Below are 68,975 nucleotides of genomic sequence, written 5' to 3'. Positions count from 1 at the left end.
GGTTTCCTGGCCCAGCTACAGCTCCTGCTATTTTTGATCCTGCTCCATACAGACCCTGGCTTACCGACTACTCTTCTGCTTTTCGTTTTGTACCTAGCACACTCCTGGCTTGACTCGGCTCGTTCACCACTCTGGTTGCTCACGGTGTTGCCGTGGGCAACGGCCCCTTTTCCTTGCTTGTGTTCCTTTGTATGTTTGTCGTGTTTGTCGTGCACTTACTGAGCGCAGGGACCGCCGCCCAGTTGTACCCCGTCGCCTAGGGCGGGTCGTTGCAAGTAGGCAGGGACAGAGTGGCGGGTAGATTAGGGCTCACTTGTCCGTCTCCCTACCCCCTGCCATTACATATCCACGTAAAAAGCCCCATTCCAAAAACAACCCAACAGCCGTTGGCTTTCTGGATGAACTGGCAACAACCTGAAAGCCGCCTCAATGTCGGTTTTCGCTAACAGCGCGCCGGGACCCGCAGCACGAATTAACCCCACCGCCTTATCGAATGAGGTATACACTACGGAACACAACTCGTAATCAATCATGTCATTTACCGACAAACCCTTGGGAAACGATAAATGCTGAATCAAACAAAATTTTTGGGGCTCGCGCTTTGGCACAATACCCAATGGGGAAACCACTAAATCTTTTATTGGTGAATCAACAAAAGGCCCCGCCATGCGACCCAACGAAACCTCTTTAAACAATTTTTCCGATACGACCTCAGCATGCAAGTAGGCCGACTTAAGATTCCTCCGCGTAACCAGAACCTCATAAGGAGGCGGGGGAATAATAAAACCCACACAAAACCCTTCAAAAATTAACTTGGCCGCCACCCTATCCGGATACTCATTTAGATAAGGGGCCATCCTTTCCACCCTCACCGGTGACAACCCCTTGACTAGCCGAGGATCGGCTGGTTCCCTGACCTCTTCTTCCGCATACATTTCGCAGCCCCGTGGGATGCACCGTTACACTCTGAACACACGTGCTTGAACTTGCACGTGGCCCCGAACTTACACTGGCCATTGTTAAATTGCCAGCAGAATCCCAACTTTGCCCCGGCACCTTGCCCGGCCTGACTGGACTAGCCCCCCTGGCCGACGCTTCCGGGAAAGGACTGCCTAACCGGAGCCGTAACCCTTAACCAAAGAGCAATATCCTTCTGGTTCCACCGAATCGTCGGCCGAACCGCTTTTCGCTGACGGAATTGCTCGTCGTATCTTAGCCACGCCTGCCCCCCGTACGCCCTATGGGCCTCCCCAATGGCATCAAAATAGCAAAACAACGCCGAACAATTTTCCGGCGCCTTTTCCCCTATCACACTGGCTAATATGGCAAACGCCTGCGACCAATTGACGAACGTCTGCGGGATAAGCCTATACCGCCGACGTTCCTCCTCATCCTTCTTACTCTCGTCCCGCTTGCTCTTATCCAAATTGAATTTAGCAAGCGGCAGGAGAGAAAAAATCTTGACATATTCGTCCTTCCAGATCCGCTCACACACCTCCTGCTTTAAATGCGCCCCCAACGGACCTTCGAAGCAAACATACACCTCCCCCCGAGGGCGATCATCAATACGCACCCTATCGCCATCTTTTTGGGCCTCGGTCTGTACTGACACCGCGACCGCCTGTAACGATCCAACTTCCCGGGGACCTTACCAAACTACCACCGGGGACACCTCCGTAACTACTGGCGCCGCCGCCCTATCTAGACGGCCGACCAGCTCCCGCAAGCAACCCACTAAATCTGCTAGACCCGCGCCGTCGCGCCCGACCGCGCCGCTACCGGCAGCCGATGCTACGCTTGCTGCCCCCCCACCGACACCCGACATAAAAATCGCTGGATATGGCAAAGACGGAGCTATGCACTCACCGGGCTGCACAGGCGCTGTGTTCCCGTCAGCCGGACCATCCTGATCTCGCCGATAAACGTCCAGTTCGCCTTCTACCAGATCCTCTCTCGCAGACGACTGGCCAGCCCATCGACATCTCCTACACGGGGACGACGATGCGCTGACAGATGGGCCGGCAACCTGCCGCCCGACCGCTGGGACCCAGACTTCCGACCGGACCTGTTGCCTCGTCGTCGCTGCAGCTCTAGGCGTCCGTCTTGACGATCTCGATGAAGCCTGCCCCCTGGCCGGAACATCACCAGGCGGGGCGGCCGTAGATTGTCCTCCAACTCTTGCATCCGATGGGGGAGGGGTGACAGGGAGCCCGGCCTGCGACTCCCTGTGTACCGCCGGACCTCGTCGCGGCTGGGGATTCCTGCCAGGACGCAGGGCCTGGGAAGAGGCGGCCCTCCCAGCTGCCTGGCCTTCAGCGTCCTTTGTAGGGCTCCCCCTGCGACGCCGTGTCCGCGGGACCACCTCAGGGCTGAGGCGTTCTGGAGGGCAGGACCGCCGGGAGCGACGGGGAGACCCGGCCTGAGCCACCGTCGCCCCTGGAGACGCTCTCTGCCTCCTTTGAGCAGGAGCGGGTGTTGCCGACTCCCCCCCCCGCCGCCATATTACTACTAGGGAGGGGGCCGGGGGAGGGGAGCCTATCCCCTTGTGCAACAGACCTCGGGTGCCGGGCTTGACGTGGCGATGCTTCGGCCCCCGGGATCCTGGTAAGTGCCGCCACGGTCTCCTTCAACCAGCCGGGACCGTGGTGAACAGCTGCAGCGCGCAGCCGCTCGAGTATGTCGGCCTCCGACATAACAGGACACAGAGCGGGACAACGGAGGGAGCTAATGCAATTTTAGTGTTACTCCTCCCGCTGCTTCCGGCTCAATGCCGAAAGCAGCGGGAAGACCAGTAACGGCCCCCTAACTCCTCCCTGCCTCCCATCCACCTCCCCCTACCTCTCCCTCTCAGTTAACCCTTTCCCTACTAGGTCCCGTCATGGAGGCTTCCCTCTGAAGCCCTGCAGGCTGCGTCCAGCCTCTTCTAACTTGTTAATCATCTGTGTGACGGCCGATTAAACAATGCCAGTCACACGGACCTGTATAATTCAAAGTGGCCCTTCACACGGCTGTTTCAATGGACTGAAGGGTCCGTGAGAAAACAGGACATGTCCCATTTTCTCACACATCCCTCCATAGACTCTAGTCTATGGGGGGGGGGGTGTGTGTGAGATCGCGTCCTGCAGCGCACAGATGCAACTTATACGTGAACTGCAGTTCTTTCATGTCCGAGATGCTAAACACCTGTGTGAATCCAGCATCAGGCTGCATTCAGTAGAGCGCGTGCAACCTCGGATGTGAAGAACTGATGTTTTTCACATCCGAGGTGCACCCGTGCGAGTTTTGTTATCGCGGATCCCTCAGACTAGAGTCTATGGAGGGATGCGTGAAAAAACAAAACACAAGATAGGACATGTCCTATTTTTCCAAGTACCCCTCACATGCTCTGAGACAGCCGTGTGAACGGCCCCAATGAAATACATGAGTCAGTGACAGCCATTGTTTAAATAGCGTCACACGGATGAGTTACACGCTCGTCTCAATGAGCCCCAACAGGGTCAGCGCTGCAGGACGGCCGATGCCGAGCCAATATTTATTGTATCACATCTCATAAATTTGAAGGTATTAAGAGGTTCCTGCAAAATTATATAGAAATAAATAATCTAAGCAGCGCGGATTCCTGAAAACAAGGCCGTGTCTAACCAACACGTCTACAAAAAGGTGAGAAGTGCAAATCCAGATGTCGGTCATGAGGCCGAGGTTCTAAACTGAAGCTTTTACTACTGTAACAACCTAGTAGTGAAGCTACAGATGCAGGGACAGGGACAATGTATGTACAGGGGGAAATTATTTAAGGGACAGAAGTCACAGTAGCTCCATTGTGTATCTGGACACTGCAGCGCATGTATTTGTATCGGCCTCTGCATGGTGCGTCTCCTGGATGTCCGACCCCTGGACAACTTTATGTACTTTTTTATATTAACACAACTTGATTGTGACAAAGACCTCTACAAGCCGTCAGCCTGCATAGGGGTATATTAAATAACAGTGATAAATAGGAGTAATGCACTTATGTCACTGACCATATAGCTGCGTACAGTTGGTTAATATGGGATAGAACAGAATATACAGTAAGAATCGGATGTACTGGTTTTCCAGTAAACCGAGCAGCAACACAATGCCAAGCAGCAGCTGCAAAAGCAAATACAGTTTGAGGAAGCTTAGAGAGAAACCAGTGATCTAAATAGCTAATTTTCATCTATTCACTCATTAGGCCATGTTCACACAGCGTATGAGCGTAAATATCTAAATACGCCTGCAAACACATTACCATTGACTTTAACGTGAAACATTGTAGCTCATACAAGGAATAATTTACGCTGCAGAATTAAGTGAAATATCCCTTCTGACTTTCTACAAATCCATCTTCCATTAAAATTGAAGACTCTTTGAAAAAATTGACTATCAGCTCCAAAAACATCTTGATCTCAGTCTGATATTAGCTTCCAATTTTTTCAGCCGGTATCCTAGCTACAAGGTGGGGGCAGTTTTGGGCTCTAGGTAGAGCAATTGAAACAAATAGAATGGGAGGTTTAAAAAAAGCTGGAATATATAGAGAATAGTGACGTGCTAGAGGCCCACCAACATCGGAAGAGTCACGATCCTGAGGCTGAAGCCACCACAAATTATTGTCTACCGGCACAAAATGTAAAAGATTCAACATCCCCAGATAAAACCAGGATTTGGTTTTGAGATTATCTACTCTTAGGGCTCATTCAGATGTGTGTAACTTGTCCGTGTGATGGCCGTTAAAACTACCGTCACACGGACGCATGTATTTCAATGGGGCCTTTCACGAGGCCATTGTTTCAACGGAGCGTGTGAAGGGTCCATTCAAAGATAAGACATGTCCTATTTTCTTGCGTTTCCACGCATCCCTCCATTGACTAGTCTGAGGGTGCACCTCCGATGTGAAACAGGTCAGGTTTTTCACGTCCGAAGTTGCACATGGTCGTCTGTATGTAAATGACACAGCTACTAATGTAATGCAATGGAACTGGTAGACATCACTCAAGCCCAACTTTCTGAAGTTAAACCCTTACTGGTCTAGACAGCTCTAACTATCACAACACAAGAAGAAAAGAGCAGATCTCGTGCTTGGTTTCCTCTCACCAGTGCCAGGCAGCTGCTGCCAAGCCAAATAATGTAATAGGATGCATTTGACAGTGTTTCTACATACACATTACTACTCAGGTAACAGAATATGATTTAGCTACCTGTATAGAAGGTTGACCGAAATTGAGCGGGTGAGTCACAGTACCAAGAAATGTTAAATGGAGGTTAAGTTAGGAGGTAGTTTGGGGGCAACTACCATGTACAAATATCACACATTATAGAGATCTGTCTGAAGATTTGTACCCAGACTTGTTACCACGACAAGAAGGCATCCTCTACAGATAGTTGAGAAAGTATCTACATCAGCATAGAAGGGGATTCTTTACTGTAAGAGCAGTGACATTATTGAAATTGTGGTTGTTAGTTACTTTTGGAGGGGCCTGAATGCCTTAAACACAGCGTTTGTCATCCATCTCATAGGGTTTTAACCTTGCTTTGGATCAGTGCTGCTGGACGAAGGTCATGTAATCCCCCACCCACGCTATGGAGTTCCACCCCCACCCCTTTACAGGAAATAAGAAACTACATGCAAGGGAGATTCCTCAGTAATACACTATTCATCCAACCCATAGCATCAACCAAAGTCTCAGAGGAGGGGAGGGCGGGTACAACACTGGTGGAGCGTAACAATTGTACAGTAGATATCTCACCCCTACATGCGGAGCTTGAGCAACATAACGAGATGTTCTCTTTTCATTACAACCAAGATGGGTCTTGCTCAAAGGATTGCAATGGTTGATCCAAGAATGTAAGGGCTCATATTAAAGAGATCACGTTCCAGCTCCAACCTCCTTGAGGGTCAAGTAGACTTATGTATCTGGTACAAGTGTATAACTGGATAGGACCTCGAGATCATGATCAACACTGAGGACCCTTCCCCGCAGAAGTTCTTGCCATTATATCCAGAAAATATATTTGAGGTACAAGACTCCTTCCCAAGTCACAGTAGAAATACTCAACTTCGCTTTTCCTATTTTCTCAAATCCATCCCAACATGCATCTGGATGTAGCCAATTGTATTGCTCTGCATCATACACTTCACCTACAATTATGGTCACCACCTGGCAACAACTTATAGGAGCTGCAGAGTGGAGAGGAAAGTGACAACTGCTCAGAGACCAAGCGAGACTAAAAAGGTGGAGATGCCCATAAAACGTGATCAAAAAGCCTTGATATATCGAATACATTGTGAACCCCATTGATGGACATGGGCAACCATAGTGCTTAACCCATTCAATTCTGAACACATCAACCCAACTTTCTCTTACTCAGTATCTTAAAAGTAGTCCACAAGGGACCCAAAAGGACCATATTCGGAAGATCTACAGAGCACTTGTGGCAGTTACCGATAGAGATAGCGATTAAAGGAGTCACGGTCTTCTAAAAAACATTAGAGTAAGGATTTGTGGAGTTCCTTGAGGACCAGAATAGCAAGATTAGGTTTTCGTGATTTTCAATAGAGTCAACCACAACCCAAGTAGACAACGTGGCAGAACATCCCAAATAACCAATGTTGGGAACTTCATGGACACACAATTTGATGGTTCCTCCATCTTAACCAGCATGTTCTGTCGGAGGTTCTTGAGAAGATTAGGATTAACCATATTAGTCTAAGCAGAGATGGTCTACAGAAGTTACTCATCTTAAAGGCCAGTTAAGTTATACAATGGCACACAGAAGACCAACCAATTACAAGACACCCTTGACAACATATAAACCCTTTTTTCCATGACTGGTGACCAGTTAATAAGCCAGTTCTTGCTGCCAAGATTCAAACCTGGACCACATGGTCTTATGACCTTGAGGGTATGTTCACACGGCGGGGGTCCGTAACGGCTGAAATTACGGGGATGTTTCAGCCTGAAAACATCCCCGTAATTTCAGCCGTACCGGCATGTGCAGGCGCTTGAACGCCGCGTCAATTACGGCCGTAATTAGCGCTGCTATTCATTGGAGTCAATGAATAGCGGCTCCAATTACGGCCAAAGAAGTGACAGGTCACTTCTTCTACGCGGGCGTCTATTTACGCGCCGTCATTTGACAGTGGCGCGTAAATATATGCCTCGTGTGAACAGACAAACGTCTGCCCATTGCTTTCAATGGGCAGATGTTTGTCAGCGCTATTGAGGCGCTATTTTCGGGCGTAATTCGGGGCAAAAACGCCCGATTTACGTCCGTAAATAGGCCGTGTGAACATACCCTTAGACTGCAGTCCCGAGTCTCTAAACATCACACAAAACCCAATTCTCAACTTCTACCTTGTTCCTTCATTTCTTGTCAAAATCTACAAGACCAGTTGGTCCATCCAAGAGAGACATCAAGAAACTGGAGCGGAGCTTTGAGAATGGATATAATAGTGAGTAAGGTCACCGGATGCTTGATGGGGCACATTTTATGTCACACGCCAGATGGGACATGAACTCGTCTGTGGTGGGATGGATCCACATGGTGAAGAACAGTCGAAGAACCTGGAATTACAGACAAAACTGGTCAAACAATTGAGAAAAGATTTACCAGCTCAAACCAAACATCCTACACAAGGGGGTTGATCAATGAGTGCTTGTCAGAACTTGGAGGACCTACCACTATGAAACATGGCGATCAGTCCCACCCCCAAGTCTAGGTCCCCAAAAACCATCGACCGTTCATTATGTGGAACATTTCAATACACTGACTACCAATACATGAAGACCACTATGACCAAGTACCGTTTAAGAGTACATCAACTCCGACATGGTGGGAAGGATCTGTAGAAGTCTGTACGGTGCCACAGAGGTCACACAATTCAGTTTCTCAGCCGACTTCCTGTAGTAATACTTAGTGGTCCTCACAGAATATAGTCCAATAGGTGGCAGCAGAGAGGTCCGAATCGCCTCATATAAGAACAACTTTTCCAGATAATCAAACCTGGTTGTCCGATTCTAAAAGAAGAAAACCATTAAATAAATTGTGACATCCAGTTACCAGTGAAAATTATGAGGGTTATTGTCCAATCACTTGCAGACTCCACTAGGAGAGGACCATTTATGGCCGACTTAATGACCAACAATTATTCGGAACAAGCAATTAGCAATTAATCCATTATTCCCTGTAGTGGGATTAGCTGACCACCCCATTCTCCTTCACAAGAAGGAAACAGTCAGCATGGCCAACATTGGAGGTGATGGGATGGTTATTGCCGTATTTTCTGACATATTTGTGCCATTTTTCATCATTGACACAAAAGGGGCAGCTGATAATCATGGGCTGGGTAGTTTCAAGATCTTATTTCTGTGTCCACATGACAACACTTCCAGACATGTTCTCTTAAAGCTCAGTTATCATGGGAATACCAAGTGCCGAAAGTCAGAATTCCGCTTTTAATTACGTACATTTGACAAAAAGAGGTCACATAACAGGTCTAGTTTCCTTATGATAACACGATGCATCACACAGAAAAAAGTAGTGTTGTCATGGGGACATAACAGATAAATTACAGGATAATTTTAAAAGCACAAAACCCTCCAAAAAATTCAGACTGAAATTGGCGCAAGATACAACACAAATCTACATCTGCTGAAGAAAAAGAAGAAGAAGAAGAAGAAGGGGTCGGGGTATATTTACGTGTCGCTTTTTTTTTGCTGTTTTCGCTGAATTTTTTTGTTTTTGCGACCTTGTAATCGCATCGGAACTGGGATAATAACGCACACGGTTTTCGGATCTTCTTTTAACTGCACCTCAACCGCAACGTCCGAATACAACCTATGGGATAATTGACATCAGAGCGCCATAAAAACCGCATCAAATACGTACAGGGTTTAACCACTAATTGCCGCGATAGTTAATGAAAGACCAAAAATAAAGTGTAACGGTGGGATGCACCGTTACACTCTGAACACACGTGCTTGAACTTGCACGTGGCCCCGAACTTACACTGGCCATCGTTAAATTGCCAGCAGAATCCCAACTTTGCCCCGGCACCTTGCCCGGCCTGACTGGACTGGCCCCCCTAGCCGACGCTCCCGGGAAAGGACTGCCTAACCGGAGCCGTAACCCTTAACCAAAGAGCAATATCCTTCTGGTTCCACCGAATCGCCGGCCGAACCGCTTTTCGCTGACGGAATTGCTTGTCGTATCTTAGCCACGCCTGCCCCCCGTACGCCCTATGGGCCTCCCCAATGGCATCAAAATAGCAAAACAACGCCGAACAATTTTCCGGCGCCTTTTCCCCTATCACACTGGCTAATATGTCAAACGCCTGCGACCAATTGACGAACGTCTGCGGGATAAGCCTATACTGCCGACGTTCCTCCTCATCCTTCTTACTCTCGTCCCGCTTGCTCTTATCCAAATTGAATTTAGCAAGCGGCAGCAGAGAAAAAATCTCGACATATTCGTCCTTCCAGATCCGCTCACGCACCTCCTGCTTTAAATGCGCCCCCAACGGACCTTCGAAGCAAACATACACCTCCCCCCGAGCGCGATCATCAATACGCACCCTATCGCCATCTTTTTGGGCCTCGGTCTGTACTGACACCGCGACCGCCTGTAACGATCAAACTACCCGGGGACCTTACCAAACTACCACCGGGGACACCTCCGTAACTACTGGCGCCGCCGCCCTATCTAGACGCCCGACCAGCTCCCGCAAGCAACCCACTAAATCCGCTAGACCGGCGCTGTCGCGCCCGACCGCGCCGCTACCGGCAGCCGATGCTACGCTTGCTGCCCCCCCACCGACACCCGACATAAAAATCGCTGGATATGGCAAAGACGGAGTTATGCACTCACCGGGCTGCACAGGCGCTGTGTTCCCGTCAGCCGGACCATCCTGACCTCGCCGATAAACGTCCAGTTCGCCTTCTTCCAGATCCTCTCTCGCAGACGACTGGCCATCCCACCGACATCTCCTACACGGGGACGACGATGCGCTGACAGATGGGCCGGCAACCTGCCGCCCGACCGCTGGGACCCAGACTTCCGACCGGACCTGTTGCCTCGTCGTCGCTGCAGCTCTAGGCGTCCGTCTTGACGATCTCGATGAAGCCTGCCCCCTGGCCGGAACATCACCAGGCGGGGCGGCCGTAGATTGTCCTCCAACTCTTGCATCCGATGGGGGAGGGGTGACAGGGAGCCCGGCCTGCGACTCCCTGTGTACCGCCGGACCTCGTCGCGGCTGGGGATTCCTGCCAGGACGCAGGGCCTGGGAAGAGGCGGCCCTCCCAGCTGCCTGGCCTTCAGCGTCCTTTGTAGGGCTCCCCCTGCGACGTCGAGTCCGTGGGACCACCTCAGGGCTGAGGCGTTCTGGAGGGCGGGACCGCCGGGAGCGACGGGGAGACCCGGCCTGAGCCACCGTCGCCCCTGGAGACGCTCTCTGCCTCCTTTGAGCAGGGGCGGGTGTTGCCGACTCCTCCCCCCGCCGCCATATTACTACTAGGGAGGGGGCCGGGGGAGAGAAGCCTATCCCCTTGTGCAACAGACCTCGGGTGCCGGGCTTGACGTGGCGATGCTTCTGCCCCCGGGATCCTGGTAAGTGCCGCCACGGTCTCCTCCAACCAGCCGGGACCGTGGTGAACAGCTGCAGCGCGCAGCCGCTCAAGTATGTCGGCCTCCGACATAACAGGGCACAGAGCGGGACAACGGAGGGAGCTAATGCAATTTTAGTGTTACTCCTCCCGCTGCTTCCGGCTCAATGCCGAAAGCAGCGGGAAGACCAGTAACGGCCCCCTAACTCCTCCCTGCCTCCCATCCACCTCCCCCTACCTCTCCCTCTCAGTTAACCCTTTCCCTACTAGGTCCCGTCATGGAGGCTTCCCTCTGAAGCCCTGCAGGCTGCGTCCAGCCTCTTCTAACTTGTTAAACATCTGTGTGACGGCCGATTAAACAACGGCAGTCACACGGACCTGTGTAATTCAAAGTGGCCCTTCACACGGCTGTTTCAATGGACTGAAGGGTCCGTGAGAAAACAGGACATGTCCCATTTTCTCACACATCCCTCCATAGACTCTAGTCTATGGGGGGGGGGGTGTGAGATCGCGTCCTGCAGCGCACAGATGCAACTTATACGTGAACTGCAGTTCTTTCACGTCCGAGATGCTAAACACCTGTGTGAATCCAGCATTAGGCTGCATTCAGTAGAGCGCGTGCAACCTCGGATGTGAAGAACTGATGTTTTTCACATCCGAGGTGCACCCGTGCGAGTTTTGTTATCGCGGATCCCTCAGACTAGAGTCTATGGAGGGATGCGTGAAAAAACAAAACACAAGATAGGACATGTCCTATTTTTCCAAGTACCCCTCACATGCTCTGAGACAGCCGTGTGAACGGCCCCAATGAAATACATGAGTCAGTGACAGCCATTGTTTAAATAGCGTCACACGGATGAGTTACACGCTCGTCTCAATGAGCCCCAACAGGGTCAGCGCTGCAGGACGGCCGATGCCGAGCCAATATTTATTGTATCACATCTCATAAATTTGAAGGTATTAAGAGGTTCCTGCAAAATTATATAGAAATAAATAATCTAAGCAGTGCGGATTCCTGAAAACAAGGCCGTGTCTAACCAACACGTCTACAAAAAGGTGAGAAGTGCAAATCCAGATGTCGGTCATGAGGCCGAGGTTCTAAACTGAAGCTTTTACTACTGTAACAACCTAGTAGTGAAGCTACAGATGCAGGGACAGGGACAATGTATGTACAGGGGGAAATTATTTAAGGGACAGAAGTCACAGTAGCTCCATTGTGTATCTGGACACTGCAGCGCATGTATTTGTATCGGCCTCTGCATGGTGCGTCTCCTGGATGTCCGACCCCTGGACAACTTTATGTACTTTTTTATATTAACACAACTTGATTGTGACAAAGACCTCTACAAGCCGTCAGCCTGCATAGGGGTATATTAAATAACAGTGATAAATAGGAGTAATGCACTTATGTCACTGACCATATAGCTGCGTACAGTTGGTTAATATGGGATAGAACAGAATATACAGTAAGAATCGGATGTACTGGTTTTCCAGTAAACCGAGCAGCAACACAATGCCAAGCAGCAGCTGCAAAAGCAAATACAGTTTGAGGAAGCTTAGAGAGAAACCAGTGATCTAAATAGCTAATTTTCATCTATTCACTCATTAGGCCATGTTCACACAGCGTATGAGCGTAAATATCTAAATACGCCTGAAAACACATTACCATTGACTTTAACGTGAAACATTGTAGCTCATACAAGGAATAATTTACGCTGCAGAATTAAGTGAAATATCCCTTCTGACTTTCTACAAATCCATCTTCCATTAAAATTGAAGACTCTTTGAAAAAATTGACTATCAGCTCCAAAAACATCTTGATCTCAGTCTGATATTAGCTTCCAATTTTTTCAGCCGGTATCCTAGCTACAAGGTGGGGGCAGTTTTGGGCTCTAGGTAGAGAAATTGAAACAAATAGAATGGGAGGTTTAAAAAAAGCTGGAATATATAGAGAATAGTGACGTGCTAGAGGCCCACCAACATCGGAAGAGTCACGATCCTGAGGCTGAAGCCACCACAAATTATTGTCTACCGGCACAAAATGTAAAAGATTCAACATCCCCAGATAAAACCAGGATTTGGTTTTGAGATTATCTACTCTTAGGGCTCATTCAGATGTGTGTAACTTGTCCGTGTGATGGCCGTTAAAACTACCGTCACACGGACGCATGTATTTCAATGGGGCCTTTCACGAGGCCATTGTTTCAACGGAGCGTGTGAAGGGTCCATTCAAAGATAAGACATGTCCTATTTTCTTGCGTTTCCACGCATCCCTCCATTGACTAGTCTGAGGGTGCACCTCCGATGTGAAACAGGTCAGGTTTTTCACATCCGAAGTTGCACATGGTCGTCTGTATGTAAATGACACAGCTACTAATGTAATGCAATGGAACTGGTAGACATCACTCAAGCCCAACTTTCTGAAGTTAAACCCTTACTGGTCTAGACAGCTCTAACTATCACAACACAAGAAGAAAAGAGCAGATCTCGTGCTTGGTTTCCTCTCACCAGTGCCAGGCAGCTGCTGCCAAGCCAAATAATGTAATAGGATGCATTTGACAGTGTTTCTACATACACATTACTACTCAGGTAACAGAATATGATTTAGCTACCTGTATAGAAGGTTGACCGAAATTGAGCGGGTGAGTCACAGTACCAAGAAATGTTAAATGGAGGTTAAGTTAGGAGGTAGTTTGGGGGCAACTACCATGTACAAATATCACACATTATAGAGATCTGTCTGAAGATTTGTACCCAGACTTGTTACCACGACAAGAAGGCATCCTCTACAGATAGTTGAGAAAGTATCTACATCAGCATAGAAGGGGATTCTTTACTGTAAGAGCAGTGACATTATTGAAATTGTGGTTGTTAGTTACTTTTGGAGGGGCCTGAATGCCTTAAACACAGCGTTTGTCATCCATCTCATAGGGTTTTAACCTTGCTTTGGATCAGTGCTGCTGGACGAAGGTCATGTAATCCCCCACCCACGCTATGGAGTTCCACCCCCACCCCTTTACAGGAAATAAGAAACTACATGCAAGGGAGATTCCTCAGTAATACACTATTCATCCAACCCATAGCATCAACCAAAGTCTCAGAGGAGGGGAGGGCGGGTACAACACTGGTGGAGCGTAACAATTGTACAGTAGATATCTCACCCCTACATGCGGAGCTTGAGCAACATAACGAGATGTTCTCTTTTCATTACAACCAAGATGGGTCTTGCTCAAAGGATTGCAATGGTTGATCCAAGAATGTAAGGGCTCATATTAAAGAGATCACGTTCCAGCTCCAACCTCCTTGAGGGTCAAGTAGACTTATGTATCTGGTACAAGTGTATAACTGGATAGGACCTCGAGATCATGATCAACACTGAGGACCCTTCCCCGCAGAAGTTCTTGCCATTATATCCAGAAAATATATTTGAGGTACAAGACTCCTTCCCAAGTCACAGTAGAAATACTCAACTTCGCTTTTCCTATTTTCTCAAATCCATCCCAACATGCATCTGGATGTAGCCAATTGTATTGCTCTGCATCATACACTTCACCTACAATTATGGTCACCACCTGGCAACAACTTATAGGAGCTGCAGAGTGGAGAGGAAAGTTACAACTGCTCAGAGACCAAGCGAGACTAAAAAGGTGGAGATGCCCATAAAACGTGATCAAAAAGCCTTGATATATCGAATACATTGTGAACCCCATTGATGGACATGGGCAACCATAGTGCTTAACCCATTCAATTCTGAACACATCAACCCAACTTTCTCTTACTCAGTATCTTAAAAGTAGTCCACAAGGGACCCAAAAGGACCATATTCGGAAGATCTACAGAGCACTTGTGGCAGTTACCGATAGAGATAGCGATTAAAGGAGTCACAGTCTTCTAAAAAACATTAGAGTAAGGATTTGTGGAGTTCCTTGAGGACCAGAATAGCAAGATTAGGTTTTCGTGATTTTCAATAGAGTCAACCACAACCCAAGTAGACAACGTGGCAGAACATCCCAAATAACCAATGTTGGGAACTTCATGGACACACAATTTGATGGTTCCTCCATCTTAACCAGCATGTTCTGTCGGAGGTTCTTGAGAAGATTAGGATTAACCATATTAGTCTAAGCAGAGATGGTCTACAGAAGTTACTCATCTTAAAGGCCAGTTAAGTTATACAATGGCACACAGAAGACCAACCAATTACAAGACACCCTTAACAACATATAAACCCTTTTCTCCATGACTGGTGACCAGTTAATAAGCCAGTTCTTGCTGCCAAGATTCAAACCTGGACCACATGGTCTTATGACCTTTAGACTGCAGTCCCGAGTCTCTAAACATCACACAAACCCCAATTCTCAACTTCTACCTTGTTCCTTCATTTCTTGTCAAAAGCTACAAGATCAGTTGGTCCATCCAAGAGAGACATCAAGAAACTGGAGCGGAGCTTTGAGAATGGATATAATAGTGAGTAAGGTCACAATAAATTGTGACATCCAGTTACCAGTGAAAATTATGAGGGTAATTGTCCAATCACTTGCAGACTCCACTAGGAGAGGACCATTTATGGCCGACTTAATGACCAACAATTATTCGGAACAAGCAATTAGCAGTTAATCCATTATTCCCTGTAGTGGGATTAGCTGACCACCCCATTCTCCTTCACAAGAAGGAAACAGTCAGCATGGCCAACATTGGAGGTGATGGGATGGTTATTGCCGTATTTTCTGACATATTTGTGCCATTTTTCATCATTGACACAAAAGGGGCAACTGATAATCATGGGCTGGGTAGTTTCAAGATCTTATTTCTGTGTCCACATGACAACACTTCCAGACATGTTCTCTTAAAGCTCAGTTATCATGGGAATACCAAGTGCCGAAAGTCAGAATTCCGCTTTTAATTACGTACATTTGACAAAAAGAGGTCACATAACAGGTCTAGTTTCCTTATGATAACACGATGCATCACACAGAAACAAGTAGTGTTGTCATGGGGACATAACAGATAAATTACAGGATAATTTTAAAAGCACAAAACCCTCCAAACAATTCAGACAGAAATTGGCGCAAGATACAACACAAATCTACATCTGCTGAAGAAGAAGAAGAAGAAAAAGAAGAAGAAGAAGGGGTCGGGGTATATTTACGTGTCGCTTTTTTTTTGCTGTTTTCGCAGAATTTTTTTTTTTTTGCGACCTTGTAATCGCATCGGAACTGGGATAATAACGCACACAGTTTTCGGATCTTCTTTTAACTGCACCTCAACCGCAACGTCCGAATACAACCTATGGGATAATTGACATCAGAGCGCCATAAAAACCGCATCAAATACGTACAGGGTTTAACCACTAATTGCCGCGATAGTTAATGAAAGACCAAAAATAATCTCATATAATTGCGCCCCGCGGGTCCAGTCACACGTTGCGGCTGAGGTGCGATTAAAATCACATTGAAAAAAATGCATCCAAAAATAGCACGCGTTTTTACTGCGATTTGGTGCATTTTTTTAATGCGATTACGGTAAAAAATGCAACTGTATCGAAAAACGCAGCAAATTGTGGTAGAAACTCATGTGGTTTTTGGACGCAGTTTGTTGATTTGTTGTAACTTCATCTGAATGGACCCAAATGCTGCGATAAGAAGAGATAAAAAACGCAGCAAAAATCACTCCGGAATTGCCGCGGTTTGTGACGCAGTTTTCGACTGTGCGTTTTTTTCAGGTAAATCACATTTAGTTTACAAGTCTCAAATTTGAAAAACGAGCTGGAAAATACCACGACCAAAATGTGGGGGGGGGTGGCATGTTTTTATGCGTTTTTTACCGTGCGGCCAAAACTATCACCCCTAAATGCTCCCGTACCCTGCGGGATTACTGCGCGACAAAGACGCAACTTCAATGTTTCCCTACGAAAAAATAGACGCGAGTAATCATCACAAAGGTCGCTGTCAATTCGTGGGATTACCGCAACTTTCTAATCGTTACACTCGCAGGCATCGCAATCTCGCCATGTTGTTCTCTTACATAAGATGGAACTCCACCGCAATTTATGAGTAGCAGACACCTCTCCTGAAATCCTCTGCGCTGCTGGAGAAAAATAATAAGAACTAAAGTAAATCGACCTTTTTACAATCTACCTCTGTCTGACCTCTCACTAGATCAACACATTCATATCCTGAAACACTCTGTGCTGCTGGTTCCCCTGCTCCTTTGACTATGTAACTGTCTCTCTGTGACCTCCCTCAAGATCAGCACATTCCTCTGCTGTTATACGAGAACAGTGACTGGCACTGCTATGGGGGCTCTATGGATATCAGTGTTAGAAGACACTGTCAGGGTATAGCTGGGGGGAGCTGGTGGTAGGATATACCCCCCTGCCAGGTGCTGGGTGCCAGGGGGAGTGCCAACAAGCCACCTTTTCTTGATAAGCTACACTGACACTTGGGGTACAGGATAATGACACACTGACATTTGGGGTACAGGATAATGACACACTGACACTTGGGGTACAGTATAATGACACACTGACACTTGGGGTACAGGCAGGGCCAGACTGGCCATCTGACAGTTCTGGTAAATGCCAGATGGGCCGGTGAACAGTGGGCCTCCTGCCGGCCGCCCAAACAATCAGTGGTGAACACAAGCAGCAACATTACAATAACTGCAGCCTCCTGGTGTTTATAACCACATCTTTCTGAGATTTATTGCTGTGTACTCTGCAGTGATGGGAAGGAGCGCTGCAGAAATGACGTTTAGCGCTTGTTGGCCGAGCCGCAGCTAATCAGCTCTAGACTTGTTTTCTGCACTGACGCCTCGCTCATTCGCGCACATCTCTGGCGCCGCAGAGGAAAAGGAGAATCGGTACCTGCCCAGTCTGCATGTACAAATCAAACCTAAAGCTGGTTGGCTGAGCATCAGCCAATCAGTGATGGGCTTGGTCTTTCTACTGCCCCTGAGCACAGCTTCAGTCTGGCTGCTGAGGAGAAGGAGTCTCCAGCCCCTGCCGGGGATGTTGCTGATGGCCGTAGCGTCAGTAGGTTTATGCTTCAGCCTCATGTAACCTGCTTGTGGGAGGGGAGGGGGTCCAGATACTGTAGATAGGAGGAGCTATAGGGTTAAAATGGTGAGCATCAGGTTATTGTTAATTTGAGCCACAGATGGGAGGAGCTTTGTAAAAGGGGCGTGGCTTTGTGGGCACATGGGCGGGGCTTAGTGGTGGAGGGGGCATCTCAGGTATACACGCCTATGCAGTGCCCAAGAATCAGCAGTCTACTAAAGAAAGCCGGTAAATATAGCAATGTGAGTGAAGTGTTGGGTTGATTTTTGTAGTGTGACTGGTTGATGTAGTGGTAACAGTGTATGACAATTGTATGAGTGAAATATGCAATTTGTGTGAGTTTTGTGTCTTCTTCTACTGTATTGGTGGCATTAGTGTGCGTGTTGTTTTTAATGTGAGTGGTATGTGTGGTATAGGTCTAGTGTGTAAGAGTTATGTAAGGTATGTGTTTAGCATTGTGTGGTGTGTGTGGTATGTGTCTAGTGTAAGTAGTGTGTGCGGTATGTGTCTAGTGTAAGTAGTGTGGCGGTATGTGTCTAGTGTAAGTAGTGTGTGCGGTATGTGTCTAGTGTAAGTAGTGTGTGCGGTATGTGTCTAGTGTAAGTAGTGTGTGCGGTATGTGTCTAGTGTAAGTAGTGTGTGTGGTATGTGTCTAGTGTAAGTAGTGTGTGAGGTATGTGTCTAGTGTAAGCAGTGTGTGCGGTATGTGTTTAGCATTGTGTGGTGTGTGCGGTATGTGTCTAGTGTAAGTAGTGTGTGCGGTATGTGTCTAGTGTAAGTAGTGTGTGCGGTATGTGTCTTGTGTAAGTAGTGTGTGTGGTATGTGTCTAGTGTAAGTAGTGTGTGCAGTATGTGTCTAGTGTAAGTAGTGTGTGCGGTATGTGTCTAGTGTAAGTAGTGTGTGCGGTATGTGTCTAGTGCAAGTAGTGTGTGCGGTATGTGTCTAGTGTAAGTAGTGTGTGTGGTATATGTCTAGTGTAAGTAGTGTGTGCGGTATGTGTCTAGTGTAAGTAGTGTGTGCGGTATGTGTCTAGTGTAAGGGGTATGTGCGGTATGTGTCTAGTGTAAGTAGTGTGTGCGGTATATGTCTAGTGTGTTGTACGTGTCTAGTGTGTGAGTGGTATGTGTAGTATGTGAGTGATGTGTGCGGCATCTGTGCCAGGTGTGAGTAGTACGTGTTCAACATGTGTCCTTGTTGTGGGTAGACAACGTGCGGCATATGTCTTAGGTGTGAGTGGCGAGAGTGGAGAGTAAATCCTATGTGTGAGTAGTGCGCGTGTGTCCTAGGTGTGATTTAGGAATGTGTTCTAGGTGTAAGTGGTGTGAATGTGCATGTGTCCTTAGGTGTGCGTGGTGTGGTGTGCGTGCGCATTAGTCATAAGTATGAGTGGTGTGCGTGCGTATTTGCCATAAGTGTGAGTGGAGTGTGTGCGCACGTGTCCTAGGTGTGAGTGGTGTGCGTGCTCATGTGTCCTAGGTGTGAGTGGCATGAATGCAGCATGTGTCCACCTTGTGGGTTGCATCTGTGCGTCATGTGTCCAGCATGTGAGAGTGTTTATGGTTGAATATAAAATATAAATCATGCTATTTAGTTCCAGTACGGTGATATATTAGCATTGTATACCGGTATAATTTACAATCTATATACGTCAGTATTAGGCCATGATCACGCAATCAGGATTTGATTAGGACTAAGTCCCTGATTCCAGACCTAAATCCCTTTCATATCCACTAACATTCTGCATCCATTACAAGTGGGTGGGCTATTTTATACCCCATTCACATGCAGCAGAAATAAGATCCGCAAAAAAAACCCTCCTGTAGAATAATGAGCATGTCCGTTATTCTGGTGGGAAAGCAGTGGATTGGTTGGAGTTGGAGCGATCAGGACTATTAATAAATCTCCCCATGTCCTGTATAGCTGGAAGGGGGTCCCATGTACTCCAGCCCAGCACTGGCGGCTGCGTATGGCCAGGGGTGAACCTAGCATGTCTGCCGCCTGAGGCGAACTATAAAAAGGCGCCCCCCCCCCAAAATCTATCGGAGTTTTCTCATTCCTAGCTTTACACATCGAACACGCAATATATACATTTTTTAAATAGGAAAGCATTTGATGTTTATTTGTTAGGCCCTGTTCACATGGAGTATTTTGACTAGTTTTTTGGCGCGGAAACCACTCCACCCAAAACTCGTCAAATACAAGCCGAAAATGCCTCCCGAGAAAGAAGGGACATGCCCTATCTTCGCGCGTTTACGCCTCTGACCTCCCATTGACATCAATGGGAGGAAGAGAAAGGGTATTTCGCTGAGTTTTTTGCCCGTAGCACTCAATGGCCGCGAACGAAAAACACGGTGAAAATCGCGGCAAACGACGTGCAGGAAGGACAAAATTTGCCTCGAAATCCCAAACAGAATTTTGAGGCAGAATTTTCCTCCTGCAAAAAACTCAGTGTGAACACAGCCTTAAAGTGCTGTTTGAAGTATGTAAAATATTTAAAGAATTATTCTTACTGCCAATCAGTGCAGTGCAAATAGTACAGTCTGCACTGCCTCATATCTCTCCTCGGCAGCCAGTCTCATTTGCGGCGTCACTCTCTGCAATTACATTCAGGCCAGTCCAGGACGGGTCGCGCTTAGCGTTGTTTTGAAGCGGCACGTCCTGGGCTGGTTTCTTTGCTCTACCTGCTGTATTTTAGTGGTCTGCCTGTGCTGACTTGATGCCAGTGGTGGATTCATATGCTCTTTGGCCCTGGGCTCTACACAAGTTATGGGCCCACATACCACACGTAAGTATCACCTACATGTCAAAGTGCATCACATGCCATTCTGCGGACTGTCTCTAAGCCTGATCATCTGCTGCCGCACACACTTCCCCCACCACAGTAATTTACATAGATTGTAAGACCAACATTACAAATAATACCCCCATACTGTTACTGAATAATACCCCATACTGTTACTGAATAATACCCCCATACTGATACTGAATAATATCCCCATACTGTTACTGAATAATACCTCCATACTGTTACTGAATAATACCCCCATACTGATACTGAATAATACCCCCATACTGTTACTGAATAATACCTCCATAATGTTACTGAATAATATCCCCATACAGTTACTGAATAATACCCCCATACTGTTACTGAATAATATCCCCATACTGTTACTGTATAATACCTCCATACTGTTACTGAATAATACCCCCATACTGTTACTGAATAATATCCCCATACTGTTACTGAATAATACCCCCATACTGTTTGCTGAATAATACCTCCATACTGTTACTGAATAATACCCTCATACTGTTATTGAATAATACCTCCATACTGTTACTGAATAATACCCCCATACTGTTATTGAATAATACCCCAATACTCTTACTGAATAATATCCCCATACTGTTACTGAATAATACCCCCATACTGTTACTGAATAATACCTCCATACTGTTACTGAATAATACCTCCATACTGTTACTGAATAATACCCCCATACTGGTACTGAATAGTACCCCCATACTGTTACTGAATAATACCCCCATACTGTTAATGAATAATACCCCCATACTGTTACTGAATAATACATTTATATTGTTACTGAATAATACCCCCATACTGTTACTGAATAATATCCCCATACTGTTACTGAATAATACCCCCATACTGTTACTGAATAATACCCCCATACTGTTACTGAATAATATCCCCATACTGTTACTGAATAATACCTCCATACTGTTACTGAATAATACTTCCATACTGTTACTGAATAATACCCCCATACTGTTACTGAATAATATCCCCATACTGTTACTGAATAATACTTCCATACTGTTACTGAATAATACCCCCATACTGTTACTGAATAATATCCCCATACTGTTACTGAATAATACCTCCATACTGTTACTGAATAATACCCCATACTGTTACTGAATAATACCCCCATACTGTTACTGAATAATATCCCCATACTGTTACTGAATAATACCCCCATACTGTTACTGAATAATACCTCCATACTGTTACTGAATAATATCCCCATACAGTTACTGAATAATACCTCCATACTGTTACTGAATAATACCCCCATACTGTTACTGAATAATACCCCCATACTGTTACTGAATAATATCCCCATACTGTTACTGAATAATACCTCCATACTGTTACTGAATAATACCTCCATACTGTTACTGAATAATACCCCCATAATGTTACTGAATAATACCCCCATACTGTTACTGAATAATATCCCCATACTGTTACTGAATAATACCCCCATACTGTTACTGAATAATACCTCCATACTGTTACTGAATAATACCTCCATACTGTTACTGAATAATACCCCCATACTGTTACTGAATAATACCTCCATACTGTTACTGAATAATACCTCCATACTGTTACTGAATAATACCCCCATACTGATACTGAATAATACCCCCATACTGTTACTGAATAATACCTCCATAATGTTACTGAATAATATCCCCATACAGTTACTGAATAATACCTCCATACTGTTACTGAATAATACCCCCATACTGTTACTGAATAATACCTCCATACTGTTACTGAATAATACCTCCATACTGTTACTGAATAATACCCCCATACTGTTACTGAATAATACCCCCATACTGTTACTGAATAATACCCCCATACTGTTAATGAATAATACCCCCATACTGTTACTGAATAATACATTTATACTGTTACTGAATAATACCCCCATACTGTTACTGAATAATATCCCCATACTGTTACTGAATAATACCCCCATACTGTTACTGAATAATATCCCCATACTGTTACTGTATAATACCTCCATACTGTTACTGAATAATACCCCATACTGTTACTGAATAATACCCCCATACTGTTACTGAATAATATCCCCATACTGTTACTGAATAATACCTCCATACTGTTACTGAATAATACTTCCATACTGTTACTGAATAATACCCCCATACTGTTACTGAATAATATCCCCATACTGTTACTGAATAATACCTCCATACTGTTACTGAATAATACCCCATACTGTTACTGAATAATACCCCCATACTGTTACTGAATAATATCCCCATACTGTTACTGAATAATACCCCCATACTGTTACTGAATAATACCTCCATACTGTTACTGAATAATATCCCCATACTGTTACTGAATAATACCCCCATACTGTTACTGAATAATACCTCCATACTGTTACTGAATAATATCCCCATACAGTTACTGAATAATACCTCCATACTGTTACTGAATAATACCCCCATACTGTTACTGAATAATACCCCCATACTGTTACTGAATAATATCCCCATACTGTTACTGAATAATACCTCCATACTGTTACTGAATAATACCTCCATACTGTTACTGAATAATACCCCCATAATGTTACTGAATAATACCCCCATACTGTTACTGAATAATATCCCCATACTGTTACTGAATAATACCCCCATACTGTTACTGAATAATACCTCCATACTGTTACTGAATAATACCTCCATACTGTTACTGAATAATACCCCCATACTGTTACTGAATAATACCTCCATACTGTTACTGAATAATACCTCCATACTGTTACTGAATAATACCCCCATACTGATACTGAATAATACCCCCATACTGTTACTGAATAATACCTCTATAATGTTACTGAATAATATCCCCATACAGTTACTGAATAATACCTCCATACTGTTACTGAATAATACCCCCATACTGTTACTGAATAATATCCCCATACTGTTACTGAATAATACCTCCATACTGTTACGGAATAATACCCCATACTGTTACTGAATAATACCCCCATACTGTTACTGAATAATATCCCCATACTGTTACTGTATAATACCTCCATACTGTTACTGAATAATACCTCCATACTGTTACTGAATAATATCCCCATACTGTTACTGAATAATACCGCAATACTGTTACCGAATAATACCCCCATACTGTTACTGAATAATACCCCCATACTGTTAATGAATAATACCCCCATACTGTTACTGAATAATACATTTATACTGTTACTGAATAATACCCCCATACTGTTACTGAATAATATCCCCATACTGTTGCTGAATAATACCTCCATACTGTTACTGAATAATACCTCCATACTGTTACTGAATAATACCCCCATACTGTTACTGAATAATATCCCCATACTGTTACTGAATAATACCTCCATACTGTTACTGAATAATACCCCATACTATTACTGAATAATACCCCCATACTGTTACTGAATAATACCCCCATACTGTTACTGAATAATACCTCCATACTGTTACTGAATAATATCCCCATACAGTTACTGAATAATACCTCCATACTGTTACTGAATAATACCCCCATACTGTTACTGAATAATACCCCCATACTGTTACTGAATAATATCCCTATACTGTTACTGAATAATACCTCCATACTGTTACTGAATAATACCTCCATACTGTTACTGAATAATACCCCCATACTGTTACTGAATAATACCCCCATACTGTTACTGAATAATATCCCCATACTGTTACTGAATAATACCCCCATACTGTTACTGAATAATACCTCCATACTGTTACTGAATAATACCTCCATACTGTTACTGAATAATACCCCCATACTGTTACTGAATAATACCTCCATACTGTTACTGAATAATACCTCCATACTGTTACTGAATAATACCCCCATACTGATACTGAATAATACCCCCATACTGTTACTGTATAATACCTCCATAATGTTACTGAATAATATCCCCATACAGTTACTGAATAATACCTCCATACTGTTACTGAATAATACGCCCATACTGTTACTGAATAATATCCCCATACTGTTACTGAATAATACCTCCATACTGTTACTGAATAATGCCCCCATACTGTTACTGAATAATATCCCCATACTGTTACTGAATAATACCTCCATACTGTTACGGAATAATACCCCATACTGTTACTGAATAATACCCCCATACTGTTACTGAATAATATCCCCATACTGTTACTGTATAATACCTCCATACTGTTACTGAATAATACCCCCATACTGTTACTGAATAATTTCCCCATACTGTTACTGAATAATACCTCCATACTGTTACTGAATAATACCCCCATACTGTTATTGAATAATACCGCAATACTGTTACTGAATAATATCCCCATACTGTTACTGAATAATACCCCCATACTGTTACTGAATAATACCTCCATACTGTTACTGAATAATACCTCCATACTGTTACTGAATAATACCTCCATACTGTTACTGAATAATACCCCCATACTGTTACTGAATAATACCCCCATACTGTTACTGAATAATACCCCCATACTGTTAATGAATAATACCCCCATACTGTTACTGAATAATAAATTTATACTGTTACTGAATAATACCCCCATACTGTTACTGAATAATATCCCCATACTGTTGCTGAATAATACCTCCATACTGTTACTGAATAATACCTCCATACTGTTACTGAATAATACCCCATACTGTTACTGAATAATACCCCCATACTGTTACTGAATAATATCCCCATACTGTTACTGAATAATACCCCCATACTGTTACTGAATAATACCTCCATACTGTTACTGAATAATATCCCCATACAGTTACTGAATAATACATCCATACTGTTACTGAATAATACCCCCATACTGTTACTGAATAATACCCCCATACTGTTACTGAATAATATCCCCATACTGTTACTGAATAATACCTCCATACTGTTACTGAATAATACCTCCATACTGTTACTGAATAATACCCCCATACTGTTACTGAATAATACCCCCATACTGTTACTGAATAATATCCCCATACTGTTACTGAATAATACCCCCATACTGTTACTGAATAATACCTCCATACTGTTACTGAATAATACCTCCATACTGTTACTGAATAATACTTCCATACGGTTACTGAATAAAACTACCAAACCATGATCACATATTACTACAACATAGTGTCAGAAAAAACCCACCATACTGTTCGTGAATAAATCACACTATATATAGACCAATATTACCACCATATAGTGACCTTATAGACCTTATAGACCTTATAGAGGTAGATGCCAGTTATACACAAGATATCTGCAGACCATATAAGTGATTACAGTATAGTTATACAGTGACTATTGTGACAAATTTAAGTTTTTAAAATTTTTATACTGCTTTTTTTGGTAGGTTCCGCTGGAGCGTTTGGACTACGTCGTAGATTCATTGGACTACTCCGATGATCTACTTTTTAAAAAAAAAATAAAATGGTGAAAGAGGGTTGCAAGGGGGAGTTTAGATTCCAATAAAAGTTTTTCTTATGTCTGTTTTTTTTAATACTTTATTATGGCCTTGGTAATGGCTGTTGTCTGATTGAGAGCGTCCATTACTAAGAAGGGGCTTCGTGTTAGCCAGTAAAAAGGCTATCACTAACCCCTATTATTACCCCGATTCTCACTGCCGCGAGAGGAGTACGATCCAGTACCCGACCATCTGAAGCGACGGTAAGGCAGCAGGGCGGCCACAGGCTGGTTTTACCAGGCTGGGAAGGGATAAAAAACGTGGCCCTTCCCACCCTGGTGATGCTAGGCTGCAGCTGCTGTATTGTATCTGGCTGGTTGTGAAAAATAGCGGGAACCCTACGTCTTTTAAAAAAAAAAAATAATAGAAAAAAAATTATGTTAGATCCCCTCCATTTTTCATAACCAGCCAGATACAATAAAGCAGCAGCAGCCTAGCATTACCAGGGTGGGAAGGGCCATGGTTTTTGGCCATTCCGAGCCTGATAGTACCAGCCTGCGGCCACCCCAGTACCCGCCCTTCTCTTCAGACGGTCGGGTGCTGGATCGTACCCAGCTCTTCCCAGTACTCCGGGTAATAATAGGGGTTAGTGCTAGCCTTATTACTGGCTAACACTAAGCCCCTTCTTAGTAATGGACGCTCTCAATCAGACAGCAGCCATTACTAAGGCGGTAATGAAGTATTAAAAAACAGAGACATAAAGAAATTTATTTTATTGAAATGACAACTCTTCCACAGAATCCACTTTAACCATTTTATTAGAAAAAAAAAAATAAAGCTGAAATCAGCGAAGTAGTCCAACTAATCTACGACGTAGTCCAAATGGTCCAGCGGAACCTGCAAAACAAAAATGAGCAGTATGAAAAAGAAAAATAAAGATGGCTGCCCCCACAGACGTACAAACATATGAATAAATAGCTACCTTCGGGAACATATTAAAATAATTAGAAAAATTAGGCCCATAAAATAAAACATATCAAATTAAAAAAAAAAATTATAACACCTTTCTTTTAAAGAGAACCTTTCACCTCCCCATATATGTGCAGCTGAGTTCAGCATGTAATGGGCAGAGCTGCACAAACTCTGGGGCACTTTACATTTTTTTCTTAGCCTCCTTCGTTATTTAGATATCGGTGCTGTAATATTTGGCGCCCGATATTTAAATAACCCCATGAACTGTCAATGGGGAGGTAATTGGCAAGGGGGCGTGTAACATCGCTGTGACACTGTCCAATCAGCTACGGTCAGCGTTACAGCAAGAGCTGGAGAGAGCGGGTGCGCGCAGCTCCGCCACCACTAAGGAACACAAGAGGAGAAGAAGAGTGTGAATTCTTCTTCTTCTGTTCCATGGCATCAGAGCTGTGCGTGCACGCACGCTCTCACTCTTTAGCTCTCGGCAGACAAGGACGATAAGACTGATCTCTCACCTGAGATCACAGTTTTGTACTTGCCTGCCGAGAGCTGAAGAGTGAGAGCAAGCGCGCGCACATGATCTCCTCTCTCCAGCTCTTGCTGTTGACATTGTCCGTAGCGGATTGGGCAGTGTCACAGCGATGTTACACGCCCCCTTGCCAATTACAGCCCCATTGGCAGTTCATGGGGTTATTTAAATATCGGGCGCCAAATATTACAGCACAGATATCTAAGTAAGGAAAGAGGGTAGGAAAAAATATATAAAGTGCCCCAGAGATTGTGCAGCCCTGACCATTACATGCTGCACTCAAATGCAAATCTGTGGGCAGGTGAAAGATTCTCTTTAAAGTGTAACAACTTTTTAAAAAACTTTTGACATGTCAGAAGTTTTGATCAGTGGGGTCCGAACACTGAGACCCCCCCACTAGTCGCTAAAACGAAGCAGCAGAAGTGCTCGGGTAAGCGGTGTGCCGCTTCAATTCTGTTTGGCTTTCCTTGGAGCAGTACACCACTCACTCGACTGAAAGTCGATCATAAATGAAGCGGCACAGCGCTCACCCGAGCACTTCTGCTGCTTCGTTTTAGCGATCGGTGGGGGCCTCAGTGCTCGGTCCCCCACAGATGAAAACTTCGGACATGTCACTATGATATATAAAGATATCTATTAATGCGATTGGTGCAAATTTTAATTACTTTTTATTGAAAATGATTTGTACTTTTTAAGATACAGCTGCTTTGTATCCTGTATACAGAGCAGCTGTATATTGCGCTGAGACCTGGTCGCCTATTACTGATCACATCTAAGTTATGAACTTAGATGTGATCGGTAACAGCTCGATCCTGCAGGACTCGCTGACACTGAATCAGTCAGTCCCGCTGACCTGACGGATACAGCGCGATATACATTATATAATATATTTATTTTAATTAGCGGGGGCAGGATTATGGGGAAGGATTAGGGCCTGTTCACATCAGCGTTGGCTTTCCTTTCCGGGGTTCCGTGGGAGGTTTCCGTCGGGTGAACCCCGCAACAGAAAGTCAAACTGAAACCACAGCTTCCGTTTCAGTCACCATTGAAATCAATTGTGACGGAAACATTGCTAATGGTTTCCGTTCGTCACCATTCCGGCAGGTTTCCATTTTTGTGACAGAATCAATAGCGCAGTCGACTGCGCTAATGGTGACAGAAACGGAACTGTGGTTTCAGTTTGACTTTCCGTTGCGGGGTTACCTCCGACGGAACCCCAGAACGGAAAGCCAACGCTGATGTGAACAGGCCCTAAGGCTTCTTTCACACTAGCATTAATATACGTTTACCTCTTTTCCGTCAGAGGAAGAGAGGATCAATACGTTAAACGGAAAGCAACGGCTCCATTAGAATTACCATTGCTTTCAATGGTAATTCTTTTGTATCAGTTGCTTTCCGTTTGTCTCCGTTCGCTAAGTTTCCGTTTTTTTTAAAAGAAACAAAAGTGCAGTCTGCAGAACTTTTATTTCCGTTCAAAAGAACGGAAAACTAACGAACGGAGACAAACGGAAAGCAACTGATACAAAAGAATTACCATTGAAAGCAATGGTAATTCTAATGGAGCCGTTGCTTTCCGTTTAACGTATCGATCCTCTCTTCCTCTGACGGAAGAGAGGTAAATGTATATTAATGCTAGTGTGAACAAAGCCAAAAACAATATATTAATATTAAAAAAAAATAATAAAATACCCCTGCTGGGATTTGAACCAACAACCTTCCATGTGTAAGGCAGACAAGCTAACCACTACACTATAGAAGCTGTCATAGTCAATGTGTCTGAAACTATAGTAATTGAGGGTTTATTTAATGACTCTCTGCTGCATGTGGGTGGTGACTGGTCAGAGACTCACAGTCAGACTGGCTGCCGCAGCTGCTGCATGCAGTGTGCACTGGGACTGACTGTGAGACTCACCAGTCACAGCCCTGCTTGTAGCTTTCCCATGCTAATTAAGCACAGGAAAGCTACAAAGCCAGGAGTATACTGCAAGGGGGGGGGGGGGTCTGGGCGTTTTACTGACAGCAGAGGGCTCTATAAGGTGGAATTATCCCCCCACCATAGAGCCCTGACTAGTTACTATACTGAAAGGTTAGGGGGGTCTGAGCATCTGACTGACTGCTCTAAAGGGGGGGGGGCAGAATCCCCCCCCCCTATAGAGCTCTCTGCAGTAAGTCAGACAGACGCTCAGACCCTCCCCCACCCACACTAATCCTTCCATTATAGTGATGTGAGGGCTCTATGGGGTGGATTATTCCAGCCCCATAGAGCCCTCTGCTGTCGGTAAAATGCCCAGACTCCCCCTTGCAGTATAGTCACGTCACGGGTCCCGGTCCCAGCAAGGCAGGACTTACCTCGTGCTGCTCGTCGCTCCTCCTGGAGACTTGCTCCTCTCTGGCTGCATGTGCTGTGTACAGCGTCAGAGAGGAGGAGGAGTGTTACAGACGCTCGGCACGTCTGCTATGTGCGTCTGCATGGCCCCTCCCCCCCGGTCCAGTCCCCCCCAGGGCTGAAAATGCCGCCCCCCCCCGTTTGGGTAGGTGGTGCCGCCTGAGGCCGTCGGCTCACCTGGCCTCATGGCAGATGCGGCACTGCGTATGGCCTGCGGTGGGCCTGTCTGCTTAATAATGCCAGGGCTGATTTGAAGTCCCAGTCCGGCCCTGGTCGGGGGCATTGCTGCCCTATAGTGCCCACCAAGGACATTACAGGGGCTTATTACATAGAACAACATGTAGTAAATGAATCCCCTCATTGAATAACGGGCTGTATGTTATTAATATGTAATAATCCCGTCATATATTATAGAATCTGTATGATCAGCGCATAGATACATTATACAGTGTGGACGACAAACCATAGCAACCAATAGCAGTCCAGCACTGGTGTTACCATAGCAACCAATAGGAGTCCAGCGCTGGTGTTACCATAGCAACCAATAGGAGTCCAGCGCTGGTGTTACCATAGCAACCAATAGGAGTCCAGCGCTGGTGTTACCATAGCAACCAATAGGAGTCCAGCGCTGGTGTTGGTTGCTATGGGCAACATACACTTTGTCAACACTCATTTATAGGGAGATTCCTCGGAGGCTCACAGGCGTATTAGCCGCTGGGACTGGGACTGTTGCTGGCTAAGGGTTAATAATAAGTGGCAGTAGTTTAGGAGGGGTCTTCCCTCCCTCCTTTCTGTTATCATAGTGTCAGCTATTCTAGGGGGGGGGTATGGTTAGGGACGGGGGTGGTTATGGCGGTGAGGTAGTATATAGCTTCCCTCCCCCTCTCACCTACCTCTTTTGTCTGTACCCCCCCCCCCCACACCTGATAACGCGATGGTGCGGCGATGGTGTTTTATTCTGTCATTTTATGTATCTCTCTGTGCGCTTGTTTGGTTAAGGGCTTATTCAGACGGACGTGATATACGTCCGTGTGACGCGCGTGATTCGCGCAACAGCAGTAAAAACTATGAATGAAAACAGAAAAGCACCACGTGCTACAAACATACAAACAGAGTGTCATAATGATGGCGGCTGCGTGAAAATCACACATCATATACGCTGCTGAGACACGGAGCTGTTATGTACCTTTTGCGCGCGCAAAACGCCACGTTCTTTTCGCGGGAACAACACACACGCTCGTGTGAATCCAGCTCAATTTTGCTTTCGCTGTCTCTTTAAATAATATATATGGGAACCACACAAAGAACAAAAAACAACCTGCAGTGGACGCGGTTCATGGTTCGTGGTTTTTGGCGTGATATTCTGTGTGTATAAAAAAAGAAAAATATTATATTAAAATGCAGAGATTTTCTGTCTCACGCTTTTATTTTTGGCGTGGCGGCGGCGGTGTCTTGATGGTATATTTTGCTGTATGATGGTCGGTCACGGCTGGCGGTATTAGGAGGGTATTTACCTCCATGTCCTTGGGATGGGCGGCATACGGGTTTTCATTGACCGCTGTTTGATGTCATTTAGAGTTTTGATATTTTGATCAGATTAACAAAATGTTAGTTAATTATTATAATTAATAAAGCTGTGCCCCCCCGGGTCACCCCCACATTCACAGAAGCCGAGTGTCGGAGGGTAATTATTAGGGGGTTATTTCATTATCTGGGCACCAGTTGGTTATAAGTTTTCATATGCAGACAGCCCCAGAAGTAGAGCAATGAAAGAGAGGACATGTGACCTGCACAAACCAATCAGGATGCTGCTTTCAATGTCCAAGAGGCTGCGAGAAAATAAGAGATAATTAGTTGCCATGGCGCCCAACGCTTTTCTCCTGCACTTCCCACGACCGATATAGAGATGCTCCTGTTACACCAGTAAATATGTATATTTTATCATCATCATCATCATCATCAGCATCATTAATATGTCTGTTATTATTATAACATACTGGGCCTAGTACTAGCAATAAGGGGGTGGAGTTAAGCACAGCAACCAATCAGAGTACAGCTTTCATGTCCTACACTGCACTGAAAACGTGAAACATGAAATGTGATTGGTTGCTACAGGTAATTCAACCATTTTGTTTCCCACAATTCTCCTGGGCTCCAGTGTGACATCACAATGCATCTGGGACGATTTTTCATGCTTTGTGTTGTTTACAGGTCGGCTCCGATCATCATATTTGCCGAGGAATCAAGACAGAATATATTAAGCTCCACCTCCCTGAACGTCCATTATTCGCAGCCGCCGGCGCAGAAGGAGGAGCCGCACTTTATTGTATCAACATTAGGTAGAATAACACAAACACCTCACATATAAAATATATTAACACTGCCAGACTATCCTCTTACTACAGACCCCAGACCAGACTATCCTCTTACTACAGAACCCAGACCAGACTATTCTCTTACTACAGACCTCAGACCAGACTATCCTCTTACTACAGACCCCAGACCAGACTATCCTCTTACTACAGAACCCAGACCAGACTATTCTCTTACTACAGACCCCAGACCAGACTATCCTCTTACTACAGACCCCAGACCAGACTATCCTCTTACTACAGACCTCAGACCAGACTATCCTCTTACTACAGAACCCAGACCAGACTATTCTCTTACTACAGACCTCAGACCAGACAATCCTCTTACTACAGACCTCAGGCCGGACTATCCTCTTACTACAGACCCCAGGCCGGACTATCCTCTTACTACAGACCCCAGACCAGACTATCCTCTTACTACAGACCCCAGACCAGACTATCCTCTTACTACAGACCCCAGGCCGGATTATCCCATTAATACAGATCCCAAACCAAACTACCCCTAACTACAGACCCCAGACCAGACTATTCTCTTACTACAGACCCCAGACCAGACTATCCCATTAAAACAGACCCCAGACCAGACTATCCTCTTACTATAGACCGCAGAGAACACCTCTAAATAAAGACCCCAAACCAGACTCCCCCCTAACTACACACCCCAGACCAGACTATCCTCTTACTATAGATCACAGAGAACACTCCCCTAAACAAAGACCCCAAACCAGACTCCCCCAAATAATGACCCCAGACAAGACTATCCTCCTAATACAAACTGCAGACAAGACCACCCATAAATACAGACCCCAGACCAGACTATCCCTAGACCCTAGACCAGACTACTTTATAATACAGACCTCAGACTAGACTACCCTTAGGCCTTATTCACACGAAAGTGTTATACGTCCGTGATACGTGCCTGATTTTCACGCGCACCGCAGGGACCTATGTTAGTGAATGGGGCCGCTGAGACTGTCAGTGATTTTCACACAGCGTATGTGCGCTGAATAAAACTCACGACATGTCCTATACTTGCCCGTTTTTCGCGCAGCACGCACCCATTGAAGTCAATGGGTGCGTGCAAATCGCGCACGGCACACGGAAGCACTTCTTGGTGACGCGCGTGTCGGGGCTTCTTCAGGAGAGAAATCCCCGACCACGGATTCCGACATCTTCAAGCTCCTAACATTAATATCCATATGTAGACAATGACGTCAGGGACACTTTCAATAGCGGAGTCCCTGGTCAGAGTGTTGCCGCTTCTCTAGTCGGGAATTCCAGCATATTGAAGCTCCTGACGCCACTGTCCATTTATGAATAGTGACGTCATGGACTCATTCAGGAGCGAAATTTCCGACCAGAACACTGCCGATGCTCTGGCTGGAAATTTTGCCATCTTTAAGCTCCTGACATCACTGTCCATATATGGATAGTGTTGTTATGGATTCGTCCTGGAGCAAAATCCCCAGCCAGAGCGTTGCCTCTTCTATGGCTGGGGATTCTGGTATCTTAATGCTCCTGATGTCATTGTCCATATATGAATGATGACGTCATGGACTCTTTCTGGTGCGGAATGTCTGGTCAGAGCTTTTCTGACACTTTTACAGGGTATTCTGACATCTTAAAGCTCCTGGCATCACTGTCCATATATCGACAGTGATGTCATGGACTACTTCAGGAGCGGAATCTCCGACCAGAGCATTGCCGATACTCTGGCTTTGAATTCCGGCATCATAAAGCTCCTGATGTCACTGTCCATATGTGGACATTGATGTCAGGGGTTCTACCAATAGATGAATTCCCAGCTAGAGAGCTGACAACGCTGTGGCCGGGGATTCCAGCTTCTTAAAGCTTCTGACGATACTGTTGATATATGGACAGTGACGTCAGGGACTCTACAGTATTGAAAATCCCGGCCAGAGCGTTGCCGCCTAAAGCGGAATCCCTAGTCAAAGTGTTGCCACCGCTCTGGCTGGTAATTCTGACATATTAAAGCTCCTGACATCACTGTCCATTAATGGACAGTGACATCAGGAGCAGAATTCCTTTCCAGAGCGTTGACGACGATATGGCCGAGGAATTTGGCAGTCTAAAGCTCCTGAGATTACTCTCCATACATGGACAGTGACGTCAGGGACTCCTTCAGGGGCAAAATCCCCAGACAGAGTATTGCTGCCGCTCTGGCCGGGATTACGGCTTTTTGAAGCTCCTGACATCACTGTCCATATATGGACAGTGACGTGAGGAAATCTTCCAGGAGCGGAATCCCCAGCCAGAGCGTTGCCACCGCTCTGGCCGGGATTCGGGCTTCTTGAAGCTCCTGACGTAAATTTTGATATTTGAAAAGTGACGTCATGGACTGCTTTAGGAGCAGAATCTCTGGACAGATGCGTTGGCTGGGGATTCCAGCATCTCAAATCTCCTGACGTCACTGTCCATTAATAAACAGTGACATCAGGGGCTCTATCAGGAGCGGAATTCCTTTCCAGAGTGTTTTTGACGATCTGGCCGAGGAATTTGGCATACTAAAGCTCCTGACATCACTCTATATATGGATAGTGACATAAGGAGCAACTCCTGGAGCAGAATCTCTGGCCAGAGCGTTGCCGTCTCTCTGGCCAGGTATTCCGGCTACTTAAAGCTTTTGACTTCACTGTCCATATATGGACAGTGACGTCAGGGGCACCTCCTGTAAGGAAATCTCTGGCCAGAGCGTTGCCATCTCTCTTGCCAGAAATTCTGGCTTCTTAAAGCTCCTGACTTCACTGTCCATATATATACAGTGACGTCAGTGACTTAATAGTAGCCGAATTCCCGACCAGAGCATTGCCGACACTCTGGCCGAGGATTTTGTCATCTTAAATCTCCTGACATCACTGTCCACATATGTCAGGGACTCTTCCAGGAGCAGAATCCCTAGCCAGAATGATGCTGCCACTCTTGCTAGGATTCCTGGCATCTTAAACCTGCTGACGTCAGAGTCCATTAATGGACAGTGAAATCAGGGGCTCTATCAGGAGCGGAATTCCTGGCCAGTGCATTGCCGATGATCTGGCCGAGGAATTTGGCATCCTAAAGCTCCTAATATCACTCCAGACATGGGCAGTGACGTCAGGGGCACCTCCTGGAGCTGAATCTCTGGCCAGAGCATTGCCGTTCCTCTGGCCAGGGATTCCGGTTTCTTAAAGCTCCTGACTTCACTGTCCATATATGCACAGTGACATCAGGGGCACCTCCTGTAAGGAAATCTCTGGCTAGAGTGTTGCTGTCTCTCTTGCCAGGGATTCTGGCTTCTTAAAGCTCCAGACTTCACTGTCCATATATGTACAGTGACATCAGGGACTTAATAGTAGCGGAATTCTCGGCCAGAGCATTGTCAACGCTCTGGCCAAGGATTTCGGCATCTTAAAGCTCCTGACATCACTGTCCAGGAGCGGAATCCCTAGCCAGAATGATGCCGTCGCTGTGGCTGGGATTTCGGCTTCTTGAAGCTCCTGACATCACTGTCCATACATGGACAGTGACGTTTTGGACTACTTTAGGAGTGGAATCACTGGCCAGAGCATTTCCGATGCTCTGGCTGGGGATTCCGGCATCTTAAAGCTCCTGACATCGCTGGACATTAATGGACAGTGACATCAGGGGCTCTATCAGGAGCGAAATTCCTGTCCAATGCTTTGCCGACGATCTGGCAGAGGAATTCAACATCCTAAAGCTCCTGACATCACTCTCCATGTATGGACAGTGATGTCAGGGACTCTTTCAGAAGCAGAGTCCCCAGCCAAAGCGTTGTCGCCGCTCTGGCAGGGATTCCAGCTTCTTGAAGCTCCTGACGTCACTGTTCATATTTGGACAGTGATGTCATGGACTCCTTTAGGAGTGAAATCTCCGGCCAGAGGTTTGCCTATGATCTGGCTGGGGATTCCGGCGTCTTAAAGCTCCTGATGTCACTGTCTATTAATGAACAGTGACATCAGGGGCTCTATCAGGAGCAGAATTCCTTTCCAGAGCGTTGTTGACGATCTGGCCGAGGAATTCGGCATCCTAAAGCTCCTGACATCACTGTCCATATATGGACAGTGACGTCAGGGACTCTTCCAGGAGTGGAATCCCTAGCCAGAACGATGCCGTCGCTGTGGCTGGGATTTCGGCTTCTTGAAGCTCCTGACATCACTATCCATACATGGACAGTGACGTCTTGGACTACTTTAGGAGCGGAATCACTGGCCAGAGCATTGCCGATGCTCTGGCTGGGGATTCCGGCATCTTAAAGCTCCTGACGTCACTGTGCATTAATGGACAGTGACATCAGGGGCTCTATCAGGAGCGAAATTCCTGGCCAGTGCTTTGTCGACGATCTGGCAGAGGAATTCAACATCCTAAAGCTCCTGACATCACTCTCCATGTATGGACAGTGATGTCAGGGACTCTTTCAGAAGCAGAGTCCCCAGCCAAAGCGCTGTCGTCGCTCTGGCAGGGATTCCAGCTTCTTGAAGCTCCTGACGTCACTGTTCATATTTGGAAAGTGATGTCATGGACTCCTTTAGGAGCGAAATCTCCGGCCAGAGGGTTGCCTATGATCTGGCTGGGGATTCCGGCGTCTTAAAGCTCCTGATGTCACTGTCCATTAATGAACAGTGACATCAGGGGCTCTATGAGGAGCAGAATTCCTTTCCAGATCGTTGTCGACGATCTGGCCGAGGAATTCGGCATCCTATAGCTCCTGACATCACTTTCCTATATATGGACAGTGACTTCAGGAACTCCTCCAGGAGTGGATTTCATGGCAAAGCATGGCCGCCGCTCTGGATATGGATTCCGGTTTCTTAAAGCTTCTGATGTCTTTGTCCATTATGGACAGTGTAGTCAGGGGTTTTAACAGAAGCGGAATTACCGGCCAGAATGCTGCCGGCACTCTGGCTGTATTAAAGCTCCTGACGTCACTCTCGCATACATGGATAGTGATGTCAGGGACGCCTTCAGGAGCGAAATCTCCGGCAAGAGAGTTGCTCACGCTCTGGCCGTGGAATTTTGTTTTTTTTAAGCTCCTAACTTCATTGTTTTTATATGAACAGTGACGGAATGGGAGTTCCCAAGACAGGATTTTCCAGCCAGAGTGCTTGTGATGCTATTGCCATGGACTCCATAACTGAAAGTCCCGGACATCACTTTCCATGTATGAACAGTGACTTCAGGGACTTAAACTGGCTCATCGCTTAAAGTAGTGCTGTACCCAGTGAGTTCGGGAGACATATCCCACTGTATATCTATCTATACAGTGGGATACGCTGCTGCCTTCTGTCGGAGGTATACTACGGGACTCCACCTGACGTATGCCTTCGAGGGAAGGAAAAAACATGATGTGAATAGGCCCTAATATAAATGTTAATACTGTACTATAATATAATGGTGAGACATTAGTATTTATATTCTATTACCTCACTATAATATAAATACTAAGGCCCAGATTTACTAATACTGACTTTTCATATGTCACTTTTCTGACAGAAGAGCCCTGGAGCAAGATGTGGCAAATTTACTAAAAAGGCGTCTCCCTACAGGTGTGATGGGCGCTACAATCTGAAATCTATGCCAGCTACGGGTTGCTGTCTATTTTTACTATAATTTACGACAATTTCTGGCATAAATTAATATAAATTTGTCAGCCAGGGTTGGCCCTGCCCCTTCTTGCTAAGCCACACCCAATTTTTTGAATGTGGCAAGAGCTATACCTAACTATATTATAATTTCTAGTACCGCACTATAATATATACACTAGTACCTCACTATATTATAATGTCTAGTACCGCACTATAATATATACACTAGTACCTCACTATATTATAATGTCTAGTACCGCACTATAATATATACACTAGTACCTCACTATATTATAATGTCTAGTACCGCACTATAATATATACACTAGTACCTCACTATATTATAATGTCTAGTACCGCACTATAATATATACACTAGTACCTCACTATATTATAATGTCTAGTACCGCACTATAATATATACACTAGAACCTCACTATATTATAATGTCTAGTACCTCACTATAATATATACACTAATACCTCACTATAATATATACACTAATACCTCACCATTATATAACACAGTTACACAGGTCAGGACATCCACAACCACTCACAGTCCTTAGTAACCAGCAGTCAGGGTGATAGATCTAGGCCAGACGATCCTGTATTATCTAGTAATAGTATTAGCGGCTTTGATCCAGGGTTTATAACTGATCGCCATTTTCTGGGGTCAAGAAGGAATTTTCCCCCTGTGATACTAATTGGCCAAACGTGTCCAGGGTTTTTTGCCTTCTTCTGGATCAACAGCGTTAGGTGTAGGGATGTCCTTTACATTAATAATATACATATAAAAATACATATAATAAAATGACTCTTCTTCCATATAACAAGTCTCCTGTGTCCTTATTCTCAGCATGTGGTGGAGTTTAGTATCTAGCGGAGCTTTCAGGGCTTTGTGGTAAAGTGTTTTTCATATATAGATCACTATTAAAAAACAAATCTAATATTTTATTTTATCTGCTTCTCGCACATTGATCGTGGCTATTATCACACAGTTATTGGGCAGGGGGGTGATATTCAGCAAAATAAAGGAGCCTATGAAAGTCTTTATCGCTGTGGAAAGCTGAGGGCGGCTGCTCATTTCCCTGCAAATACCTATGTGGTTTTATACAATGTTCATTCACATTTAAGGGGTTGTGCAGGATTAGAAATACATAGCTGCTATCATAAAAAAAAAAACAGTGCCACACAAGTCCACAGGTTCATTGTGGTATTGCAGTAAATAGAGTATACACTTCAATAGAGCTGAGCTGCAGTACCAGACACAACCCATGGACAAGTGTGGCGCTGTTTCTGGAACAAAGTAGCCAAGTTTTGCTCTCCGCTCTGGCTCATAGATGGCCAGGTCTTAAAGGGAATGTGTTGCCAGCAAAACATGTTTTTTTTTTTTTAGTTAAACAATTAGTGTGTAGGTGATTAAACATTGTTCTAATTTTTTATTTTTTTTTCACGAGTCAGGAAATATTATAAATTGGATTCTAATTTATAATATTTCCCATTGCTGGTCACTAGATGGAGCCATTCCCAAAATTGCAGCATTGCATGTGGTAAAGCAACCACATTGCTTTATGCTGCAAAATTGGGTAAAAATCCCTCGCTCTAGTGAGCTCTCAGAATCCCCCCCTCCTTTATCCTGGCTAGTGCCGGGAGAAACGAGGGGTTTGAACGGTCTAACCTCCTACACTGTGTGTCGCCATTTTTTGAGCTAACACACAGTGTAGTAGGTTTACATACAGTAGTAAACACACACTAAAACACAAACATACATAGAAATCACTTACCTGCTCCAGTCGCCGCCGCTCCCTCCGGTCCATCCGCTCCGTCTGCTGCCGCTGCTCCATGTGCACAAGTCCGGAAGCCGCGACCGGAAGTAGTAATCTTACTGTCCGGCCGCGACTTCCGGTCCACAGGAAAATGGCGCCGGACGGCGCGCATTTCAAATTGAACTGTGTGGGAGCGGCGCATGCGCCGTTCCCACACAGCGGCGTACATGATAGTGGATGGAACGGGCCCCGTTCGCAGTCCCTATGGGACTGGAGCTGCCGTATTCCATGTCTGTATGTGTCGTTAATCGACACATATAGAAATGGAAAAAAAAAATGGCAGCCCCCATAGGGAAGAAAAAGTGTAAAAATAAAAAAAAGTAACACACAAACACACAAATTAATCCAAATGTTTTTAATAAAGCACTAACATCTTTAACATATTAAAAAAAAAATTGTGGTGACACTGTTCATTTAAAGGGGTTGTTCGGGCACAGACAGGTTTTTCATACTGATGACCTACCTCAGGATAGGTCATAAGTATATGATCGGTGGGGGTCCGACACCTGGACCACGCACTGATCAGTTGCTCTGGCTGCTTCCTGGCTAAACAAGAAAACCCATTTATGGGCTCAGAAAATAACAGACAAGGTAACTGTACATATGCGCATGGTCAGTGGCATACATACAAGAGAGGGGACACCATAACAAAAGACCATAATGGGCTCACCATTACTGTGCCAGGTTATGCCACCCGGGACAGTAGGGCCAGGTTGTTGTTTCCTTCACGCTCTTTCAATGACCCTTGAGCCAATTCTCTACCTTTTTGTTTGCTTGCAATATAGATTGTCTGTAGAGGGGAGTCCTGCAGAGGTTCCTTCACCAAGCAGCCAATGGGATTAACTAGGGCCCCATAGGAGCCGCATTGTCTACGATATGTATGACCTTAGTCCATTAAAGGGGTTGTCTAGTTTAGAAAAACATTTTTGAATCACCATATTAGAGAATTTTGTATTCCGAATCATGATCTCCTGACCAGAGTGGAGAAAGTCTACAAAGAGCGCCCCTCACTGTGGAGGACCAAACACATTCATACATTACATGTACAGTCTAGTCATATCAATGAGACCTGTGTAATGTTTATTTATTGCAAGAGAACTGGACATTTCATACCAGATTCCCTCTTAGATTAAGTTGATGGCTGGAGGTCCCAGAAGTAGGACACCCTCTGATCAGATGAAAATACGGGGAAGAATTCTAACAAAAAGAAATTATGCAAAAAAAATAAAAGTTTTTAAAGCAGTTCTTGGACGATCTCTACGTGTTAGAAGGGTCCCATGACAATAAACCGATGGTAAAGTGTCCCCCTGCTGAGACCCCAAGCAATCAGATGTTGTCTGTTGGGTTACCTGGTAGTAAGTGTATAATTTTCCTGCAGCGCCCCCACAAGGAGTATTAAGCATTGTACAGTGCCCATTCATATCAATGTGCTGTCTGTGTAATACAGGACAGGTCATGAGATGGGGAACCTGAACATAGGACCACACTCTATTATAACAGAATTCCCTAGTAGGATGAAAATGGGTTTTTGAAACTGGACATCTCCTTTAAATGTGCCTGTGTCATATGTAAAACATAATGTCATTTTTGTCAACCTGGCCGATATTAAAGTGGTTTTCCGATCTTTAGAAACGGTGTGCAAATGGATTGATTAGTAATGTACTGTCTGTAGCTGAAGTGTCTCTGTAACCCGGTCTCATATGTAGTCACATTACCAGCACTTATTTTCTGCTTGTGTAATGTCCTGTTCACTGTACATGTGGTTACCTCCCCTCTCCCCATAACATGTCTTTTACCTCCAGTGATCCCTGCTCTCTAGTCTCCCTCCACATCTCTGGTGGGATCTTGTTTTCTGCAGGTAGCACTACTACATTATCTGTACTCCGAGAGTTATCACTATGTTATCTGTGGTGTTACATAGGACTGCAGGTGACAGCTACTACATTATCTGTACTCCGAGAGTTATCACTATGTTATCTGTGGTGCCCCCTGGGCCGGTCCCCCCATAGACATTTAGGGCCATGGCCGCCCATTGCTGTAAAATGTGTAAAAAAGTTGCGGCAGCGCAGAGGAGGGATGGGGACTGGAGTGGGAGCAGTTTAATGCAATTCACGGTGTTCTCAGGCAGAGTGTGTGTGCTCCGGGTGACTGCATTATACATCAGATGTGACATCATAGAATGCAACCGTCCGGTGGTCACACTTGACGACGGCAAAAGCGACAAGGGGCCAAACAAGCACCCTCCTAACTAATAAATGCACATTGACACTGATAATAAAGCTGTGATGGGCACCTTTAATTAAAGACACCTGTAGAGAGTACCCAACACAGTACTACTACCTGTATATAGCATTACAACCACCCAGAACTAGCCAGATTCAACACCACAGCAGAAGCCTAGCATTACCAGAAAGGGGAAGGGCCATGGTGTTTAAACCTTCCCAGCCGAATGATTCCACCCTAATAACGATGGCAAGTCAGGGTTCGCCTGTTCACCAGCTAACATTAAGCCTCACCTTGGTAATGGACACAGACAGAGGCCATTACTAAAGTAGTAATAATAAAGTTATGAAAAAAAACATAAGCTATTGTCTTATTTTGCACCTTAATTTTATTTTTCTTGTCTTGTTACGTGTCATCCCTTTCCTTTCTTTTTTATTACCCTATGTTGTGTTCAGTCTGTGAGTGCTTCAGACAATATACTCTCCGCCCCAATTCATTATTAATTTTTATTTATTTATCTTCACGTAGTATTTCCCTACATATGTACACACTTCATTTATATATTTTTTTCATAGCACGGCTTGTTTTATGCCTCCTTTTAATTGTTCTTTAGAACCACACTGTCACACTATTTTACAATTTGCTCTGTTTACAAATTATGGTATTTTGACAAATGTCCTCGTATACATACATAATGCATTACACGCAAACAGATATCATTCTACTTACCAGACTCATAAGTCCATTATTACGATGTGTGCGCATGCCCATACCCGGCCGTTGTCGCGACACTGTCCCCGCTCCGTCTCTGTTGATGCACTGCGCATGCCCGGAACTCCCGCTACGCGTCGGGAATCCGGATGTGCGCTCCAGCATATGGAGGCGGAAATGGGGCAGTCCTCGCTTCCGGCCGTGTCACTGGGCATGCGCCAATAATCATCGGCATTTCTCTGTAGAGGCACACAATATAAAAGGGTTGCAAGATATAGGACACAGACACACATCTCCCCCTGAGGAAGCAATCTAATAGCGAAACGCGCTTTGGGGCTTTTGTGCTGGAGCACTTATCGGACTGCAACCACAACAAACTATGGGTAAGCTTTTGTCCATGTATCTGTGTACTAACACCTGACTAAGATAGCTGGAATCCTTCTTTATCTGCTTGAGACTCAACATAGAGTTTATACAACTTTGTTACTCTCCATATGGGGAAAAAAAATATTTTGAACATCTGATAGGATTTGATTTGTGACAATATAGCCAACCCAGCTTGTACATCAGTAATGCTGATATTTGCTCCCTAAACCTTTTTACTAGGGTCTTGTCCTTATATTGTATTATATATACACATTGTGTTTTTACATAATTGTCTGTCCTTATATGTTAATAAAATTTCTACTTTTTATATATATTCCTGGCTATAAGCTCTTCTTTTTCTCTGTGTTCTGATATATTTAAACGGAGCTGCCTATTTGATCATATATGGGGGGTCGTTCTTTGAACCATACCTAGCCCGCAGTACTAATGCTTTTTGGAGTGCATATATTGAGAATTAAAATTAAGACTACAAACTAGGAATTACTCTAATAGAAGCATAAAAGTAGGCTATAACAGCATTACGAACAAACAGAACCGATCTCCGAACTCCAAAGAAAAAAGATCTTGAATTTCCACGCCAACCAAGATTTATTACCGACTATCATGAAGATTGGAACCAAATGCTTGATATTTTAAACAAACACTGGCATGTCCTAAAAACTGATATAGATCTGGAAAAAATTCTGGGAGAAAGAATTCCCACAGGATATCGTAAGAGTAAAAGTATCTCAGATATATTGGTTTCAAGTCATTTCTCCCGAACGAATAATCAACCAAAAATCCTAGCACCAGGATTCCATCCTTGCAAGCTATGCAGGCAATGTAAAATTCTAAAAAGTACAAAGACCTTTCTGAATGGGTCAGGTAAGAGTTACACAATAAAGGAACACATTAGATGTTCATCAACAGGTGTCATTTACTGCCTCGAGTGCCCTTGTGGCCTTAGATATGTAGGAAAGACAAAAAGAGAACTGAGGATTAGTATCAGAGAGCATATTGGTTCTATCCTAAATTATGAGAAAAACAAACTAGACAGCCAGGTACAAAATAAACCCTTTACCCCGACCCCAATCGCTAGACATTACAAGCAATTACATAATCTAGATTGGGTAAACCTCAAAGGATGGGCAATTTGCCAACTCAAAATGGGCATAAGAGGAGGCAATTTGGATGAGGCCCTTCTAAAAAGAGAAAGTCAGTGGATTTTTCAGATGAATCCTGTCAATCCAAATGGCCTAAATGAGAGTTTTAATTTTGGTTGCTTTCTGTGAATAAAAATCTTTTAAAAACCCTTTTGATACATAGACAATTAATTAACCTTTACTGGTAATTCATCATAAGTATGAAAAAGATATTTTGGTAATTTATTACGCTAAATATTTTGTACCCCTACCTATTTCTTTTCTTTTCCTATAAAATATAAAAATTGGTTGAGGACTGCCTATGGATGTCATTTCAGTATATGGAAGAATATCAACTAGATGAAAAATATGGAATGGGAGATAAATCTACACATAGAAAATGATGTACTTCAGATAATGCAATAAATATTGACAAATTGAGTCTAGTGATCCTCTACAAACTCCCTAGACGATATTAGAGATATCTTTCTCGTCATATTTGATTGAGCTATACACTTGTATATGGAAAATAGTTTGATATAAATGAATCTGAGGTATAGTTGATATCCATATGTAATTTGGAAACTCACAACTTGAATAGATAAGGAAACTAATAGCAACGGTTAATATCATAATAAAACACCATTCTAAATGGATTTTTCTGTTAAAAGAGAACATTGAGCCTCAGGACAGATATTTAGAATTGATCTACCTGTCATCCACACACTGCTATATTTAAAACAATCCTATTGGCCCACTTGGCTGTCACTCAATACTTACGAAACTTAAGGGCGTCAGAACCGGCGGGTTACACCACAAGAGGAAGCCGGAATGCCGGCGAAACGCGCGTCGGGTGTCCAGTCATACTAATGAAATCAATGTATAAGGTCCTAGCCTTATCAAATGCTACCAGCAACAACAAATAATAGTCGATAGAGACTTACATGTGGAAGCGCTGCTCCCTGTAGGAGAGCGGTGCGTGTACTATGACAGACGCTGCAGGGTGAAATCCCTGACAGCGCTTACTAAGCCAGCTGACCTGTAAAGCGGGCTAACCAGACCACTAATAGTGCTGCTATTCACTGCCTTTTCCGTGAAAACGGAGACATAGAAAATAAACAGCAAGCAGCTCACGAATATAGCACATTACTAAGTGCAACTCTAATTGAATTTATAGCGCTCACAAAGCACGCTCACATATACAAGCGGCTTTGTCAATATTACAATCTGCTGCTGTTCACTGCCCTTCACGGAAAGCGGCGATAACAGACAGCAAGTAGCCCATAAATATAGCAGATTACACAGTAAAAATGTTATCTGCAAACAGGCGAAACATATCACTGCTGATCCCAATAACGAGGAACGGTAGTGCATGCTATATGCAACACACAAGCTATCTGGCTGTAATACCGCATAGTGCCACTGTTCACAGCCCTTTATAAATGTCATGTGGGAACTAACTATGAGCACATTATAATCAGAGCACTCTCTATAGTGCTCATTCACACAGATTACCGCACCGCAGCTATTTCTGTCAGAGATGGCCAGCGGGGTATAACAATACAATGTGGACTGCTGTAGGAATCGAATAATTATAATTGACCAAAATATAAAAAACCAAACCAGCACAATATTATATTGCAATTCATCCCAATGAATATAGATTAACAGCAAGTGCAGATACTTTCATTGAACATAAGAGAACTTTAAATTACTGACAATATCTATAGAATAGCAAGCTTATACTGACATAATCCGTGCACAGCATAGAACAAGAATTTGATACAATGTCTATTTACAAATAGAAAACAATGTAACTGTCAGTGCACACATAAACTGATACAATGTTCAATGACTGACAGCTAATGCTGATTCACACAGTGTATACAATAAGCCAGTGTGATCAGATTTTTACTCACCTCAGCAAGTAATAAAGTCCAACCTTGTTGTTACATGATAGTAGCAATAGATAATAGAGTATATATAAGACAAATTTTGTTCTTCAAGTACAGGACAAGGGGTCTTCTGCACTGCTATAAAAATTTGACCTACATTGAGAAATATATAGAAATATTTTTTAGAATTATTTTAACCAAAATATATTAATAAAGTTTATTGTTTTCAATTCCTAATAGGAACCACAATTCTTTTCCCCTTTTCCTATTTCCAAAATACAAATAATGCTGCTGCTTAGCGTATCACAATCGGTCTTCAAACAAACTTTCTAAAATATATAATATTATATATATATATAGTGTGCATTTCCCTACATTGGCCACATGATGGTGCTGCTGCTTAGCGTATCACAATCGGGCTTCAAAGAAACTTTCTAAAATATATAATATATAGATATAGTGTGCATTTCCCAGCATTGACCACACGATGGCACTGCTGCTCAGCGTATCACTAGGCTGCCTGCATTACATTCAATTTAGTGAGATTTCTCACCACACGATGGCGCTGCTGCTTAGCGTATCACAATCGGGCTTCAAACAAACTTTCTAAAATATATAATATATAGATATAGTGTGCATTTCCCAGCATTGACCACACGATGGCGGTGCTGCTCACCGTATCACTAGGCTGCTTGCATTACATCCAATTTAGTGAGATTTCTCAGCATTGACCACACGTTGGCGCTGCTGCTTAGCGTATCACAATCGGGCTTCAAACAAACTTTCTAAAATATATAATATATAGATATAGTGTGCATTTCCTGCATTGACCACACGATGGCACTGCTGCCCAGCGTATCACTAGGCTGCCTGCCTTACATTCAATTTAGTGTGATTTCTCAACATTGACCACACGATGGCGCTGCTGCTTAGCATATCCCAATCGGGCTTCAAACAAACTTTATCAAATAAATAATATATAGATATAGTGTGCATTTCCCAGCATTGACCACACGATGGCACTGCTGCTCAGCGTATCACCAGGCTGCCTGCATTACATTCAATTTAGTGAGATTTCTCAGCATTGACCACACGATGGCGCTGCTACTTAGCGTATCACAATCGGTTGTCAAACAATCTTTCTAAAATATATAATATATAGATATAGTATGCATTTCTCAGCATTGACCACACTATGACGCTGCTGCTTAGCGTATCACAATCGGGCTTCAAAGAAACTTTCTTAAATATATAATATATAGATATAGTGTGCATTTCCCAGCATTGACCACACGATGGCACTGCTGCTCAGCATATCACTAGGCTGCCTGCATTACATTCAATTTAGTGAGATTTCTCAGCATTGACCACACGATGGCACTGCTGCTTAGCGTATCACAATCGGGCTTCAAACAAACTTTCTAAAATATATAATATATAGATATAGTGCGCATTTCCCTGCATTGACCACATGATGGCGCTGCTGCTCAGCGTATCACTAGGCTGCCTGCATTACATTCAATTTAGTGAGATTTCTCAACATTGACCACACGATGGCGCTGCTGCTTAGCATATCCCAATCGGGCTTCAAACAAACTTTCTAAAATATATAATATATAGATATAGTGTGCATTTCCCAGCATTGACCACACGATGGCGGTGCTGCTCACCGTATCACTAGGCTGCTTGCATTACATCCAATTTAGTGAGATTTCTCAGCATTGACCACACGATGACGCTGCTGCTTAGCATATCACAATCGGGCTTCAAACAAACTTTATCAAATAAATAATATATAGATATAGTGTGCATTTCCTGCATTGACCACACGATGGCACTGCTGCCCAGCGTATCACTAGGCTGCCTGCCTTACATTCAATTTAGTGTGATTTCTCAACATTGACCACACGATGGAGCTGCTGCTTAGCATATCCCAATCGGGCTTCAAACAAACTTTATCAAATAAATAATATATAGATATAGTGTGCATTTCCCAGCATTGACCACACGATGGCACTGCTGCTCAGCGTATCACCAGGCTGCCTGCATTACATTCAATTTAGTGAGATTTCTCAGCATTGACCACACGATGGCGCTGCTACTTAGCGTATCACAATCGGTTGTCAAACAATCTTTCTAAAATATATAATATATAGATATAGTGTGCATTTCCCTACATTGACCACATGATGGTGCTGCTGCTTAGCGTATCACAATCGGGCTTCAAACAAACTTTCTAAAATATATAATATATAGATATAGTGTACATTTCCCAGCATTGACCACACGATGGCGCTGCTGCTCAGCGTATCACTAGGCTGCCTGCATTACATTCAATTTAGTGAGATTTCTCAGCATTGACCACACTATCACGCTGCTGCTTAGCATATCCCAATCGGGCTTCAAACAAACTTCCTAAAATATATAATATAGATGTAGTGTGCATTTCCCAACATTGACCACATGATGGCGCTGCTGCTGTTCAGCGTATCACTAGGCTGCCTGCATTACATTCAATTTAGTGAGATTTCTCAGCATTGACCACACTATCACGCTGCTGCTTAGCATATCCCAATCGGGCTTCAAACAAACTTTCTAAAATATATAATATATAGATATAGTGTGCATTTCCCAGCATTGACCACACGATGGCGGTGCTGCTCACCGTATCACTAGGCTGCTTGCATTACATCCAATTTAGTGAGATTTCTCAGCATTGACCACACGATGACGCTGCTGCTTAGCATATCACAATCGGGCTTCAAACAAACTTTATCAAATAAATAATATATAGATATAGTGTGCATTTCCTGCATTGACCACACGATGGCACTGCTGCCCAGCGTATCACTAGGCTGCCTGCCTTACATTCAATTTAGTGTGATTTCTCAACATTGACCACACGATGGAGCTGCTGCTTAGCATATCCCAATCGGGCTTCAAACAAACTTTATCAAATAAATAATATATAGATATAGTGTGCATTTCCCAGCATTGACCACACGATGGCACTGCTGCTCAGCGTATCACCAGGCTGCCTGCATTACATTCAATTTAGTGAGATTTCTCAGCATTGACCACACGATGGCGCTGCTACTTAGCGTATCACAATCGGTTGTCAAACAATCTTTCTAAAATATATAATATATAGATATAGTGTGCATTTCCCTACATTGACCACATGATGGTGCTGCTGCTTAGCGTATCACAATCGGGCTTCAAACAAACTTTCTAAAATATATAATATATAGATATAGTGTACATTTCCCAGCATTGACCACACGATGGCGCTGCTGCTCAGCGTATCACTAGGCTGCCTGCATTACATTCAATTTAGTGAGATTTCTCAGCATTGACCACACTATCACGCTGCTGCTTAGCATATCCCAATCGGGCTTCAAACAAACTTCCTAAAATATATAATATAGATGTAGTGTGCATTTCCCAACATTGACCACATGATGGCGCTGCTGCTGTTCAGCGTATCACTAGGCTGCCTGCATTACATTCAATTTAGTGAGATTTCTCAGCATTGACCACACTATCACGCTGCTGCTTAGCATATCCCAATCGGGCTTCAAACAAACTTTCTAAAATATATAATATATAGATATAGTGTGCATTTCCCTACATTGACCACATGATGGTGCTGCTGCTTAGCGTATCACAATCAGGCTTCAAACAAACTTTCTAAAATATATAATATATAGATATAGTGTGCATTTCCCAGCATTGACCACACGATGGCACTGCTGCTCAGCGTATCACTAGGCTGCCTGCATTACATTCAATTTAGTGAGATTTCTCAGCATTGACCACACGATGGCGCTGCTGCATAGCGTATCACAATCGGGCTTCGAACAGACTTTCTAAAATATATAATATATAGATATAGTGTGCATTTCCCTACATTGACCACATGATGGTGCTGCTGCTTAGCGTATCACAATCGGGCTTCAAACAAACTTTCTCAAATATATAATATATAGATATATTGTGCATTTCCCTGTATTGACCACACGATGGCGGTGCTGCTCAGCGTATCACTAGGCTGCCCGCATTACATCCAATTTAGTGAGATTTCTCAGCATTGACCACACGATGGCGCTGCTGCTTAGAGTATCACAATCGGGCTTCAAACAAACGTTCTAAAATATATAATATATAGATATAGTGTGCATTTCCCTGCATTGACCACACGATGGCGCTACTGCTCAGCGTATCACTAGGCTGCCTGCATTACATTAAATTTAGTGAGATTTCTCAGCATTGACCACACGATGGCGCTGCTGCTTCGAATATCACAATAGGGCTTCAAACACACTTTCTAAAATATATAATATATAGATATAGTGTGCATTTCCCTGCATTGACCACACGATGGCGCTGCTGCTCAGCGTATTACTAGGCTGCCTGCCTTACATTAAATTTAGTGAGATTTCTCAACATTGACCACACGATGGCGCTGCTGCTTCGCGTATCACAATCGGGCTTCAAACAAACTTTATAAAATATATAATATATAGATATAGTGTGCATTTCCCAGCATTGACCACACGATGGCACTGCTGCTCAGCGTATCACTAGGCTGCCTGCATTACATTCAATTTAGTGAGATTTCTCAGCATTGACCACACGATGGCGCTGCTGCATAGCGTATCACAATGGGGCTTCGAACAGACTTTCTAAAATATATAATATATAGATATAGTGTGCATTTCCCTGCATTGACCACACGATGGCGCTGCTGCTCAGCGTATCACTAAGCTGCCCGCATTACATTCAATTTAGTGAGATTTCTCAGCATTCACCACACGATGGCGCTGCTGCTTAGCGTATCACAATCGGGCTTCACACAAACTTTCTAAAATATATAATATATAGATATAGTGTGCATTTCCTGCATTGACCACACGATAGCACTGCTGCCCAGCGTATCACTAGGCTGCCTGCCTTACATTCAATGTAGTGAGATTTCTCAACATTGACCACACGATGGCGCTGCTGCTTAGCATATCCCAATCGGGCTTCAAACAAACTTTCTCAAATATATAATATATAGATATAGTGTGCATTTCCCAGCATTGACCACATGATGGCGCTGCTGCTCAGCGTATCACTAGGCTGCCTGCATTACATCCAATTTAGTGAGATTTCTCAGCATTGACCACACGATGGTGCTGCTGCTTCGCGTATCACAATCGGGCTTCAAACAAACTTCCTAAAATATATAATATATAGATATAGTGCGCATTTCCCTGCATTGACCACACGATGGCGCTGCTGCTCAGCGTATCACTAGGCTGCCTGCATTACATTCAATTTAGTGAGATTTCTTAGCATTGACCACACGATGGCGCTGCTGCCTAGCGAATCACAATCGGGCTTCAAACCAACTTTCTAAAATATATAATATATAGATATAGTGTGCATTTCCCAGCATTGACCACACGATGGCACTGCTGCTCAGCGTATCACTAGGCTGCCTGCATTACATCCAATTTAGTGAGATTTCTCAGCATTGACCACACGATTGTGCTGCTGCTTCGCGTATCACAATCGGGCTTCAAACAAACTTCCTAAAATATATAATATAGATATAGTGTGCATTTCCCAGCATTGACCACATGATGGCGCTGCTGCTCAGCGTATCACTAGGCTGCCTGCCTTACATTCAATTTAGTGAGATTTCTCAGCATTGACCACACGATGGCGCTGCTGCTTAGCGTATCACAATCGGGCTTCAAACAAACTTCCTAAAATATATAATATATAGATATAGTGCGCATTTCCCTGCATTGACCACACGATGGCGCTGCTGCTCAGCGTATCACTAGGCTGCCTGCATTACATCCAATTTAGTGAGATTTCTCAGCATTGACCACACGATGGCGCTGCTGCTTCGCGTATCACAATCGGGCTTCAAACAAACTTCCTAAAATATATAATATAGATATAGTGTGCATTTCCCAGCATTGACCACATGATGGCGCTTGCTGCTCAGCGTATCACTAGGCTGCCTGCCTTACATTCAATTTAGTGAGATTTCTTAGCATTGACCACACGATGGCGCTGCTGCCTAGCGAATCACAATCGGGCTTCAAACCAACTTTCTAAAATATATAATATATAGATATAGTGTGCATTTCCCAGCATTGACCACATGATGGCGCTGCTGCTCAGCGTATCACTAGGCTGCCTGCATTACATCCAATTTAGTGAGATTTCTCAGCATTGACCACACGATGGTGCTGCTGCTTCGCGTATCACAATCGGGCTTCAAACAAACTTCCTAAAATATATAATATATAGATATAGTGCGCATTTCCCTGCATTGACCACATGATGGCGCTGCTGCTCAGCGTATCACTAGGCTGCCTGCATTACATTCAATTTAGTGAGATTTCTTAGCATTGACCACACGATGGCGCTGCTGCCTAGCGAATCACAATCGGGCTTCAAACCAACTTTCTAAAATATATAATATATAGATATAGTGTGCATTTCCCAGCATTGACCACACGATGGCACTGCTGCTCAGCGTATCACTAGGCTGCCTGCATTACATCCAATTTAGTGAGATTTCTCAGCATTGACCACACGATTGTGCTGCTGCTTCGCGTATCACAATCGGGCTTCAAACAAACTTCCTAAAATATATAATATAGATATAGTGTGCATTTCCCAGCATTGACCACATGATGGCGCTGCTGCTCAGCGTATCACTAGGCTGCCTGCCTTACATTCAATTTAGTGAGATTTCTCAGCATTGACCACACGATGGCGCTGCTGCTTAGCGTATCACAATCGGGCTTCAAACAAACTTCCTAAAATATATAATATATAGATATAGTGCGCATTTCCCTGCATTGACCACACGATGGCGCTGCTGCTCAGCGTATCACTAGGCTGCCTGCATTACATCCAATTTAGTGAGATTTCTCAGCATTGACCACACGATGGCGCTGCTGCTTCGCGTATCACAATCGGGCTTCAAACAAACTTCCTAAAATATATAATATAGATATAGTGTGCATTTCCCAGCATTGACCACATGATGGCGCTTGCTGCTCAGCGTATCACTAGGCTGCCTGCCTTACATTCAATTTAGTGAGATTTCTTAGCATTGACCACACGATGGCGCTGCTGCCTAGCGAATCACAATCGGGCTTCAAACCAACTTTCTAAAATATATAATATATAGATATAGTGTGCATTTCCCAGCATTGACCACATGATGGCGCTGCTGCTCAGCGTATCACTAGGCTGCCTGCATTACATCCAATTTAGTGAGATTTCTCAGCATTGACCACACGATGGTGCTGCTGCTTCGCGTATCACAATCGGGCTTCAAACAAACTTCCTAAAATATATAATATATAGATATAGTGCGCATTTCCCTGCATTGACCACACGATGGCGCTGCTGCTCAGCGTATCACTAGGCTGCCTGCATTACATTCAATTTAGTGAGATTTCTTAGCATTGACCACACGATGGCGCTGCTGCCTAGCGAATCACAATCGGGCTTCAAACCAACTTTCTAAAATATATAATATATAGATATAGTGTGCATTTCCCAGCATTGACCACACGATGGCACTGCTGTTCAGCGTATCACTAGGCTGCCTGCATTACATCCAATTTAGTGAGATTTCTCAGCATTGACCACACGATTGTGCTGCTGCTTCGCGTATCACAATCGGGCTTCAAACAAACTTCCTAAAATATATAATATAGATATAGTGTGCATTTCCCAGCATTGACCACATGATGGCGCTGCTGCTCAGCGTATCACTAGGCTGCCTGCCTTACATTCAATTTAGTGAGATTTCTCAGCATTGACCACACGATGGCGCTGCTGCTTAGCGTATCACAATCGGGCTTCAAACAAACTTCCTAAAATATATAATATATAGATATAGTGCGCATTTCCCTGCATTGACCACACGATGGCGCTGCTGCTCAGCGTATCACTAGGCTGCCTGCATTACATCCAATTTAGTGAGATTTCTCAGCATTGACCACACGATGGCGCTGCTGCTTCGCGTATCACAATCGGGCTTCAAACAAACTTCCTAAAATATATAATATAGATATAGTGTGCATTTCCCAGCATTGACCACATGATGGCGCTTGCTGCTCAGCGTATCACTAGGCTGCCTGCCTTACATTCAATTTAGTGAGATTTCTTAGCATTGACCACACGATGGCGCTGCTGCCTAGCGAATCACAATCGGGCTTCAAACCAACTTTCTAAAATATATAATAGATGTACACATCACATACACTATATATACACACATGTACATATCACATACACTATATATACACACATGTACACATCTCATACACTATATATACAAGTGTACACATCACATACACTATATGAAAAAATAGAGCAAGGAAGCAGCACTCAATAGCAAAAAATTAAGTTTATTCACCCAACACAGCAACGTTTCACTTCCTCCATGGAATCATTTTCAAGCGTGAAAATGCTTCCATGGAGGAAGTGAAACGTTGCTGTGTTGGGTGAATAAACTTAATTTTTTGCTATTGAGTGCTGCTTCCTTGCTCTATTGTTCCATATACTACATTGGGAGAGCGTCACTCCCTGTTATCTGAAGCTTAGCACCAGCCGCATTTGTTTTTTTTTGCACAGTGCTGCTCCTATTGTATGTTTGATCCTCACATACACTATATATACACACATGTATACATCACATACACTATATATACACACATGTACACATCACATACACTATATATACACACATGTACACATCAAATACACTATATATACACATGTACACATCATATACACTATATATACACACATGTACACATCACATACACTATGTATACACACATGTACACATCACATACACTATATATACACATGTACACATCAAATACACTATATATACACATGTACACATCACATACACTATATATACACATGTACACATCACATACACTATATACACATGAACACATCACACACTATATATACACATCTACACATCACATACACTATATACACACACATGTACACATCACAAATATGCACATTACATGCACACATTATAGACATATAAAGTACACATTGTAACCTCACATGCACTTACGTTTTATGTAGGATAATTGTGAAGGGAGTTCTGCAGCTTGATGGCCCAACCCAGTGCCGCAGACAGACTCCCCTCCCCCTCCCTCATGTCCCGAATGATAACAGCAGCAGCAGCAGCCCGAGGAGAGGTGTAAAGAGTAGGGAGGGGGGCTGGAGGAGGAGATGGTTGAAACGGCAGCGCTTTTAGTCTTTTTATTTCTGTCAGCGAGTTAATTGTAAAGATAAAGACTCGCCCAATATCCACGTTTTAATGTTCTGTTAGTGTCTTCATCATACTGGACGGGTGAGATAATGTGATTGATAGAAGATAAGCGGCGGTTTCCCTATTTATGGCGGTATCACAACAGTAACCACATTGGCCTCTCACATTATTAATGAATTGCTGTGAGGCCTCCCCTCCTGAATAGTGGATGTATGTAACATATAGGGTAAGGGCACACAGGGGGGATACGCTGCGTAAAAGTACACAGCGTATCCGGCATGGGAGCCGCAGGAAATTTCGCCAGAAAAAATGCACAAAATTGTGGTGCAGTTTTTCGATTGGAATCTCCACTGCGGAAATACAGCTAGAAAAAAACTAAACTTTTTTCGGATTCGCGATTTTTGCAGGCGGAATCGCAGCTTTTTCATTGCAAAAATCACAACATTTGGCTGTCAAACGACGACGAGTAAATTACAGGTCGTCTGCACAGTACGTCGGCAAGCCCATTCAAATGAATGGGCAGATGTTTGCCGACGTATTGTAGCCCTATTTTCAGACATAAAACGAGGCATAATACGCCTCATATACGTCTGAAAATAGGTCGTGTGAACCCAGCCTAAGCATCAAATGTTTTTTGATGTGCTTTTTGGAGCTGTTTTTGGAGTTGTTGTTTTTTATTGACACAACTTTGAACGCCATAAAAATAAATACATTTAAACCGCCAGAATCAAAGTTTTTTCGTCACATCATCTCTTCCAAAAATTTTTATAAAAAGTGACTACAGCTCGTTCCACAAAAAACAAGCCCTCACACAGCTCAAAAGATAGAACAATAAAAAAAAATGATGGCTCTCAAAATGTTGTTTTTATTGCACAGTCAGGCTGGGTTCACACACACTATTTACGGACGTAATTTGGGCGTTTCAGCCCAGAATTACGTTCGAAAATGCGGCTCAAAAGCGTCGGCAAACATCTGCCCATTCATTTGAATGGGTCTTACGATGTTCTGTGCCGACGGTCATTTTTTCTACGCGCCGCTGTCAAAAGGCGGCACGTAAAAAAGACGCCCGCGTCGAAGAAGTGCCTGTCACTTCTTCAGACGTAAATGGAGCCGTTTTCCATGGACACCATGGAAAAACAGCTCCAATTACGTCCGTAATGGACGCAGCGAAAGACACCTGCACATGCCATTACGGCTGAAATTACGGTGCTGTTTTCTCCTGAAAACAGCACCGTAATTTCAGCCGTAACGGACGCTGCCGTGTGAACATACCCTCATTGCCATTGCAGTAAAAAACTGAAAATGAAAAAAATCTGAAAAATGGGCTGCAGTGGGAAGGGGTTAGAACTTTTTTGTTTACCTCTTTATTCCATTTGAGTTCCGTCAAAGTTTTCATGTTGTAACGGCTGCCGCACTGTTCCCCGTCTTCCCCATGGCCTCTGCTCCGATTCCTGCGCCCTCCATTACCTCATGTTCGTCCCGAGCTCCACTTACCATATCCGGACGCTCTGCTGTCCCTGGGCGGCGTCAGGTAAGTGCATCCCTTACCTCCCTCCGCGGCCGTCATCCTCGATGTACGGCTGCTGTCACTAGAGGGCGCGTAGCGCTGACTCGTTCTGTCTTAAAGGGCCAGCGCGCACCTTAATTCAAAAGACTTCCTATTTAAGGTTCCTCCTTCCTTTCATCCATGCTTGTTTAACAAAGTTCCCAGTGAGTTTCCCTGTGCCCTGGTTCTCTGTTTCCTTCCCTTCTGCCTTTGTCTGGATTAACCGTTGCTGACCTCTGCCTGAACTTGACTATCCTTGCCTGCCGCCTGCCTTGACCTATTGCTTCCATACCCATTACAACGCCTGCCGCCTGCTTTGAACTATTGCTTTCATACCCGTTACGACGTCTGCTGCCTGTCCTGACTTCTGCCTTTCCATCCGAACGCCTCTACCCGCTGTGCCAAGCGTTGACTGGGTTCCAAGCACCATCTCACAGGCGACACCGAGGATCGACAAACAAACAAACAAACAAACAAACAAACAAACCGGTGAGAACCATTATAGGTTGAACAAGCCATGTATCCCCTTGACACTGCCCTGCCTGACACGGCTGATATGGCAGAGGAGCTTTCTAGACAAAGCATCCGCCAAGATCAGCTTTTTCAGCTACTGCAAAATGTGTCCACTTGTTTGAACGAACTTGCGCCTCCGGTGCCTCCGATACCACTACCACAGCAAGCTCCTGTCTACAGTCCTGGACTACATTTACCTACGCCTGCCCGCTATGAGGGAGACCCCAAGACCTGCAGGGGATTTGTTAACCAATGCACCATCCATTTTGAAGTGATGGCGCATAATTTTTCCTCAGACCGGGCTAAGGTGGCCTACATTCTGTCCCTGCAGTCTGGCGAAGCGCTGGCGTGGGCATCGCCCTTGTGGGAGAGAAACGACCCCATCATGTACAACATTCAGAACTTTCTTTCCACTTTTAAAAGGGTGTTTGAAGAACCGGGTCGAGACTCTTCTGCAGCTTCCTCTACTCAAGCTCCGGCAAGAAACCTCCTCAGTAGGCCAATACGCCATTCAATTGCGCACCCTGGCTACAGAACTCCAGTGGAATAATGAGGCTTTGGTATCTACCTTCTGGGAGGGTCTGGCGGGCCGAATCAAGGATGAACTTGCTGGCCGAGACCTTCCACCGTCCTTGGATGACTTGATTACTCTTGTTAATCGAATAGATATACGTTTCCGTGAGAGACAACAAGAATCTGCTCGAGGGAATCGGACATCACGGTTGGCACCAACCTTCCAAAGGCCTCTTCTGGACTCATCTTCCACTCGGTCGGATGAACCCGAGCAGGTGGAGAGAACAAGACTCACGCCTGAGCAGCGCCAGAATAGACGCAAGTTGAATTTATGTTTGTATTGTGGTGGTAAAACGCACTTCCTCAAGGACTGTCCAGTGAGGCCGTAAAACTTCAACGCCTAGGGCAAGTAGGAGAGGCTACCCTAGGTGGAATACCTGCCTCTCAAAAGATGACCATACCAGCAAAACTGTCCTTTGCAGGAACCACTTTCTGCGTTTAAGCCTTCCTAGATTCCGGATCCGCTGGGAATTTTCTGTGCCAGTCCTTGGTAAATCGCTACCAAATCCCAGTGCAAAAACTAACCAAACTGTTGTCCATTGCTTCTGTAGATGGGAGGCTTCTACAGGAAACTATCTATCTCGTCACTGAGCACATTCTCTTGTTAACAGGGGCGCTGCACCAGGAAAGTATCTCCTTCTATGTTTTAAAGAACACTCTAAACCCTTTGCTACTGGGTCTACCGTGGTTGCAGAAGCACTCTCCTGTTATTCACTCGACTGGAGGTCAAATTACCCGCTGGAGTGACTTCTGTCACCAACATTGTCTACAATCTATTCGACCACCCATGCCTCAGTCTACAGAACCTAACTCAGCAGGACTTCCTATTCCATACAAAAGCTTCTCGGATGTTTTCTGTAAACAACAAGCTGACCTTCGTGGAGCTTATAACCTCATCCGTATCCGCGAGGGAGACAAATGGAAAACCGCATTCAACACTCGTGATGGGCATTTTGAATACCTCATCATGCCCTTTGGACATTGTAGTTCTCCTGCGGTTTTCCAGGCTTTTCTTAATGACATTTTTCGGGATCTGTTGTACAGCTGTGTGGTGGTATACCTAGATGACATTTTAATCTTTTCTCCCAATATTCAAACTCATTGTGTGCATGTGCGCCAAGTGTTACAGCGTCTGCAAGAAAACACTCTGTTTGCCAAACTAGAGAAATGCCTCTTCGAGAAAACCAGCCTGCCTTTCTTGGGGTATGACATTTCCGACCAGGAACTTCAAATGGATCCAACCAAGCTATCTTCTATTCTCAAGTGGCCTCGTCCGCAAGGACTCAAAGCTGTCCAACGCCTGCTGGGATTCGCAAATTATTACCGCCAGTTTATTCCTCATTTCTCCTCTATGACAGCTTCTATTTTTGCACTGACCAAAAAGGGGGTTAATGCCAAAGACTGGACCACGGAGGCTGAAGCCGCATTCCAAGCCCTTAAAATTGTCTTCTCCTTGGCTTCAGTCCTACATAGACCGGATTCCACCAAACCCTTTGTTCTGGAGGTCGATGCTTCATCTGTGGGAGTCAGAGCTATTCTTTCACAAAAGACTTGTAGAGGGAGACTGGTGGCCTATAGTTTTTTCCCCAAATCATTCACATCCGCTCCAAAAAATTATGGTATTGAAGATAAAGAACTTTTAGCTATTAAATTGGCCCTGGAGGAATGGAGACATTTGCTTGAGGATGCACGACATCCCATCATCATTTACACATATCATAAGAACCTCCTATACTTGCAGACTGCTCAACGCCTAAATTCTCGTCAAGCTCGGTGGGCATTATTCTTCTCCAGATTCGATTTTCAGCTTCACTACAGACCCACTGGAAAGAATACCAAGGCTGACGCTTTATCTCGCTGTTTTGACCCCACATACCAAGAGCCCAGGTCGCAGTTTATTATAGATCCTAAACGTATTATGAACGCTGCTCTAACTGAAGTGGTACACATTCCCAGAGGAAAGACCTACGTACCCCCTAAACAAAGGGATTGTGTTCTTCATTGGGGTCATGCCGCCAGGGTTTCTGGGCACCCTGGCATCAAAAAGACTCTGAATTTGATTGGCCGTGAGTACTGGTGGCCTTCCATGTCCCAAGACACTAAAGACTTTGTTTCAGCCTGCTCCACCTGCTCTCAAAATAAAGTCTCCCATTTAAGACCTGCTGGCCTTTTGCATCCTCTACCCATGCCTGACTCTCCCTGGTCGCACATTGCCATGGACTTCATCACCGATCTGCCTAGTTCTGCTGGGTGTACCGTGATCTGGGTTGTAGTGGATCGCTTTTCCAAGATGGCGCATTTCGTATCCCTCCATAACCATACGGGGGAATCTACCCGCTCTTATCCTTTCTTCTTGCTGTATGGCCAGCACCCAGGAATTCCCCTACCAGTCCCTGCGCCTTCTGAGGTTCCAGCTGCTAACACGGTCCACCGCGACTTCGTACGGATATGGCAGAAGGCCAAGGACTTTAAGAGAGATGCGGATAAAAGACGCAGGATACCACTGCAGCTCCCTCCTGGGGATAAAGTCTGACTGTCCACCCGGTACATACGTCTGAAGACCCCTTGTTACAAGCTAGCTCTTCGGTTTCTGGGTCCCTATGAGATAACAAAACAAATCAATCCAGTAACTTTCAGACTTCGCCTTCCTCGGTCTCTAAAAATCTCTAATTCCTTCCACATTTCTCTGCTGAAACCCACTATACTCAACCGATTTTCAAAAAAAATTCCTGTCCATCCTGCTCCTGCGGCTGATGCCGAATTTGAAATTCAAGAGATCCTGGATGTCAAACGAACACGGGGGAGATTATGGTACCTAGTGGACTGGAAAGATTATGGTCCTGAGGAGAGATCATGGGAGCCCGTGGAGAAAGTCAGCGCCCCAGCTCTCATCAAGGACTTTGAGCGAAGGTTTCCAAGCAAGCCAAAAAAGAGGGGGCGTAAAGGGGGGTACTGTAATGGCTGCCGTGCCTTTCCCCATCTTCCCCGCATCCTCTGCTCCAGTTCCTGCGCCCACTATTACCTCATGCTCGTCCCGAGCTCCACATACCAGATCCGGACGCTCTGCTGGCCCTGGGCGGCGTTAGGTAAGTGCGTCCCTTACCTCCCTCCGTGGCAGTCATTCTCGATGTGCGGCTGTAGTCACTACAGGGCGGGCACGCTGACTCGTTCTGTCTTAAAGGGCCAGCGCACACCTTAATTAAAAAAACTTCCTATTTAAGGTTCCTCCTTCCTTTCATCCATGCTTGTTTAACCAAGTTCCCAGTGAGTTTCCCTGTGCCCTGGTTCTCTGTTACCTTCCCTTCTGCCTTTGTCTGGATTTCCCATTGCTGACCTCTGCCTGAACTTGACTATCCTTGCCTGCCGCCTGCCTTGACCTATTGCTTCCATACCCGTTACGCCGCCTGTCTTGAACTATTGCTTCCATACCCGTTACGACGTCTGCTGCCTGTGCTGACTTCTGCCTTTCCATCCGACCGCCTCTACCCGCTGTGCCAAGCGTTGCCTGGGTTCCAAGCACCATCTCCCAGACGACACCAAGTTTTCACAAACAAACCAGTGAGAACTGTTATACATATCTTGAATATAAATCTACAATGTAGAAAATTTAAAATATGAAACATAAAAACCATGGAATTAAAAGGTGTCTCCAAACATTGACTGGTACTGTATATGAAGACCGTTTAGAGGTAGTGCAGTATATAGTGAGGACAGTATACTGGGTATATAGTAATTATAGTAAGAACAGTATACAGGTAATATAGGATATACAGTGTGAACAGGATGCTGGGAATTTAGTACATATAGTAAGGACAGTATACAGGGAATATAGGACATATAGTGAGGACCGTATACTGGGAATATAGGACATATAGTGAGGACAGTCTACAGGGAATATAGTACATATAGTGAGGACTGTATACAGGGAATACAGTACATATAGTGAGGACAGTCTACAGGGAATATAGGACAGACAGTGAGAACAGTATACAGGGAATATAGGACATACAATGAGGCTAGTTTACAGGGAATATAGGACATGCAGTGAGGACAATATACATGGAATATAGGACATACAGTGAGGACAATATACAGAGAATATAGGACATACAGTGAGAACAGGATACTGGGAATTTAGTGCATATAGTGAGGACAGTATACAGGGAATATAGTACATATAGTGAGGACAGTATACAGGGAATATAGGATATACAGTGAGGATAGTATACTGGGAATATAGTACATATAGTGAGGACAGTATACAGTGAATATAGGACATAAAGTGAGGACAGTATACAGGAAATATAGGACATACAGTGAGGACAATATACAGAGAATATAGGACATACAGTGAGGACAGTCTACAGGGAATATAGTAAATATAGTGAGGACTATTTACAGGGAATATAGGATAGACAGTGAGAACAGTATAAAGGAAATATAGGACATACAAATAGGCCAGTATACAGGGAATATAGGATATACAGTAAGGACAGTATACAAGGCATATAGGACATTCAATGAGGACAGTATACTAGTAATATAATACATATAGTGAGGACAGTATAAAGGGAATAAAAGACATACAGTGAGGACAGTATACTGGGAATATAATACATATATTGATGACTGTATACAGGGAATATAGGACAGACAGTGAGGCTAGTATACAGGAAATATCGGATGTACAGTGAGGACAGTATACAAGACATATAGGACATACAATGAGGACAGTATACTGGGAATATAACACATATAGTGAGGACAGTATAAAGGGAATAAAGGACATACTGTGAGGTCAGTATACTGGGAATATAGTACATATAGTGAGGACAGTATACAGGGAATATAGTACATATAGTGAGGACAATATACATGGAATATAGGACATACAGTGGGTACAGTATACTGGGAATATAGTACATACTGTGAGGACATCACAGATATTATGGATCCGGTTATGTCGTCTTTGTGTTACTTTTCCTATCGTGGGTATAACATTTTCTCATCACGGCAGCAGCAGCTGCAGGACAAACCTAAAGGCTGAGAACAATGAAAGTCAAAAGGGAGACCCTGTGGTGGATGACTTTTCAATTGACAGTTAGCAGAGTTACAGGATGGGGATTTTTTTTTTTTACTGTTGTGTAACTCTGCTACCTGTCAATGGAAACACTATCTGCCAAAGGGAAAAATGTTTCCCCATGGTGGAGTACCACAAAGAAACACCTGGGAGTCAGACATGATAGGGAAATATTTTTCCCTGTGGTGGATGACTTTTCAGCTGACAGGTAGCAGAGTTACATGAAGGGGAATTATTTTTCATGGACGTCTAGTTTCTATTGCAGCGCAGAGAAGAAGACAGAAGTCGTTGGAGGTGAGGAGAAGTTTGTTTATTCTTCACATTACTAACCTTATTTTTTATTTTTTTTGCAGGTTCCGCTGGACTGTTTGGACTACGTCGTAGATTCGTTGGACTACTGTGATGATGTACGTTTTTTAAAGTAAAACGGTCAAAGAGGATGTGGGGGAGTTCTTATTTCAATAAAAAATATTTACTTATGTGTCTATGTCTTTTAATACTTTATTAGCACCTTGGTAATGGCAGTAGTCTGATTAACAGCGTCCATTACTAAGACGGGGCTTAGTGTTTGCCAGTAAAAAGGCTGCAACCAACCCCCATTATTATCCCGGTCCCCCCTCCCGCCACCAGGGGTGCTGAGAAGAGCCGGGCACGATCCAGTACCCGACCATCTGTAGTGACGGGTGGACACTAGGGCGGCTGCAGGCTGGTATTATGAGGCTGGGAAAGGCCAAAAACAGTGGCCCTTCCCCCACTTGTAATGCTGCCTGCTGCTATGTTGTATCTGGCTGGTTATGAAAATGCCAGCCTGCGGCCGCCCCAGTGTGCAGCCATCACTACAGATGGTTGGGTATTTGATCGTACCCGGCTCTTCCCAGCACCCCTGATGACAGTGGGTACCAGGGTAATAATGGGGTGTTAGTTGCAGCCTTTTTACTAGCAAGCACCAAGCCCCACCTTAGTAATGGACGCTGTCAATAAGACTACTGCCATTACTAAGGCCTCATGCACACGACCGTAAAAACTCCCGTTATTGCGGGTCGTAATCACGACCCGTAATAACGGGCTCATAGATTTCTATTGGCGACGGGTGCCTTCCCGTTTTCTCACGGGAAGGTGCCCGTGCCGTTGAAAAAGATAGAACATGTCCTATTTCAGGCCGTAATAACGGCACGGACAGTCCATAGAAGTCTATGGAGCTCTCGTAATAACGGGTGGCTACATGTGTGCACCCGTCATTACGGCAGCGTTGCTAAGCGACGTCAGTAAATAGTCACTGTCCAGGGAGCTGAAAGAGTTAACTGATCGGCAGTAACTCTTTCAGCACCCTGGACAGTGACTACCGATCAGTATAAAACTGTAAAAAATAAAAATAAAAGACGTTCATACTTACCGACAACTTCCTGCTTCCTCCAGTCCGGTCTCCCGCCCGTTGCCTTGGTGACGCGTCCCTCTCGACATCCGGCCCGACGTCCTGGATGACGTTTCAGGCCATGTGACCGCTGCAGCCAATCACAGGTCAATCACAGGCTGCAGCGGTCACATGGACTGCCACGTCATCCAGGGATGTCGGGCTGGATGTGAAGAGAGGGACGCATCACCAAGACAACGGCCGGGTAAGTATGAATTTCTTTAACTTTTATTACAGAAAAGGCTGTCCCTTCTCTCTATCCTGCACTGATAGAGAGAAGGGGCTGCCGATTAGTGCAGTGCTATTTTGCCGCCAAAGACGTGCTCGTAAATACGGGTGGAATACGTGTGACACCGGACCCATATTTACGGGCACGGGTTCGTAAATACTGGTGCAAAACGGGTGGAATACGTGTGACACCGGACCCGTATTTAGGCCAGTATTTACGGGTGGGAAAAAATACGGTCGTGTGCATGAGGCCTTAGGCGCTATTAAAGTATTAAAGAAAACCCAGACACAAAAGCAAATATATTTTTTCTTAAATAAGAACTTCCCCACACAATCCTCTTTGACCATCTTATTAAAAAAAACAAAAAAAAACATAGGTCATCGCAGTAGTTCAACGAATCTACCACGTAGTCAAAACAGTCCAGCTGAACCTGCAAAATAAAAAAAATAAAGTTAGTAATATGAAAAATAAAAAAATCTTATAGTCACCTTCAGCGACTTCTGTCTTCTCCCCTGTGACGCAATAGAAACTAGACATCAATGAACTTCTGAAACGTCATATATTAGAAATGAAAAGGGTTTTCACCACAAACACAGATATCCCCTATCCAATGGATCATTGATCCTTTGACAGGGGCGTAGCTAGGGGGGGGGCAGGCGGGGCATGTGCCCCGGGCACAGCCTGGAGGATACTGATAGGGGGGCGCCGAAGAGCAGCTGATCGCTGCTGACAGGCGCCCCGTATGTGGGACACCTGCAGCAGCTTAGGAAGAGCCAGGACATTACGGCGTTCTGACTGGGGTCTGTGACGGCCAGGGAGTGGACCAGTCCAGTCACCTGACCTCACGTCAGTGACATGAGGTCAGATGACTCAGGTCAGGGGACAGGTCCACTCCCGTGCTGCAGCCTCCCTGCATCTGCCTGTGCTCTGCCGAGAAGCAGAGAGGAAGCTCCGCCCACACACAGCCCGTCCTGACCTGTCAGCAAGAAGACATGGTGAGTGTCTGTGTGTATATGTGTCTGTGTGTAGTGTGTGTCTCTGTGTTTGTATGTGTATATGTTACAGTGTGTGTGTGTGTGTGTGTGTGTGTATGTGTGTGTGTGTCTCTGCATGTGTGTGTTTCTGCATGTGTTTGTCTCTTACATCTACTACATTATCTGTACTCAGAGAGTTATCTCTGAGTTATCTGTGGTGTTACATAGGACTGCAGATAACACTACTACATTATCTGTACTCAGAGAGATATGACTGTGTTATCTGTGATGTTACATAGGACTGCAGGGAACATCTACTACATTATCTGTACTGTGTGCTAAATTACAATCTCAGCTCTGCTACACAGTACAGATAATGTAGTAGCTGTTACCTGCAGTGATAACTCTCTAAATACAGATAGTAGTGTTACCTGCAGTCCTATGTAACACCACAGATAACACAGTGATAACTCTGATTACAGATAATGTAGTAGCTGTTGCCTGCAGTCCTATGTAACACCACAGATAACACAGTGATAACTCTCTGATTACAGATAATGTAGTAGCTGTTGCCTGCAGTCCTATGTAACACCACAGATAACACATAGTGCTAAATTACAATCTCAGCCCTGCTACAATGTGTTATCTGTGGGTTACATAGGACTGCAGGCAACAGCTGCTACATTATCTGTACTCAGAGAGTTCTCACTGTGTTATCTGTGTTGTTACATAGGACTGCAGGTAACATCAACTACATAATCTGTGCTGTGTACATATGTGCCTGTGTGCGTATATATGGGTCTGTTTGTGAATGTGTCTTTGTGCTTGTATATTTGTGCCTTTTATGAATTTGTATATGTTCTTGTCTGTGTATTTATCTGCCGGTGTGTGTGTGTGTGTGTATGTGTCTATACGTCTATATATTTACCTGTATGTATATATTCCAGAATGTGTGTATGTATAGTTGCCTGTATGTCTAAATATCTATCTTTATGTATGTACAGTATATATGTTCCAACGTGTAGATATATGTGGTTAATTTTTGGTTTGTGTAGGGGGCGGCAATAGAGAGTCTCGCACAGGGCGCCATCCAACCTAAGGCCGGCCCTGGCTGTCACCAACCCTAGTCAGAAGAAACTCCGCCGCTGCCTGCGCCGAATGACCTCCTCGGCTCCTCCGGTAAGTCACACCAGGCAGAGCGGAGAGTGGTATCGGTAGGCTACCGCTCACCGGTCTGTTCACAGTGTGGCGCTATTTAAAAGGGGGGGGGGAGTGTGGAGCTTTTTACAAAGGGGCAGCAGCCCGCTGCCCCTTTGTAAATGGGCACTATCTGTTTGTAATGTGGCACTATCTACAAGGGGGGCTGTGTGTGGCACTATTTACTGGGGGCTGTGTGTGGCACTATCTACAGGGGGCTGTGTGTGGCACTATCTACAAGAGGGGGGCTGTGTGGCCTCTTTAATTTATTTTCTTTTAATTTATTTTTATGGTAATTACATTATAGAACTACATCGCTTGTAAAATGTAGAAATGCTTTTATACTCAAGTTACATTAAAAAAATTGTGAACAAAAAATTACACCTCATTGATTGGTAGGGATAGAAAACATGGCGAGGGGGAAGGAGATGTCGGGAAATAAGTTGGGGGGGGGGGGCGCCAATCTGAATCTTTGCCCCGGGTGCTGGAGAGCCTAGCTACGCCTCTGCCTTTGATTTCTAGGGACTTAGGGGACCGCTGTCTCCGGCAGCTTCATAAAAATTAATGAAGCAATGATCGAGCAAGTGCACAAGCACTCCATTCTCATGGAGCACTTTGGGGGAATTTCAGTCCCCCGATCTAATCGCATAGGGCCCCAGTGGTCAGACCCCCAGCGATCACACATGTACCCCCTATTCTGTGGATATGGGATACATATGCTTGTGGGGAAAACCCCTTTAAAGGGGTTTTGCAATCCCTAAAAATGTATGACCTATTCTCACAATAGGCCATCAATAGCTGATGAGTCGGGGTCTGACTCCCGGGACCCCTGCCGATCAGCTGTTTTGAAGGGGGTGCAGTGCTCGCTGCATCTTTGTCGGAGATTCACAGTGAGCAAGAAAAAATGAACGGGAAGCAGCGCTCATACGAGCGCTGCACCCCCTTCAAAAATGCTGATCAGCGGAGGCCCTGGTAGTCGGACCCTGACCCATAATCTTTTGATGGCCTATCCTGAGGATAGGTCATGAATTTTTAGGAACTGAATAATCCATTTAGCCATTTTTATATTTATAGTGTAGCTAAACATTTAACAAACTACTGACATATCATATTGACATGTCAGAAGTTTGGATTGGTGGGGTCCGAGCCAAGAGACCCCCACCAATCGCTAAAATGAAGCAGCTGAAGCGCTCGTGTGAGCGCTCAGCCGCTTCGTGTCTGTTCGGCTTTTTCCGGAAAGCCAATGTATCAGAGTACGGCCTCATAGACTTTGCATTTAACCCGTCCGCCGATACATTGATTTCCAGAAAAAGCCGAACAGACACGAAGCGGCTGAGTGCTATGACATGTCAGAAGTTTGTTAAACGTTTAGCTACACTGGCGGGGGTGGGGGGCACAAAAAGAATATGCCTGGAGACACAAGAGTTTCTAAAATCATAAAATGACATTTATTTATGATTTTAGAAATGCTAGTGTTTCCAGGCACTAAATATAAACTCTGTACTCACTGTCCTGTGGCTTCTGTTCTCTGCAGTGCTCCCCTCTGCTCCCCTGCTCCAGGCAGACTGCTGCTGTATTGCGCTAAGCATCACAGTGATGTGGTCACGTTGAGCGCAGGCAGCATCGTTGCGGTGGGGGGGGGGGGGCGTGGCTGGCAACAGGGAGTCCGGGGCAGGGCGGGACATTGTTCAGACAACCCGGGACGGCGGGACAGTGGTGAAAAACCGGGACTGTCCCGCAGGTTCCGGGACGGTTGGGAGCTATGCATATAGTGAGGACAGTATACAGGAAATATAGGATGGACAGTGAGGACAGTATACAGGGAATATAGGACATACAATGAGGCTAGTATACAGGGAATATAGAACATATAGTGAGGGCAGTGTGTAGGGAATATAGGATATACAGTGAGGACAGTATACTGGGAATATAGTACATATAGTGGGGACAGTCTACAGGGAATATAGTACATATGGTGAGGAGAGTATACAGGGAATATAGGACAGACAGTGAGGACAGTATACAGGGAATATAGGACATGCAATGAGTCTAGTATACAGGGAATATAGAAAATACAGTGAGGACAGTATACAAGGCATATAGGACATACAGC

General features: G+C 44.5%; 1 long non-coding RNA gene across 2 annotated transcripts; it reads left to right on the top strand.

Moving 5' to 3' along the window:
- Window positions 1-31,609: 31,609 nt before the first annotated feature.
- Window positions 31,610-38,681, top strand: LOC142699022 (uncharacterized). Of its 2 annotated transcripts, XR_012865925.1 has the most exons (3): window positions 31,610-31,989; window positions 32,086-32,213; window positions 37,755-38,681. It is a non-coding gene; the product is annotated as an uncharacterized LOC142699022 (long non-coding RNA). The 2 variants fall into 2 exon arrangements; XR_012865924.1 differs by lacking the exon at window positions 31,610-31,989 and having other exon boundaries at window positions 32,018-32,213.
- Window positions 38,682-68,975: the final 30,294 nt, after the last annotated feature.

This window comes from Rhinoderma darwinii, unplaced genomic scaffold, assembly GCF_050947455.1.
Source record: "Rhinoderma darwinii isolate aRhiDar2 unplaced genomic scaffold, aRhiDar2.hap1 Scaffold_114, whole genome shotgun sequence".
NCBI classification, from domain to species: Eukaryota; Metazoa; Chordata; class Amphibia; order Anura; family Rhinodermatidae; genus Rhinoderma; species Rhinoderma darwinii.
Note: the sequence above shows the minus strand (reverse complement) of the source record. Positions and strands in the feature narration are given on the sequence as shown.